This window comes from Brassica napus, chromosome A5 (genome assembly GCF_020379485.1).
Source record: "Brassica napus cultivar Da-Ae chromosome A5, Da-Ae, whole genome shotgun sequence".
Taxonomy (NCBI): domain Eukaryota; kingdom Viridiplantae; phylum Streptophyta; class Magnoliopsida; order Brassicales; family Brassicaceae; genus Brassica; species Brassica napus.
The window spans coordinates 3,646,220-3,715,065 of NC_063438.1; the positions used below are offsets into that span (position 1 = coordinate 3,646,220).

Consider the following 68,846-nt stretch of genomic DNA (forward strand, 5'->3'; position numbering starts at 1 on the left):
GAAATTATATGTAAATGATATTGCATACTGGTGATTAACTAAATAACATAGAAAATTATAACTAATCCAACTTATTACGACATTAATTTGTTGGATACAGAAATATTGTAGGAGTAATATTAGGAAAGATCATATTTTAATAATATTGATATATTTTGACTGATTAAGGTAAATACCAAATATTAAGTTTATAGTAAATATGTCCAACAACTTTTCATAGATAGATTTTTTAAAACTTCTTCTCTTTTAATAATATAGATAGATATAGAAAAAAAAATGCCCCAAACTATTATATTAATCATTTCATTGTAAAATAAAAATGAGTTTACTCCATAAATGAAATAGTCTATTTTTTGTTTGTTCATTACACTATTATGGAGTTGTAAATAGAATAATGTTATAGCATTTTTACTTCATATTATTTTTTACTTTATTTTGGAAAGAAAAAAAAAAGTCTTACATCGGAGATTACTCTAACTCTTTAGTTTTGTTGAAAATAAAACAGTAATGAAATAATCTTCACGTCCTTTGATCGTGCCGGCATGAATGGAAATACAGTTAGAAGTTAGTAATCAAAAGTCAACAAAAAGTTAATTAACAGATAATATGAGATTGGAAATGTAAAAAGCATTCCCTATCATAATTAATGCTTTCACATGTTATCTCACTAACACCGCCCACGGCTAAGAATTCTAGAAGGTGGGAATACTATAGTGAGGTGGAATCAAGATATGTGAATTGGTAACGTTTGATAGGAGAATTCATCAAGAAAAATTTATATTTCTTAGAGTAATCGCATTAACTTTGCAACTTGTATAACTTAGAAATTTAAGATATATATATATATATATTATATCAAACTAGAAATCAAATCTGTGGATTGTAGTGGTTAGTGAAAAGTGATCAATCGATTTTCTATAGTTTATTTGCATTATAATTGACCCACTGCGTAATTTATATGTATGATGTGGAGTTTGTGATTAGTATTTGTACTTTTGACCTATAGATCAATTGCCCAAAAGTATTAATATTGGTAGCAGGTTTTGAAAGCTTGTCTATTATTTCTAACAAACTTTGTTGTATGACTTTGATTTGACTTGAGAGTTTCCAATACAATTAAAAAAAAAGAATACTAAATATGCGCTTCAATTTTACTTTTGTCTTAAACATATATAGACCAGAGGCAAATGTACATAAAGTTTACACCATACCCATGACTTTGGATCTTTTCTTTTGGACAAAGTGTGAAATTATATTACCAAAAAAGGAACGTTTGTTTACAAGTGTAGGTAGGTTTAGCTAAAGAGTTTGTAGGCTAGGTTTCAACTTAAAATTACTGGATGGAAACCACGAAGACTTCAAACAAGAGATTACATTGGGGGAAGCAGTTTTAAGAGATTTTTGGTAACCTCTCCGCTTTCTCCTTGCAGGATGTGTCATATCACATGACTCATATGGTTCAGTCTATACGATGCAAGAGAGCTTGAAATGACGTTGACATGCTACTGTGAAGTCGGTTCTGTAAAAAGCTTTTCTATAAGTTGTTGCGCTCTATCCAAAAGAGAAAAACATGGGCTTCAACGGTCATACGTTTGTCAGAGTTTACATGAACCATGTTCCAAATCTGGCCGCTAGTTTCCCAGTGGCAGAGGAAGTGATCTTATGCTTTCAGAAGTAATACAGCATGCATTTAGAGGTGTTGATACCCCGTTTTGAACATTACGATTTGAAACTTCTTTTTAAAAATACAGTATAGAAATACTTTAAAATATTTATCAAATCGATACCACCAATCCCCATAGAATAAAGGACGATCGTATTGGTATGGGTGAAAAGACAAAGAGATGACACTGATGCCGAAAAGTCATGCTCACGCATTCAAATCCGAGTTCATAGGATATTCTCAGTATTGCGTCGTGCATGCATGAACATTTGAGCATTAACTTCATAAGACATTTCCTTGTAATATCTTTAACGTACATATATACATTACCTAACTGGTGACATGTTTGACTTTCATCACATGCATCACAATAAATATGAAGTCATCCGAACGAACCATTTCAATATACTTTATTATGCTACATGTTTTCTTCTTATAAATATAATCGAATAATTTTTTGGTTGAAAAAATTCGGAATAATCTAGGTATAAAAATGGATATTATGTCATTTAAGATGCATATATCTAATATAAAGCACATTCATAGGATCAATGAAGTTCGATTAGTGACTTCGACCTGCAATTATATATATATATATACATACCCTTTTTTTTTGACCTGCAATATTTTACATCATATCTAGCTGAGTTTAAACGATTTTACATTTAAAAATTCAACGTCTGGATGATTTTAGGGACTGCCGTATAGAAATTTCAGTGATGCATGGTAGTATGGTACGTATTATGGTACACATTTATACTAAAAATTTACAACCATGGTACAATTACTTATCATATACTAATCTATCCATTTTGCTTTCACAGATGTAGTTTTCTTACATTTGACATACATTTATTTATTTTTATAAAGTTCGAGTTCTCATATTATTATAATTTTCTATTGACTACGAAAATGAACCTCATATGTATATATCAAAATTACATACCAATAGAAAACTTCCTATGCTCTCTTAATTTGGTTACACGGTATAGTAAAATATCAGTAGAAAACACAGAAACATGGTCTTGAACATAACATTTGGTATTAACATTATATTAAGTGCCAAAAGATCCACCTATTAAACCGCTAGGTATAGTCGTATGCAGAAAACCAAAACTAGAACATGGCACACCACACACTATTTAAAGCTGAGATAGTTTTCCGTTCGATTAGGCCATATTCAACTACAACTAGTTCGCCAGGAGATTGCAATAAATGATTGGTACCTTAATTTTTATGCTTGCAATTGCCTATCACCTCATGTGTCCACCCACAAACGTTATGCTAACATGCGTGTCCACATTAGTATAAAATAATTATATGAAATACTATAAGTTTATGTATGCCTTATTAGGCTACGAACATAATTAACAACTATTTTTTTGAATTAAGCATTGTCTTTGTACTGTAACTACTGTTTTAGATGGCCTATCAAAATAACGAGCTTTTAAAGTCACGAGTACGAGTGCCGAACAGAAGACCACTTTAACATGCATGATAAGATATCTGATGTAAAGAAAAAAAAATTAGCGTTGAGGAGAGACATCTCTATTCTCTAACATCCATAAAAAGACTTGTCCCGAACCTTTTTATTTTACCCTGATCACTTGACTCGATCAAACTTTGCTGCATGTGCTGCTGAACATTTTTCCGGCATTTAGTTAGGCTTTTCATTAAGTTCGGCAAGTGAAGTAGCCTAGGTAGCTAGTCTTGTAGCCATTTTATTGTGTATTAAGTTTTTGATTTTGATTGGACCGACTTTTAGATAGACCAATATAAAACATCAGTCTACATGCCTAGATCCTCTTGTACATATACTAATACTATTTCATACACAATCCGTTCACAAGTGGGCATCAACTTTGCATGACTTGTTGTGTGGATAAGTTTTCGTTTTTTAACTACTTCATCAATCATCTATTTCAAGCTGTGACTAAGATAGTAGAAAGTTTGCAATTTTCAATTTTTTTAAAAATCGCTTTATTTACCTAATGCGATTTTCTTGTCACCTACCTAAAACGCAATTAATAAAACGGCATCCTTAAGATTCTTCTAATTAATTAGGTATGGACCATATATATGGTCTTTTTTTTTGAACATTGCATATATATACATATGGTCTTTATAACTTTACATCAACGATGTACTCCTTTTGCAAGGCCCTTTATAAGTTGCTTCCAATTTTTTATGGAAAACGGTTAATCCAGTCTTCCAATTTATTTTTATCAGAGTAGTAACTTGTACAGTATATACAGAAATTGAACATTGACCCAAAATATGAAAAATAAGTAGAATAATAAGAGCATTAACTGAGCTAAGTATGGGAAACACACACACGAAAGTCCTTGTCCCATGCCTATGTTAGATCAACAAACACCCTTTACCTAAACGGCTATAGTTCCCAAAGTCAATAAAATCGATTTTGTCACGTGGCATGTGCCCACCGTTCCATCTTTGTATTTGGTATTACCACTTTTGGGAACTTTAGATTTCATAGGTCGGCTCTTCACCTTCTTATAATTAAAAAACAATAAATCGAAAACGCATTTACGTCCGAACAGTCAAAATATAAACCTAACACACTTTTCCCATGCAAACTCACAGAGACTTCTTTAAAATTTTTCACACATGCCTTGGTGTCTTCACACATATATACACGTCTCTTCATGCATCTCTCGCTTCTATATAAGATACACAGATTGAGACATATACTACAGAACACCCAGTTTAACTAAAGAACAAACACTTGCGTACCACTTCTCTTCCTTTTTATACAATCCAAAGTTCTTCAAGCATTTCTTGCAGCTCAAGTAAAGATTCAATGGGTCTGTTTTAAAGTCGTTTAATCTGAATTAAGTTTTAATCATTTTAGCAAGTATGGCTCGTATCGTAGCAGCTGATGATGATGATGGTACGCCGCAGTTTTACTCCATGGAGCTCAACTCAATCTCCTCTGTTTCCGACTCCACATTAGGACAACTTCTGAAGAACGTCAGTGATGTCCGTAAACTAGCCATTGGAGACGAGACTCCAGTTCACGAATCTTTCAACCAAGACAACGACGATGATAATCTCATGCAAACTGTCCCCTTCGTACTCTCTTTCGACAACCTCACTTACAACGTCTCTATCCGTCAGAAACTCACCTTCCGCGACCTCATCCCGCGGCGTAAAACAGAGGACCCCGAGTTAGCTCAAACCGTAACTCCTCCCAACACCAAAACCCTCCTCAACAACATCTCCGGCGAGACACGAGACGGAGAGATCATGGCCGTGCTCGGAGCTAGCGGCTCGGGAAAATCAACGCTAATCGACGCTTTAGCGAACCGTATAGCTAAAGGAAGCTTAAAAGGAACGGTGAAGCTAAACGGAGAGACTCTCCAGTCACGCACCCTCAAAGTGATCTCAGCGTACGTGATGCAAGACGACCTCCTCTTCCCTATGCTCACCGTTGAAGAAACACTAATGTTCGCTGCTGAGTTTCGTCTCCCTAGAAGCTTACCTAAGTCTAAGAAAAAGCTACGTGTTCAAGCTTTGATCGAACAGTTAGGAATCAAGAACGCTGCTAAGACTATCATCGGAGACGAAGGCCACCGTGGAATCTCCGGTGGAGAAAGACGACGTGTCTCGATCGGGATCGATATAATCCACGACCCGATTCTTCTCTTCCTCGATGAGCCTACGTCAGGTTTGGACTCTACTAGTGCCTACATGGTGGTGAAAGTGTTGAAGAGGATTGCTCAGAGTGGCAGTATCGTAATTATGTCGATTCATCAACCGAGTCATCGAGTTCTCGGTTTGCTTAACCGGTTAATTTTTTTGTCACGTGGCAACACCGTGTTCAGCGGTTCTCCGGGGAGTCTCCCGCGCTTCTTCGCGGAGTTCGGGAGTCCGATACCTGAGAACGAGAATCGAACCGAGTTCGCGTTGGATCTCATCCGCGAGCTTGAAGGATCCGCCGGAGGAACGAGAGGATTAATCGAGTTTAATAAAAAATGGCAAGAGATGAAGAAAGAGAATAACCGTCAGCCGCCGCTGACTCCTCCGGCGTCGCCGTACCCGAATCTAACCTTAAAAGAAGCGATCGCCGCGAGTATCAGCAGAGGGAAGCTAGTCTCCGGCGGAGAATCCGCAACCGCCACCGCCGCAACTACCTTAACCGTACCTGCGTTCGCGAACTCGATCTGGATCGAGATCGTAACTCTATCGAAACGATCGATGCTAAACTCGCGCAGACAACCGGAGCTCTTCGGGATCAGACTCGCCTCCGTCGTTATCACCGGATTCATCCTCGCCACCGTGTTTTGGAGAATCGATAACTCTCCGAAAGGCGTTCAAGAGCGGCTTGGTTTCTTCGCATTCGCGATGTCGACGATGTTCTACACATGCGCCGAAGCTCTCCCCGTGTTCCTCCAGGAGCGTTACATCTTCATGAGAGAAACGGCTTACAACGCTTACCGGAGATCCTCCTACGTTCTCTCTCACGCCATCGTCGCATTCCCGTCGCTCATCTTCCTCTCAGTAGCTTTCGCCGCGACGACGTTTTGGGCCGTGGGGTTAGACGGAGGCCCAATGGGCTTTCTGTTTTATTGTTTGATCATTTTAGCTTCCTTTTGGTCAGGTAGCTCCTTCGTCACGTTTCTATCAGGGATCGTCCCACATGTGATGTTGGGTTACACAATCGTCGTGGCTATTTTAGCTTACTTCTTGCTCTTCAGTGGATTCTTCATCAACAGAAACCGTATACCAGATTACTGGATCTGGTTTCATTACATGTCTCTTGTGAAGTACCCGTACGAGGCGGTTTTGCAGAACGAGTTCTCTGATGCGACCAAGTGCTTTGTAAGAGGAGTTCAGATTTTCGACAACACTCCTTTAGGGGTGTTGCCGGAGGGGATGAAGCTGAGGCTGCTTGATTCGGTGAGCCGGTCGCTCGGGACGACGATATCTAGCTCGACGTGTTTGACTACCGGTGCGGATATTCTTACGCAGCAAGGTGTGACTCAGCTGAGTAAATGGAATTGCTTGCTTATCACGGTAGGTTTTGGGTTCTTCTTTAGGGCTTTGTTTTACTTCTGTTTGTTGCTTGGAAGCAAGAACAAGAGGAGGTGATGAAGAGTAAAGAAGAACGCTAAGAGACACGAATCAAAACATACTTGTATTTTCTATTTGTAATTCCTTGAATCGTTTAAATATATATAAAAGATTATGTTTCATTTATTTCTTTTCGAAGTCTTTATAAAGAATAAGGATTTTTTTACATTCACAAAAACGAATTACAAACACATTTGATTCTCTTCTTTCGAACGTTTACTACATCTATGAAGTATTATAAACCTAAACTGTCATACCTGAGAGTCTGAGACTATGTGTGGTATAAGCCGATGATGATGCGAGAGAGAGTCTTGATTATCTTCTTTGTCCTCCTTAAAGATCAAACATTGTGATGAACAAAACATTAATATTTTTCATGATGTGCGAGTAAAAAAATCATTGACGTCTAGATTTTTATCTCCATGAGCAACAGCATCTTCAGGTTCTGGCATGAAGAGGTTTGTTGTTGACACCTGCATGAAGCAAAACAAAAGTTCTGTCATCCATATCTTGAGAACTCAACATTTATATGGAGTGAAACCCATGTCTCAACCAAAAACGTTTTGGCAAATTCAAAAGAAGACTTACCTTGGTATCAAGAAGCATATCTCCGTTACTGTCGGCTATGAGGCTAGCACCATGGGCTTTTAGCCACTCAGAACACGCCTCCATACTGTCGGTCTCCTTTTCACCACTACCTTCGCTTGAAGTATTAGTAAACCCCAGCACTTGGGCTAAGTATGAAACCGGGATTGTAGGACGACAACTCCGAGACATGACAGTCACTGCCTTATAACGCATCTTCTCCACATAGAGATCTGCAGATCAAACATGAAAAACCTCATTCTATTTTTTTTATCATTTCTTTAAATATCTATTCAAAACTGTTCAAACATATCAAAAGAGTTATCACAGGTGATATGTCTCTCACCCATGAGGAAGCTGTTCATGTTTGGCGCAGTCTTGTAGAGCCTGAAGAACATAACATAATTTCCTGACGTAACAGCTGCACGAACTGAGAGAGCATGTCGAACTGCTTCATCCTTCTTAGCTTCTTTGGATAATCTATAAAACATATTAAGAGATCACAAATGTACTCAATCGCATGCATACAAACCCCAATTAAAAGGGGCAACCTCTTCACATTGGTCAAATTAGATGTAAAAGAAACTATCAGACAGGTGGCGTGAACATTCGTTGACTCCAATACTATTCTCTCAATTGGTTACTCGTATAATTTGTTAACAAACATTATTCTGAGCTTCCCACGGAACTTCGATTTATCAAAGTTTCTCGTGAAGTGTTATGCTGAAATATAGCACAGAAGGAAATTTAAAAATACTAACCTGGACATAGATGAAAGCAGTTCTCGGTTGTTGTTAGAGTGTAAGGTAATATAGAGCAGACTATACGCAGCAAATTCCAGAGAGCATCCTTCTATACCATCAGCATAAAGGATTTTCAACTGTGATAGGCACTGTAACAACAACAAAAACCAATTCAGCAAGCCTACAAATATTCTGAGATTCTCTCCTCAGAAAATTCAAAACTGTTTTCTACAAGACTTGATTCTAGCAGTGGTTAGTAGGAGAAAATTCAAAACTGTTTTCAATCCCGAATCAGATCTAGACAATCTGAATGATTACTAATCTGCAATATGGACAATTTGTGCAAGCGTACCAACCTGATTGTACTCAGGTAAATCCCCAGCTTCCAGAGCCAATCTAGCATGTGTTTCATAGACCTGAAATAGAAAATGAACATGAAACCATCACAAACATGCTCACTGGATCCTACGTGCAAGAACGCTCAAAATCAAATGGACCTCAGTACTATACCTTCACTGTTAAATGATTGTGTATCCGCTGTACTGTGAGGTCTTGGCGAATGGATTTTAGCTGATCACACTTATAAAGATAATTCTTTTGAGAATCCTGTACCATTAACAGAGCTTTTTCCAGCACATCCTCTGGTCTTACCTGTGGTTACCAATAAAGTCAGTCAAAAGCCATAAGTCAGGGCGTCAAAAAGATTACTAGGTACAAGACTATAGTGATACTTACGGCGGAAGGATCCGGTGCAGAAGTGAGGCGGAAATAACGTTTCTCAATTTCCTGGCAAGTTCCTTTAACAGTTAGTGCATTCCAATCAATGTCTTCCACAGATCTGCAGCCACTTTCATCAAAATCTTCCCCAAGTCTCAATGCAGTGCCTCTTCTAGAATGTAAAATTCCAACATTTGCAATATTAGGTCTAGGAATATCATTCCTTCGGCTGTGCCCTTGAACTTTTTCAAAACGCTTGGAACGACTATCACGCCGCTTCGTTTGCTCGGCAGAAGTAGCAAATGACATGGCGCTGGGTGTCGAATCCTTGTCACTATCACTAGATGCCTCATCATCAATGGCAGTAGCTGCACCACCAGAAAAACGCTGTCGCTTCACAGGCCGTTGGAAACTCTTTTTTGCAGAATTTTGCCAAGAGTAAGCGGGCTTGGAGTTTTGCCAAGAGTAAGTGGGCTTAGAGTCAGTGACAGCATCCGCCTTTTGAAAACTCTCAAAGCTCTGCAAAATGTTTAAATCAGAACCCATAAGAGAATTTCTAATAGCGAAATACACATTGACTAGAGACATAAATAAAAGTACAATCATCAGTGTGTCCAGCAGCAGCAGCCCTTCACAATTAACAAGGCAAGAATGTTAACCTTTTTGTTATTTTGGTTTTGCTGATTCCAACCTCCAAACTTAACACCACTGCTGAAAGTTGAAGCTGATTTGACAAATGGTTTTTCCACTAACGGCTCCCATCTACTTTTGGGTCGTTTTGTTGGGCTCTTATTTTGTAAGGAAGATATAAGAGTGGAGCTCGACCTGCAGCGCAGCGTAAAACTTAGAAGCAAATCATATGAAGTAAATGTTCCAAACATATAATAAAGAATAACAAATGTTACGGATCATGCATGCATGCTGGAGGTAAGGAAGGAAAACAGGGCCTTACTCAGTGTTAGTCACATCTGTGTTAAGGACAGTTGAGAGAGGCTCGGTATCCCAATCCCGAGTATGGAGAGTGCCATCATCGCTAGCTTCGGTGATGACCTAGAAATACAAATATAAGCATCAGCATGCTAAGTAACCCAAAATTACACAGTATCCTAGTAACCGCAAATTGATTTCTTCGTGTTTCCAGAAAAGGGATGAAAACATCATTCAAATATGGCATTAACATTAAGATGAGCACAATGAGTGACTCGAACCATGCTAAAATGGTGTTATATCCGTGCGTCCACAATTCCTACTAACGTTTACCTTCTTCAGGGCAGCCTGGCAAGATGCTTTTTCTTTGTCACCTTTGCAGCGTGCAAAAGCCCTCTCGACAAACCCACAAAGCGATTTCGGTAAGGTTCCAGGCTAACAGCAACAAGATTGCAATGACAATTAAAAACAGAACTCAGTACACCACTTACAGTAGTACTTATTTAATGTCTACTTCACTTGCTAGGTATCAAGAATTGAAAATAGGGCCTTACCTCAGGCACAGGAGTGGCATGGACTTTTGGCTTTGGCATTGAAACACTAACATATGCAGGTGTCTGGGTTGCACCGGCTGCTGAACTACCTTTATCCATTTTGGTATAACCTGATGGCAAGTTTGAAGCAATTCTAGGATTAGTTGGAATCTGTATTTTGCTTACCCTTTGAGTATCCACTGACGGTGTAGCCTGAGTAGGCTGGCGATAGCCTAACGGTGCCTGATGAACGGAAGACTGTGAGTTCATTCCTTGAGGATATGTAGCTCTCTGATGACCCTGAAAGGGGGTCTCATATAAGGGTTTCGTCTCCAGAGGACTCTGGTAATGATTTTGTGGAGGAACAGGATAATGAGCTTGCTGATTTTGTGTTTGATGCTTCCAGTAAGCATCATTAGAGGCACTCACCGCTGCAGCAGGCTGAAAGAATAAAAAAAACATGACTACTTAGTTTTCTGTTAAAAAAAAAAACGACTACCGTGAAAGAAAGCAATCACGCAAAGCATTAGACACTCAAATACGAATAAGAACAAAAATTTGCTATACTCTCTCATGAAGGTAAAATCTCAACCTGTTGAGAAGGTGGCTGGGATAAGTCGGTTTCCTGCCTCCAAGGTTGAGCATAAGACGGAGCAGGCTGGCCATTTGAAGCAGGCGTTTCATTAGTAACACCAGGAACTGGAAAGCTCTGACTAACTGCACTAGTGGCAGGCAACTTTTCGGTGCCCGGGGCACAAGGGACTTCTGTTTGGCCGTAATAAGCTGGCCACTGTTGGTAGCTCTGTTGATAATGGACAGGTGTAGTCGTCGTCGCAACAGTGGAGCTATGAGTGTTAGCAGCGTCATGAGTATAGTTCTGATAAGGGGTTGATGTATAGTTTCCCTGGTTTGGTGTATTAGTCTGATTGCTGTAGTTCGTACTTGGGTAACCTCCAGCAGATTGGTTGTTATAATTTGTAGTTTGGTAACCTCCATTAGTCTGATAATCAGCAGGATTGTAGTAAGTTCCAGAATAACTTGCAGTCGCAGCAGCATAAGATCCTGGATTCTGAAATGAGGAAATAGGCTGATAAGGAGCACCTGTGTTTTGATACGCCCCAACAGGCTGAGGATATGACTGGCTTGGTTGCTGCTGTTGTTGGTAGGCACTGTAGTAATTGGAATATCCCGTGTTTGAGTAGTTTTGTGGTGGGTCAGAAGAGGTCTGGTATGGCGTGTATCCACCACTATAGTCCTGAGCCACATTTACAGTTACAGACGGTGGGGCATTATTGGATGTTTCTTGCACATTCCCTGTGGGTGGCACTGTAGGCTGTGGTGGATGGTAATAGTTCCCATTCTGCACAGCCTGACTGTAGGGTGCTGTCCATGAGGTACCGTCAGAAACAGTTGAGTATTGGTATGGAGATATCTGCACTTGGCTTCCATCATCACCATATCGTTTCTATGAGAAATAAAGAAAGGAATTAGTAGTGGCTAAACTGAATAATTATCCACCACAAAAAGGGTCAAAGAATGAGAAGAATCATATAGACAAACAAAAAGTCAAGCTTAAATCAAGACTATATCTACAAATTGAGATGCTAAAAGAAGCCTCAAACATAAAAACAAAAAGTCAAGCTAAGTCAATGGTGAACCAAATCATCTGTAACTAAACAAAACCAATTCAATGCAACGCAATGAAGTATAACTTTTGTATGAATTGCACATAAAGGATTTGACTTTGTGAGTTGAAAAACGTTAGTTTACAAAATTACTGAGGACGTAAGAGATTATGATTAACCTCAATGGGGTTAGGGTCAAGTGGAGCCACGGTCTGAGTGTTTCCTCCTCCTTGATTCATTCTACCATACACACACCCACCCTCCTGCATCATATCCCCCCATTCAATCAAACTCATCACTTTCGATAATACAAGCAGAAGAGCCTTAAATAGCAAAAAATTTGTACCGGTGATGATTCTGTTCTTCGTTCCGGTGAAGAATCGAAGCGCAGAGCAGGATTTGAGATCAAACAGTGACAGAGAGAAACGAATTGAACCAAACAACAACAACAAAATTGAAGCAAGAAGGCAAAATAAAAAAAGATATATATAAACCAAGCAAAGGGCGCAACGAGGACGGCGATAATCGAGGAATCTGGCCCTAAAGAAACTATTATATGTCAATCAATTATGTTTCTGCCTGAGCCTTGAGACGACGATTATCAACTAATTACGATGTTTATTACTGCTCTTGGGTCGGGTCGGTTCGGGTTAAACTGATTCGGGTTTTCTTTTATCGTTTTTTTTTTTTTAATTTTAATCCCAGTTGCCTTTTTCTCCAAATATTTCTCGGTGAAAGATCTGCAATGCAAATAAGGAAATATCACTGATGAAGTTGTTTATTTTAGTTAAATCAGCTAATGTCGATTTTATCAGCTAAAATAATTACGATGTTAAATCAGCTAATGTCATCACATATATATTAGAGAAAAAGACTAAAATATCACCAAACCAAGTTTTTGTTCCTAAAGTAGTACTTAAGATTCAAAGTCACAAAAATAAGTTTTATTAAATAGGTAAATATATACTTACTAGGTGTATTGCCCGCGATGCGGGCTTAAACATTTTCATAAATTTTCGAAAAGTTCTTTGTATACTATGCTAGTTATATTGTGTTTTCCAAAAAGAATTCTTGCGATCAATTTAGTATCATCTATGCATTGTCTACTCTTGAATATATAAATATATATATTTCTGAACAATTAAATATTAAAATATTTTAGTGGTATAATTTAAACTTGGGTCTCTAGTCAAAAAACAAAACTTGTTTCCAATTTATGTAAAGAATATTATTTTTTTTGAATGAGCAAAGATTTAAGGATGGTTATTGTTTTAAGAACATACTAGATAGTAACCCGCCCTTTTCAAGGGCGGAAATTATTTAAACAAATCTTTCTAATTGTTACTGAGATTAGAATATATAAATTATTTATAAAAAATCCATAGTTTTTTATATATATAGTTTTGTTTATAATATTGTTTGTGGATAACTGGATATAATATATACTGCTTTTTTTTTAAATTCCAACATCCCATATAAATAAATGTTAATATGTTTGAGATCCATAATTTATAAGCAAATTATTTAAACAAAACTTTTTAACTCTTACTGAGATTACAATATTACATTTTAAAAAAAAAAACAAATTATTTCCACAATAGAGTTCTTATATTTTTTTTAATTATAATATTGTTTGTGGATATATTATATACTATTTTTTATTATTTAAATTTCAACTTCCATAATATTAGTTTTAGTTGGTAAAGACCCATAATCGTATTGCCCATTTATTTGCAAAGCAACACAATGACGTGTCCTGCAAAAATATTTTCTATTTTCAAAAATAAATGAATAAGGAAAATATGTTCTCAACATAATTAAGTTGTAAGATCTTTTTTACTTGGACGAAAAGCTAGTTTAGATTTGATCAAATCTATTATGATGTGGTGGCAAGATATTATAACTGATGGTTCGAAAATAAGAATATTTAGTTTGCAGAACACGTTATTGTATACTTGATCAGAAAGTTGAGAACATAAATCTATTGTAACAAATTAGATATACTTTGAGGATAAGTTATATTTTCAAAACAATTTAAAAATATATATAAATATATGAATAGAGTAATCTACTATATGTTGTACGTTAGTTCTTCTATGGTAAGTGTAGATTAACATAAGAAAAATTAAATAAATATAATGGAAAAACAGATATAATCTATATATAAGATTAAAGTTTATATGGTTGACAATATTATGTCATAATGCGAATGAAAATAAATGTTAAAAACTTGCAGGTGTAATGTATGTTTAGATTTCGTGATTCAAGTTATGAAATGAAGCGAAGTAAAGTGTGTCCAAGTAGACTAAGTTTGTCTAAGCAGAGTATGTACGTACGATGTATGAGTTGTGTACTGTACTATTCTTATATCGAATTTGAATTTGATCTTATGCAGTTATTGATATGAACTAAAGCAAAGACTGAAGAAATTGTGGTGCTTCGAGTAATGAAACGAAGTGCAGTAAGCATGTTTCTCTAAGAAAAGTATGTATGTAAGATGTAATTGATATATAAGAGTTGTGTATTGCATCTACGTTTATAATAATAGATAACCGGTTTATTGTTAATGAAATCGATAGTAAGAATAATGGTTTGGTTAAATTACTCGATGTGGTGGTACGATTTAAATATGTCATCGGTTTATTTATTAATCAGCATATAACTAATGTCACATGTAACTCTCTAGTAATGGGTCTGAAAATTAAAAACGACTTGAAAACGGTAGATATATTTTAGGACTCTATTTTAATAGAGTAGATATACTATTAAAGCAGGATTCTATTGTCCTTTTTACCTTAGCATGCCCTTTTCTTTAATAACATTGCATGTTTCATTAAAAACAATCAAGTAATATTAATAACAAATTTATATTGGGTCATTTTTTTCGGATCCAACCCACATCAGATCTCTCTTGGGCCATTAGGGCTAATTAAGAAATCAGATCCAATTCTCACATTTTTTTTATTTTGGGCCATTGAGTCCAAGTTCAAATAATTTTTTTTCAACTATTCTTAATAATTATTATTTTCTTTTCTTAATATAATTTAAGAATTCATAAAAATTGATTTTTTCATTAAAAAGTATAAATCTTTATTAAAAGTATATAATTTTTTTATTAAAATATTAACCATATAATAAAATTAATTTATCAGAGTTATACCAACTTAATTCATTAAAAAAATAAAGTTTAATTTTTAAACATAAATAGTCATTTAAAATGAAATACGATAAATAAAGATAAAAAGTTTAAGTCTTTTATAAAATAAAACACAAATATATAAAAATATGACATTTACTAAATATTTTTCAATCGAAAAAAATAAATAAATAAACCCGCGGCGCGGATCAAAATCTAGTTAACTTGTTATTTCTGAACAATTAAATATTAAAATATTTTAGTGGTATAATTTAAACTTTAGTCTCTAGTCAAAAAACAAAACTTGTTTCCAATTTATGTAAAGAATATTATTTTTTGTGAATGAGCAAAGATTTAAGGATGGTTATTGGCAAATAAATGTTTGAGAACTTTAATTTTTTTTTTTAGATTCTACTGCTATGATAGTTTAAGGGTTTTTGAAATATTACTAATTAATTGTTATTGATTCGAAGATTTTCAAATTTCATCAAAATTCTTTATTTATTTATGATAATAGTTATTCATTCTATTTTAATAAAATTTAACGATATTAAAATATAATTTACCTTTTTTATTCAAAAGATACAACTTTCAAAATATTTTAGCAATTAAAATAATGGATGTAAGATTTAAATTCCGCTATGTAATTTGTTATTTGAATATCACAACAACAAATTACATAGCGGTAGTGTTTAGGTTTTTTTAGCTTTAAGTTTTGAGATTATTTTTAGTGTTTTAGGGTTGGTAGAGTTTTAGCGTTAGATAGGATTTATGGTTAGGTTTAGGTAGGGTTTTAGGGTTAGGTTTAGGCAGGGTTTAGGGTTAGCAGGGTTTAGGGTTAGGTAGGGTTTAGGGTTAGGTAGGGTATTTAGGGTTAGGCAGGGTAGGGTTAGGAAGGGTTTAGGGTTAGAAAGAGTTTAGGGTTAGGAAGGGTTTAGGGTAGTTAGGGTTTAGGGTTAGGTAGGTTTTAGGGTTAGTAGAGTTTAGGGCTAGGTAGGGTTTAGGGCTAGGTAGGGTTTAGGGTTAGGTAGGGTTTAGGGTAGGGTTTAGGGTTAGGTAGGGTTTAGGGCTAGAAAGGGTTTAGGGTTAGAAAGGTTTTAGGGTTAGGTAGGGTTTAGGTTAGGTAGGTTTTAGGTTAGGTAGGGTTTAGGTTAGGTAGGTTTTAGGTTAGGTAGGGTTTAGGGTTAGTAGGGTTTAAAGTTATGTAGGGTTAGTGTTAGGTTGGGTTTAGAATTAGGTAGGGTTTAGGATTAGCATGGTTTTGGGTTAGAAAGGTTAGTAGGATTTAGGGCTAGAAAAGGTTTAGGGTTAGGTAGGGTTTAGGGTTAGGCAGAGTTTAGGGTTAGGTCAGGTTTAGGGTTAGAAGGGGTTTAGGGTTAGGTAGGGTTTAGGGTTAGAAAGGGTTTAGGGTAGGTAGGATTTAGGGTTAGGTAGGGTTTAGGGTTAGTAGGGTTTTGGGTTAGGTAGGGTTTAGAGCTAGAAAGAGTTTAGGGTTAGAAAGGTTTTAGGGTTAGGTAGGGTTTAGGTTAGGTAGGGTTTAGGGTTAGAAAGGGATTAGGGTAGGTAGGGTTTAGGGTTAGGTAGGGTTTAGAATTAGGTAGGGTTTAGGGTTAGAAAGGGTTTAGGGTTAGAAAGGGTTTAGGGTTAGTAGGGTTTAGGGTTAGTAGGGTTTAGGGTTAGGTAGGGTTTAGGGTTAGGAAGGTTTTAGGTTAGGTAGGGTTTAGGTTAGGTAGGATTAGTAGGGTTAGGGTTAGGTAGTGTTTAGGGTTAGTAGGGTTTAGGGTTAGGTAGGGTTTAGGGCTAGGTAGGGTTTTAGGGTTAGGTAGGGTTTTAGGGTTAGGTAGGGTTTAAGGTTAGGTAGGGTTTATGTTTAGGGTTAAGTAGGTTTACAGTTAGATAGGTTTAGGGTTTAGGTAGTATGAAGGGTTTATGGATGAGGGTTAGGTTTATGTAGGGTTTAGGGTTAGATAAGGTTAAGGTCTAGGTTTAGGTAGGGTTTAGGGTTACGTAGGATTTAGGGTTTAGGTAGTAGGAAAGGTTTAGCGTTTGGTTTAGGTTGGGTTTAATGTTTGGTTTAGAATGATGTTTAGGATTATAGGGTTTAGGGTTTGTTTGTTTTTTTGTTTATGCATTTAGTGCGGAGTTTTTCGGATAAATTTTTATATTAATATTATTGATTCATAATTTTTCTTAAAATGTTAAGAATTTTAACGTGATTTTTAATGTTCTTAAAACAAAGTATGTATTTTTTATTAAGTTTTTTGTGACAATAAGTTGAATATATCTTAGACCACAAATCATAAATATTCTCAGTCTTATATATTTTGTTTTTCAAGTTATTGTTACTTTTATTTCCTTTTATATATTTCTTTTAATATTTATGTATGCATCTATAATATTTTTTAAAAAGGTTTTTTCATTAACTAATGTATTTATTGTAGTTTTAAATATATTATAGTTTTCGTGCACTTGATTAAATTTTTTTGCGTTGGTGGTATTTGAAGTGGTTGAGAACCTGAATGGATATTTACTTTCATAAAAATTTTGGTGTATGTTTAAAAATAAAAATTTGTAAAGGCTTTTAAATCATATAAATATAATATTCAACACACTACTGTTGAATGTTTATATACTTAAAATTCTGAAGTAGGTAATTGCAAATTTGCTGAACTCATAGATTCATTGCTACTTTATAAATTATGAGAGGATAAGGTACATATGATAAAGATTGTTTTGATGATAATATAACGTCCATATCATAATGTGTGTTTTTTTAATTTTATCTACTACGTATTAAAAATAATTAACACATTAAATAATATTAAAGAGTAAAAAGTATTATTTACTTTGCAAATAATAGTTTTAAATTATATAATTAAAAAAAATGTTTGATTGATATTTAATTACATAATTTATGTTTTTAACGTTTGCTAAAATACTTTTTTAGATAACAATACAATATATATATAGAAATTATCTTTTTAAATTATATTTTTAGATTTTGGATAATTCAATATTCTATTTTTAATTATATAATTAATAATTTTATTTAATTAATATTTAGTCATAGAATTTATATTTTTAACTATTTACTTAAAGACTTTTTCAGATAACAATACAATATATACAGAAGTTATCTCTTTTTCAAATTATATTTTCAGATTTTGGATAATTCTTATTATTCTTAATAATAATCAATTATCTAATCAAAATCAATTAAAATTTCGTTTTTATTTTTTAATTTATTTATACATTTTATTCATTAAGGGTATAAATGATATTAACCACTCTAACTTTCAACGTGAGAGCTTCATTGCAAAAATTTACTTCGCAAATAATAGTATAGATACCCCTTAGGTTAATTAATCCAAACCTTAGGGTTTAGAGTTAAGGGGTGGGGGTTTTGAAATTAGAGTTTAAAATTTTATAAAAAATAAATACTACAATAAAAAATAAAAATTTTAAAAACAGTTTCAAAAAGTATTTTTAAATTATAAAAAATAATTTTAAAAAAAAAACGAAAAAAAAATTTCAAAAAGAAAATTATAAAAATTTTGAATCTGAAAACATATAATCTGAAACTATCAAAAAATTTTATTTTTTTCATTTTATTTATTTTTTCATTTTATTTATTTTTGTTTGTTTATTTAATTTTAAACCAAAGGTATTAGAGATGTTTTACCCTTTAATGAATGTCATTTTTGTGACTTTCTCCTTCTAGTGCCATTTTTGAGACATAAACTTCAAAAGGTGCTATTATTGACAATTGCCATATATATTATTATTTATTTTAGTTAAATCAGCTAATGTTTTTTTTCAGCTAAAATTTTGGCTTGTTCAACTAATAGTACAAACTTTTTTAGTTAATGTCAATATATTTGTTTTTGATAATCTGGGTATTGGGTGGTCGGAACCCAACCGGTTTAGGTCTGTTTACCGGTGCTAAAGAGACTCAATAGTTCATAATGGGAATTGGATATTTATGTCACCTAGCCATACTTTTCATTTTATTTATAGTAATAGACTAATAGTACAAACTTTTTTCATTTTATTTATTTTTGTTTGTTTATTTAATTTTAAACCAAATGTATTAGAGATGTTTTACCCTTTAATGAATGTCATTTTTGTGACTTTCTCCTTTTAGTGCCATTTTTGAGACATAAACTTCAAAAGGTGCTATTATTGACAATTGCCCTATATATTATTATTTATTTTAGTTAAATCAGCTAATGTTTTTTTTCAGCTAAAATTTTGGCTTGTTCAACTAATAGTACAAACTTTTTTAGTTAATGTCAATATACTTGTTTTTGATAATCTGGGTATTGGGTGGTCGGAACCCAACCGGTTTAGGTCTGTTTACCGGTGCTAAAGAGACTCAATAGTTCATAATGGGAATTGGATATTTATGTCACCTAGCCATACAAACGGATAAATCTGAATTTGGTAAATTTTGTGTGTTAACACTTTTCCAAACCCACCTTATCACTCGACCAAGTTTGTGTGGTTATGTCAATATTTTCTTTAGCCCAGTTCATATGTTTTGTCCACAGAGTTAGTAACAAGGTTGGGTCAAAGTGATTGGACTCGTTATGGACTCTCATAAAAAAACTTTATGATCTCCTTCACTGGGCTTTTTCTTCGCGTTCGACTTATAACCCTAGTAGGCTCATCATCTTAGTAGTCGAACTATCGAAGAATGTAACTGAATCACGATTCTCTTCTCCTGGATCCACACATATCTTGTCCTTATCGCACGTATAAGTCAAGAACACGTGTTTGAGGTGTTGCAAGTTCAACTTCACAGCCCCTCTGTCTATCTTATCATTAAGTAGTAGATATGGGGTTCGGTAAGTCGGTGTGGACTATTATCAAAAGCAATTATTGTCACCGTGAAGCATGTGTTGATTGCAACTCATGAGAAGAGAATAAATACACACGTTTCAATATCCATAAGGTTCATCACCTTCATTCTCAATCAGATCCCTCAATGATTTACTGGTTATCTCTCTCCCTCTTTCATTTTTTTGTTCTTAAAGTAGCTATTACGTTATCTTCCTTGTTTTCATTTTAGTAGCCCACACTTGATTACCATTTATATTTTTTTTTATTTTGTCAAGCCAACCGATTTACTTACGAGTCATATTCCGTACGGAACTGTAAGAAGTTTTGTTTTGTTTCTTCTAATGATTTATGTACATATATATTTTTTTTTGTAACATTCACAAGACATGAGCGTCATCTAATCTATTAATTTAGGGATTGGTTTTTTATCTACTACTTAAAGTTGTTATTTAGATTTTGGGCTTTTTCATAGTTGTTACTAGAATATATCACACCTCCTATAAAATGCAACCTACCAACTTAAATTAAACCAAATCTTAACCAACGTAGAAAGATTGAACTTAACCAATAACATAATTAAAATATTTCTGGTTATCTCTTAATATAATTAGATCATAAAAAACTGAACCATTCTTAAATCAATGAGTTCCAAATCATTCCAAACATAAGAGAAAAAATGCCCGACTCATTTATAATGTATCTTTAATACAAAAACTGTGTATGCTTATGTTCATATAACTTTACCTTCATATATTTACTCTTCACATGCATCATATCACAACATGTAAAAGTGATATATAAACGTGGGTTCTCATCTAGATACGAAAATATATTTGATTTGATCAAATCATAATTTATATAAACCTATATTTATATTTTTAAATTAACTTTGATCAAATCTACTATAAGTACGTGGGTCATCATATTATTATTCAATTCATATAATATTAGATTTGATTAATTCTACTATAACTATCTTGAATAAAAAATTTATCAAAAAACTCAAACAAATATATATATATTACACAAAAATATATATAATATTATATGCACATATTATATATAACATATATTAAAATTAAAATTTGACAAATCAATCTCCGCCCTTTAGGGCGGGTCAGAATCTAGTTTAATATTATAAGAAGCGGAGAGTACTGTTTGGGAGAGTCTTGAGACTAATTAGTGCATGATACGATTTCTCTTTAACTTTTTTTTTTGAACAAACAAGCATTTCATTTTTCATTGGAATCTAAGCTCCAACAGAGGAGTTCGTTACAGACCCAGCAAAAGCTGATTTTGCCACCAAATCGGCTTCCATATTGAAGTTTCGAGAGATAAAATGAAAAGAAATTACACATCAAACAGAAGGATAAAGTGATAGATGTCAAACATGATACCGAACAGTTCAGGTTGAGTCTCGCCCTTGTTCAATAAATTGACCAGGGACAAAGAGTCGGATAGAACTGCCAAAGATCGGACGTTTGAGAACACGGCAAAAGATACCGCCTGATGTACAGCAATGGCTTCTGCCATTAGACGATTTCTCTTTAACTGTTAATACGTTACTAGACCTATAAAAGCACACTATATATATATATATATATATATATATATATATATATATATAATTAGAATAGGCTACAATGCTTTCATGATATCAGACTATTAGTATATTTTTTTTTGGCACAATGACTATTAGGATATTATACCCACAAAAATTGACATACTTGTTGTATTTGGGTAAGTATTTTGATTTTTTTTTAAATCATATTTAGTATTTTCACATTAAACAACTATATGTAATATGATTTTAATAATTTATTTTCCGCATTTTATTACAGGATTTAAAGATTTAAAATGGCAAAGATGTACCAGAAGCTGGCACTTCGCGGTGGTGAAGGGGGCAGTGAATGGGATGACGATGTATACAAGGGTGTAAGAAAAGTGTATGTTGGGCAAGATCTCTCGCGTATCACTTACGTCAAATTCGAGTACGTGAAGGAAGATGGCGAAGAGGTAACACGTGAATATGGGACAATAAGTCAACACCCAAATGAGGTAACCATTACACTACACTACAAAAACTCCAGTCGTTTAGCTTTTTCTATTTCGTGTATTTTAATTTATGGATTGAATAAATGACATTTCTCACACACAGTTTGTAGTTCAATATCCGGATGAACACATCACATCGGTGGAGGGAAGCTACAACAAAGTGGGTCTATATGCCACGGAGGTGATCACCTCCCTTGTCTTCAAGACCTCAAAGGATAGAACGTCTCCGACGTTTGGTCCAAATTTGTTCGGAGTTGTGAACGGTACAAAGTTTGTTTTTGAGGACGATGGAAAAAAGATCGTTGGTTTTCATGGACGTTCGGGTGATGCTCTCGACGCTCTTGGAGTATACTTTGAAGTGGACTCTCTGACCACGTCGAACCCTCTTTACAAGCTGGAAGCCCAAGGTGGTGCGGAGGGGCAAGTTTGGGACGATGGTTCTTACGACGGCGTTAGGACGCTGCGTATTTGTCAAGATGATTGTCGTATCACTTATTTAGAGTTCGAGTACGTGAAAGGTGGGGGGTCAGAGACACGTCACCATGGGGTGAAAGGAGAAACACCATCTGAGGTCTTATATATACACTACTGGCTCAAAAGTTCTCAAAATTATTGGTCATGTTAGATATAAACTCGATTTATAAGTGAACTAGTATAGCAACAAAAACTTAGGTATACCAATCGTTGGTGATTTTTTTCTTTCTGAAAAGCCATATGGTTGTTAGTTTTAGAAAGGATGATTGTTAGGCCATTTTATTCTTATACCAACAAAAAAAGTTAGGCCATTTTTCATATTTTTCAATTGAGGATTATTTGTAGTAGCATGTATTATGTGATTACAACTTTCAAATATATTATTTAAGATCGGGTTGGATAACATAGATAGGGTTTTGATACCATACTGAATTAGATAGAATTCAATCTAAAATCATTTGGTTATAAGCTTATTAGCGTTTCTTTTTTTATATATTACTTAAGCCCTTTCCAATTTCATTATGAAGTATATCCTGCAAACTTTCCAAGCCGGTTCTCTATTCTCTATTCTTGAAGCTAGATCCATGTATTTGGATTTTTTTGCAACACAATCTTCTTGCTTGTTGCAGTTTGTGATTGATTTCCCGAATGAATACATCCAATCAGTGGAAGCAACCTATGATAAACCGAAGCTATTTCGTAATACCGTCATTACCTCGATTAGGTTGGAAACATCAAAGGGTAGAACATCAATCTTTGGCTATGGGGTGGGCAAGAAGTTTATGCTAGTGAAAAATGGCTATAGTCTTGTCGGATTCCATGGAAAGGAAGGTGAAGCTATTGATGCTCTTGGAGCTTATTTTGAAAATGTTCCTACTCCTACTGCATCGACTCCGGGGGTAGTAGATACATGGGATGATGGTGACTACGACGGTGTAAAGAAGATACAAATAGGATTATATGACGAAGGTGTATCGTTTCTCAAGTTCGAATACATTAAAGGCAATGAACTGGTATCTGGTGATGGCCATGGGAAGATGACATGACTCGGAGCTGAAGAGGTCAATTTTATAAAACAATAACAAGAGTTTTTGTTTCAGCTACTTCCCTATATTATTCACACTTACTATATCTTTGTTTATTTTTGAGCCTTTGCAGTTTGTGCTTGAGGATGGTGAATACCTCACGGCCGTGGAAGCCTCCTACGTAGCTATGGCGGGCACACCATATCCAAAGGTGGGTTCTCTTCGGTTCAAGACGAACAAACGAGAGTCAGCTCTGTTTGGAATGGATGCCGGTGAGAAGGTCTTGCTAGGGGCGAAAGAGGGTTCAAGGGACGATCTGCCGATTTTATTTACTTTCTTAAAACCTCTTCCATGCGTATCAGCATCGGCGGCTAGTAAAACCAGCCAGTCGTGTCGACTAAATTATCAAAAGTTTCATTTAAGAGATTGGTGTGTGTTCTTTTATGAATAAAAAAAACTTTCATTAAGAGATTGGTGTGTGTTCTTTTATGTATTAAAAACTTTATATAAGAGATTGGTGTGTGTTTGTCCAAAAAAAAAAAAAAAAAGAGATTGGTGTGTGTAATATCTTTATTTTCTGATATTATTGTTCCTTTGCGACCTTTAAAATGTAATTTGTCTTTCCAACTAATTCCTTTAATTTGAGTATGTTCTTCTATTCATGAAAAGTTTATTATGGATGTTCATAATTTGAAGTATGTTCTTCCTTTGCGACTTTTGCTTTCATGCAGCTTGTGCTTGTTTTCCCCGATCGGCGGAAGAAACCTATCATAAGCCAAAGCTTTTCTCAATGTCGTCATTAAGTCATTCGAAACATAAAATGGAAGAATATCATTCTTTGGTTGTAAAGTTGGTAAGTTTTCTTTTGGAGTAAAATCTCATTTTTGGCATACTAAAATGCATTTGGAGAATATTAAGAGAATTGATTTAGTTATCTATATAACTAATTTTAAAATTTTAGTTGTTCAGAAAGAAATATAAAATATAATAATCTGTTTTCATAACGACACAAGCAAAATAAATATTACGTTTTTCTGTTTTTTTCTTTTGAATAACAAAAGAAATATTATCTTTCTAAATTTGAACAGTAAATCGAAGATTGTAGTGGGAGTTGCATTATTGTTGTTGTTGTTACTATTTTGATGATTTTTTTAGCGTTTTTATTGTGCTAAAAGTCTAAGACCATTTATATCTGCATTTGAGAAGAAGCGATATGCTATTATATTTGGCTCGTTATGGACTTATCTAAATCAATTATTGAATTTTGTGGTAGACGTCTCTCGTGTTTCACGAGTTTAACAAATTATACTAATTAGAGATGATTGATGGAAACAAGACGACAAAATACAAAATAAATAAAATGGAACAATACTTGTCTGCCAATGTCAATAAATACACAAATTTTCATCACCTTCACTCAGATTCATCACTTTCATTCGCAATCAGAGCTCAAGAATTTACTGGTTATTATCTCTCTTCCCCTCTTTGGTTTTGAAGTAGATTATATAATATGTTTAACATTCTTTTGTAACTCAGACATATTTGATTATCCCTTTTACATTTTTTGTGAAGCCGGCAATTTTTTAGAAGTCATTCCAAAACAATTGTGAGAAGCTTTGTTTTGTTTCTGCAAATTAGAACTATACATACAATATTTTAGTTTTGTAAACTTATGATTTTAATCTCATTAGTTTTTGTATATAATAGTACTTTGTATTCATTTGCAAACATGAAACAAAGCCTCTCATTTTTATATGAAAGCTCTATTTCTGTTCTTGCTTGAGAGAGTGGGTATTTTAGTGTACGTGATGGGATATCCGATCCAAACAGTAAGAAAGTAATATGTTTTCAGGTCGCTGCGTGGAGCTCTTGTGTTTGCATGATATTATAAAATATACATATATCGCCACTGATTTTAATAAACCGATAATATATATATCAAAAAGCATTTGATGAGTACCAATATATAGTGACATACATACTATTTTAATATCATTAAGTGTAAATTAATATGATGGATACGTAAAAGGAAAAAAAAGTATTTTGTAATTTTATAGGATCTATGGCGTGGATGTACCGGAAGTTAGCAACATGCGGTGGTGAAGGAGGAAGTGAATGGGACGATGATGTATACGAAGGTGTACGAAAAGTATATGTTGGGCAAGATCTCTCACGTATTACTTACATCAAATTCGACTACGTGAAGGTCGACGGTGAAGTAGTAACACGTGAATATGGGACAGAAAGTCAACACCCTAAAGAGGTTCTCCATTGCCATTTAAAAAAAAAAGAATCACATTCTTAATTTTATGTCAATAGTTTCATTTAGAGGTCAACTATACATTTTATTTCGTGTCTTTTTATATGTTGATCATCGAATAATTAAGTGATATTGTTTTCACACATATAGTTTGAAGTTCAATATCCGGACGAACACATCATATCGGTGGAGGGAAGCTACAAGAAAGTGGGTCTATATGCCACGGACGTGATCACGTCTCTCGTCTTCAAGACCTCAAAGGGTAGAAAGTCTCCAATGTTTGGTCCAAACTTGCTCGAACTTGTGACCGGTACAAAGTTTGGTTTTGAGGATCAAGGAAAGAAGATCGTCGGGTTTCATGGACGGTCGGGTGATGCTCTCGACGCTCTTGGAGTTTACTTTGTGCATGACTCTCTCAGCACGTCGTTGTCTCCTCTTTATAAGCTGGATGCTCAAGGTGGTACAGAGGGACTTGTTTGGGATGATGGCTCTTATGATGCCGTTAAAACGCTGCGAATATGTCAAGATGATTGTCGTATTACTTATTTAGAGTTCGAGTACGAGAAAGCTGGGAAGTCGGAGATATTTCAACATGGGGTGAAAGGAGGAACACCATCCGAGGTAATCTATCTTATTAAAACTCAAGTACAAAATTGGAGTGTTTGGAGACTTGAATAGAATTATTAAAAAATTTAGACTGTTTGGAAATATGGATTGTAGTCTTTTAAAAAAAAAATATTTTTGTTTGAAAACAAGGATAGATTAAGAAAAAAAATAATGGGCTTATGTTTTTTTTTTAAAATTGAAAGTTATCTAGACCAGTATTAAAATATACCAAAATAGGTCAATCTAATTGCCTACATTTTTTTTTCTAAACTAACCATAAAACAAAATTTAAACTTTATATACATATTTCAAATCAAAATAATAATTCAAAGTTGATTTATATTAAAAATTGATTCAAAAATATACATATATTCAAAACTGGATTTTTACTAAACTATTTTTCAATAACCATTATAAAACAATATTATCAATATATATAAGAAAAATATAATACAAAGCCCAATTTGAAATATCAACTTAAATTATGGTTTTTATATTTCATATTAAGTTTTAAAAATATAATATATGTAATTATTTATATGATGGTATGTATAAAATACTATTAATTATATTATTACTTATATGATGGTACATATAAAATACGATTAATTATATGATGACAAAATACAATATATAATAATGACTAGAGATGGGCTTTTGGGTACCCATACGGGTTTAGTTCTGATCGGTTTGCATTTCGGGTTTTCGAGGTCAAAGATTTCAGCCTTATTAGAATGTTTCTAAATTTTGGTTTGAGTTCGATTCGGATCTTTGCGGGTTTGGTTCGGGTTTGGATAACTAATTTAAATTATTTTTAAATTCTTAAATCATTATATATTTTAAATTTCTCAAAATGTATAAATAAAATAAAATATTATGTATAAATTTGAATAACATATATCATAATACTTAAGCTTAACATATCAATTGACGTGATTTAAAATTTTGGATACGAAATCAATAATTATTTTAAGTATTTTTGGTGATTTGAGTATACTTTAACTATTTCAGATATTTACTTTAGACTATATATATATATATATATTTTCAAGTATTTAAACTAATTTAAAAGTATCATTCTTGATATTTTATATACGTTAAATCTAAAAATAACTAATATATATATAAGTATATAAATCTATTTTTAGATAAATTCGGATACCCAAATACTTCGGTTCGGATCAGATTCGGTTATCTAAATAACAAAATTTTGAATAATTAGAATATTTAATTAATTTATGTTCGGGATTGGTACTATATTTTTGGATCGATATTGGTTATGTTCCTCGGATTCATTTTTCATAATACTAATAATTACATGAAAAACAAATATCAACATATTTTTCAAAATATACACCCGCGCAGGCGCGCGGGTCAAAATCTAGTTTCTATTAGTTCTTATACACGATTGGTTTCATTTAAAACCAGAAAAATTTAAGTGACAAGCACTTGGTGATTTAGTGATTCTGAGAGATTCATAGTCGCTAGTTCAAACTTATGGGAGATAAAATGTATACATTTGATAAGTTTGAAGTAAACTTTATATTATAATAGTTTTTCTCAATTTTATTCATTACCCGTAAAATTTATTTATAAAAGAATAATTTGTCTAACAAAATACTTATATTTATAGAATAGTAAAAAATTATACATAAATACTAAAATAATAACTGCATGGAAATATATTCAAGACAATTTCATAATCTTAGAGATCTCCTAACATCCTTAAACATTTACTTTATTGAATTTTGATTCTAATTGCAGTTTATGCTTTGAATTTTTATTCTCCCAAACCCTTCTTGTTTGCAGTTTGTGCTTGATTACCCGGATGAATACATCAAAACGGTGGAAGCAACCTATGATAAGCCAAAACTTTTTCAAAATACCGTCATCACGTCACTTACCTTCCAAACATCAAAGGGTATAACATCATTCTTTGGGTATAAAGTAGGTAAGAAGTTTGTCCTTGAGCAAAAGGATCGTCGACTTGTTGGATTCCATGGGAAAGAAGGTGACGCTATTGATGCTCTAGGAGCATATTTTGCACCTATTCCTGCTCCAACACCTTTGATTCCAGCCAAGAAACTACCATCCGTAGGCGGCAACGGAGGAGTTACATGGGATGATGGTGTTTACGACGATGTAAAGAAAATATACGTAGGACAAGGTAACGATGGTGTATCCTTTGTCAAGTTTGAGTACATTAAAGGCACAAGCTTGGTTACTGGAGATGATCATGGGAAGATGACATTACTAGGAGCTGAAGAGGTCATTTTCATAGCCAAGCAAGATTTTTTTGTTTGGTTTCAGCTACTTCACTAGATTATTACACTTAAGTTTGTTGTTTTTGAGGATTTTCAGTTTGTTCTTGAGGATGGTGAATATCTCACGGCCTTGGTAGGCTACTACGATAAGATATTCGGAGTGGAGGAGCCAGTAATTATCTCACTTCAGTTCAAGACGAACAAAAGGGAGTCAAGTCAGTTTGGAATGGATTCCGGTGAGAAGTTCACTTTTGGGGAGAATGGCCACAAGATCGTCGGGTTCCATGGACAAGCTAGTGATGTTATCCACAGTGTTGGAGTCACTGTTGTACCCATCACTACCGAATGAAAAAAAAGCTGGATATTATTAATAATAAAACCAGCCAGTCATGTGGGTTGAATAAAACTTTTAATAAGCTACTGTGTGTTTTCTTTATTTTGCCACGGTCGAAGTTATGTATTATATTCAGAAAAAATTACAAGACGTTTTGTTTTGTTTCTTGAAACTAAATATATATATATAATTTTACTTTCTAACCAGTTACATCAAGTTTTTTTTAAAATTTAATCTTCTAGTAATTAATTACAAATCATCTTACTTATGTAAACATTTACAAGGCCTGAACATGAACATCACTGAATATGTCAAGAAGAGAAGAGAATAATGTTTTGGAGAGACTGAAACTCTGAGCAGTTAGTGCATGAAATCTATGTGACAAGTTTGTTAATGCATTTTTAGTTCGCTATTAAACTTTAGTTAGTTTCATCGTTACTAGACCTATAAAACACTATATAAATACTAACCATCAGTTGATTACTCAATCAATATATGATTCTTGGACCATGTTGATGTTCTTAATCAAGTATCTCCCGCAAACTCCAAAACTGGTTCTATTATTGTATATCTATGTATTTAGAGTTCCTGCGACATAATATTTTTTTGTTTATTGTTGCCGTTTTTGCTTGATTTCTCAGACGAATACAATCGGTGGACACAACCTATGATAAGTAAAGTTAAGTTTTTTCATAATAATGTCATTACCTCGCATAAGTTGGAAACATATAAAACATCAATATTTGGTTACGACGTGAGTAAAAAGTATATGTTAGATAAAATGGTTCTAAGCTTGTCATTTGTCTAAAGTACATTAAAGACATAAACTTGATATTTTGGACCATGGGAATATGATATTACTCGAGTTTGATGGACAAGCGAGTGATGTTGTTCATGTATGGAGATTTGGTGTCAATGTCGTGTGCATGATCACACCACAACCACTGAGTAAAAGACTTGTATCACATTAATAAAATCAATCAATCATGTGGACAAAATGAATCTTGGCCTTAATAATCTTGTTTACGGAGAAACTTTGAGCAACTAAGTTTTAGTGCTCAATTTACAGTTTGAAAAATGTATTCATAACTAATGATAAACTCATTAGTAATATCATATTTTACACTAGAATGAAGTGTAAAATAGAGTAGAGTTTGACCCTTTTTTAATTTCAAATTGCATTTTGAAAAAATAAAATAGAAATGGAAATGCTCTAATAGCGAACAATAAATGTTCAAATTCCCCAAAACGTTATTCTCTTCTTTAAATATTGCATGATGTTCATGTCTTGTAAATGTTTAGACAAGTAAGGTTATATATAATTAATTATTAGATGATAAGATTAATGGAACTTGATGTAATAGTTTGAAAAGTAAAATTATATATATATATATATAGATATAGTTTCAAGAAACACAACAAGACATCTTATAATTCTGTTCGGAATATAATAAATTACAACCGGTTTACAGAAGGAAATAACAAAGCTAATAAAACTGATCTTTATTAGGTGCACCTCATAAATAATCTACGAGTCTACCATTGAAATAATTGAAGAGATAATCCAGCTTATTTCCAATAATAGTTTGACATATCAAAATCTAACAATTGAAAAAGTGTTAGTGCTCAAATTTTTTTACATGACATATCATGTAATACATCACTTTTATATGTTATTCAAAATAAAAAAGTAGAGATGAGATTCAGTTTGAAGAAAAATAAACAACAAATTTTTTTGTGTATGCTTATAAGAACTTATATATAGTAATTGTTAATTTATAATTTTAGTGGGATCATATATTTACCTAAATTTTAAAAATATTATTACCTTAGCAAATTCAGTCATATTTTATATCAGCTCATCTTGGAACATGAAAAATTTATTAATTTATCGTATTTATTCGTGCATCGAATATTAATTTATAGAGTCTTTATTTATCTTCCGCAAACCTCCACAACCGGTTCTATTCTTGTATCTAGATCCATGTATTTAGATTTCTTGCATCATAATATTCTTGCTTCTTATTACCGTTTGTGCTTGATTTCTCGGATGCATACACATCCACTAGTGGACAAAACCTATGATAATCGAAACTTTTTCATAGTATGTCATTACCTCGCATAACTTGGAAACATCTAGAATATCAATCTTTGGTTATGACGTGGATAAGATGTTTGTGCTAGAGTAAAATGGTTGTGGGCTTGTCGTTTGTCAAGTTTAAGTACATTAAAGACACAAAGTTGATATCATGGACCATGGGAAGAAGACATTACTCGAGTTCCATGGACAAGCTAGTGATGTTGTTCACATATGGAGATTTGGGGTCAATGTCGTGTGCATGATTATCACCACAATCATCGAATGAAAGCATTCTATCACATTAATAAAACCAACCAATCATGTGGACAGAATGAAACTTTCATTAAGATTGGTGTACTCTTCTATTTTCAACGAGTTTCTTTGGAATAGTTAATGCTTTGGTGGTCCATTTATTCTACACTAATTATTCCCTCTTATTTTGCAGCCATACATTTCTTATTTCTCCTATCAATTTTAAATTAATATGATTCTATGAAAAGTAAAATCCACGTGCCTATTAATTTCATTTAATTCTATGATCAGTTTTAGTTGTTTGGTTAGTTGAATAAGAAAGAAATACTACCATTTATCAACAAAATCCACCAAGGTTTATTACCACTTTTGCTACATTTTTACTATAGCATTTTTCATTATATTTTATTCGTTATCTTTAGAAAAACATTGTACTATTGAAAAACTAAAAGACCAAAACAGCTGTGTAAGCCCACAGAATAATTTTATATATTTTCATGTTATAATTTCACTTTTTCTCTATTTAATTATCAATTTTAATCTAGAGAAAAGGCAGAAACCCAAAATAATATTGAGTGCTTGATAACCAAACAACTAACACCATTGGGCCCACGATGAGAAAAGCTAAGCGGGCCGCTCCTCTGGAAAGGCTTTATCACTAGAAATTCCACAAGTACCCTTTAAGGATAACCCTAACTCCGGAGAAAACCATTTGTTTTGTCGTCACCCTGTCTTAATCGAATCTCTGTTACAAGAGTGTGTTAGAGCAAGTCCATTGAAGGTTCAAAGGGGGGTCATGGGCTGAGTTTCATAGCATTTTTAATCCAAAAGAAAATGAAAAATGGGTCTTTATCTCTGAACCGGGCCGTTGGAGAGAGCCCGCATGAAACGAGTTCAAGCCACGTGGAGAAGAGTTATTGGCTGTTGAGACGCGCGTTGTCGACGGGGAAAGGAGAAGAAACGCGTGAATCTCCTCATTTCCTCCTCTCTCCAAAAAAGCTAGGGTTTGCGACTCGAGAGGCGATTGTTGTAGCGACGCCGACGATTCTTGTAGCGACGCCGATCCAGAGCAAAATTGTCCATCAAATCGACGCGTAGTGAGATCTCATCGACCTGAGGTAGGTTTTCGAGTTTGTGGCTTCGTCTGATTGTATCGATTTAGGGTTTTCTTTGTTAGGGTTGAATAGAGTCTGCGATCTTAAATCGATTAGGGGTTTTTTTTGTTAGGGTTTTCTTTCATAGGGTTCGATCCAATGTGCGATCTTAAATCGATTTGGGGGTTTCTTTGTTAGGGTTTTCTTTCTTACGGTTCAATAGAGTGCGATATGAAATCGTTTTGGGGGTTTCTTTGATAGGGTAGTAAAGCGTGTTTCTGGTGTGATATAGGGGTCGTTTGTATCATTCTGGTTTGATATAGGGGTCGTCTTACTTAATTGTTTTATCTTCCTCTTGCAGATGGATCCCGCAGAAGAAAGACGAAATTCAAAGAAGCAAAAGGATCACTGCGACATGTTAGGGTTTGTCGCGGATTCACAGTACGGGGTTCCAAGAAAGTGTGCTTGCGGCGGGAGAATCATTGACGAGGTTCGGGGGAAGGAAGACTACGACAGTCTTCCTGGAAAGCGTTTCTTCACATGCGTAAACTATGAGGTTAGTGTCTCTGCAATCATGTTCTTATAATATATGTAACTTGAAGTCTGTCTAATATTTCTTTTCTGTTGTGAACAAGGATGATGGGTTGCATTACCGTCATCCTTGGGTGGTTGCTGTCCAGGAAGAGATCAAAACGCTGAGCACGCGTCTGGATGAGGCAGAGGAGGTTGTGAAGGGGGTGTGGAAACTCAATAAACGGATTAAGGACCTAGAGGTAAGTGTACTTGTTACATTGTTTGTATCTCCTTGCTGTAGTTATCAACCTGCTCAAATATCTCCTTGCTGTAGTTATTTGTTACATTGTACTTGATGAGTCAGTAAGTTAAAACAAATCATCATTGTTGTTTCCATGTCCAGGAACAGGTTTCAACCCTCTCCGAGCAGGTTGATGATCTCACTGTCGAGGTGGGTACCCTTGAGAAGGTGTGTTTCGACTGATAATCAGAGGTACATATAAATATTTGCGTGAATTAATAAGTATAAGTAGTTAAAAGTTTGCGTGAATTAATATGTAGAACTTGCTAAATGTTTGCGTGAATTACTAAGTATAACTAGTTAGATGTTTGCGTGAAATATATAGTAGAACTACCTAGATGTTTGCCTGAAATATAAAGTAGAACTAGGTAAATGTTTGCGTGAATTAACTAGTAGTCTGGGTTGGTTGGTTCATCTGAATGTATGAATTTATTGTTCAACTAAACTGAACTGAACTAGTAGTCTGAGTTGGTTGGTTACTGTGATTGTATTAATAAGTTAGAACGAAAAGTACAGCGTAATTTACTCTGTGTTGGTTGGTTGGTTGCTCTAATTGTGATGAGTAGTTGATTGTATTAAGTGGTTGATTTGATGTGTAATGACTGCTCTCTGTGAAGTAGTTGTTCTATACTCGCTTTTATATTGAATGTTTTGCAGTTAGAGTTTAAATTTTCTCTCTTGTGGTAGCTTAAACTAGTTTAAATAGAGTACCCAAACCCCATTAACCTAAACCATCAACCTAAACCATAAGAAAAATGGATCCCTTTACCATAAACTCTCCCGGGTTTACTTCGCTCCTAGCTTCGCAGAGCAGTCCAGCAATGGACTGCGAGTTTGCTGAGGCAGTAGCCAACTCTCCCGGGATAGTGAAACCGGTCCTAAAGAGAAAGTGGACAACAAAAGAAGACCTAGTGCTCATCAGTGGGTGGCTGAACACGAGCAAGGATGCTATTGTCGGTAACGAGCAGAAGGGAGGATCCTTTTGGAAGAGAATTGAGCTCTACTTCAATTCAAGCCCTCAGCTCACTGGCTCAGTTCCTAGAGAGTGGAGTCAGTGTAAGCAGAGGTGGGGAAGGGTGAACGAGCAGGTGTGCAAGTTTGTGGGGAGTTATGAGGCGGCTTTGAAGGAGCAATCTAGTGGTCAAAATGAGAATGATGTCATGAAGGCTGCCCATGACATCTTCTTTAATGATTACCATGCGAAGTTCGCCATGGAACACTGTTGGAGGGAACTGAGATATGATCAGAAATGGAAGTCATACTCCAAGTCCAGAGATGCCGGGAAGGAGAAAAGGAAGGAGAACGAAGAGGTGATGCCTGAGGAGGAGGTTAGACCGGCGGGTGTAAAGGCTGCGAAAGCAAGCAAGCGCAAGCGGCACGGGAATGAGGCTGCTTTCGATCAAATAGAGAGCATCCTGGCTGCGAGAAAGAAAATATCCCAGCAGAAACTCCTAGATCGTCTCCTAGCCAAAAATGAGACTGATCTATCTCCAAATGAAATCAGTCTCAAAAACAAACTCGTTTCTGAACTGCTAGATTGAATTGGTTAACTACTTTTTTTTTTAAACTTTGTTGGTTAGTAGATTCTCTGTTTTACATTATTTAGTTGCATCAATATGATTGAATTGGTTAACTTTGTTGCTTAGTAGAATCTCTGTTTTACATTATTTACTTGGTAGAATCTCCAAGAGTTTTAAACTTTGTAGTTTGTTTTTTTTTTTTGCAGGTCACGGGATCATCATGTCTGGATCACGGGTTGCTTTGTCTGATGTTGCTTGGCTGTTGTTTCTTTTTCTCTACGGATGCAGTGTACTATTTTGTTAGTTTGTACACTGCTACTATGTTATGAATTCACGGGTTGTACTTTGTTTCTACACTACTCTCATGTCACGGGTTTTATGTAACAAACAAGCATATATTAATATGCTCTCTTCACGTATGTTTCTATATGAGAACTCAACTTCTTCTCATTGTTTCTCTGTCTGAAAAGAAAAATTTCATTGCTAAACTTAAACAGTTCCTATAGTATTTGAATCGCACTTGATCTACTACCAACGAAGAACACAAGAGCACTTGAACATTTCCTCTTCTATCTCATTTCGAAAGAGTAATCGGGTATATTTCACTACTTGTACATTACTTATTCACTAGAGTAATCGGGTATATTTATCTTTTTGTAGTTAAACATTGGCAATAAGTTACTAAAAACTGACATTTTAAAAATTGTAAAAATTTCATGAGTTTAAAATTTCACTAATCTATAGTTTAAAAATTAAAATTTCTTGAGTTTAAAACTGATATGAATTTAAAATTGTAAAAGTTTCATGAATTTAAAATTGTAAAAGTTTCATGAGTTTAAAATTGAAAAAATTTCATGAGTTTAAAATTGTAAAAAATTCATGAGTTTAAAATTGTAAAAATTTAACCCATAGTTTACTTTAAAAATTGTCAAATTTAACCTATAGTTTATTTTAAAAATCCATAAGTTTTTGGATTTTGTAAGTAGAGTATGGTATTGTTTAAAACTCTATATAGTTTTTCGATTTTGTAAGTAGAGTATGGTATTGTTTAAAACTCTTAACATTTTAAAAATTAGGGAAAAATGTCAAGCTCCTCAAATGATGAAGTATATGAGGTATTTGAAGAAATGGTCGACGAACAAATTGATGATTTCATGGACTCCGTTATTGCCAACAACCCGAAGAGACGAGGGTATATCGAAAGAGATCGGGAACAAGGACACAATCAACTATGGCACGACTATTTTAGCGAAAATCCAACATACCCACCGGAAATGTTTAGGCGGCGTTTTCGAATGAACAAACCTTTGTTCCTTCGCATTGTCGAACGCCTAAATAATGAAGTTCCATACTTTCAGCAACGAAGAAATGGTCACGGAAGGTGCGGCCTATCTGCACTTCAAAAATGCACTTCAGCGATACGAATGTTGGCATATGGTAAAGCCGGAGATGCGAATGACGAATATCTCCGACTTGCGGCAAGTACTGCACTTTTATGTTTGGAAAATTTCACGGATGCGATAATACTATTGTTTGGAGGTGAGTATCTAAGAAGCCCTACACCAGTTTTTGATGACATTTTACAAGGTCGAGCCCCTAAAGTTAAGTTCAAGGTCAACAACCACACTTATCGTATGGCCTACTATCTTACCGACGGAATTTATCCTAATTGGGCAACATTTATCCAATCCATCAAACTCCCTCAAGGTCCAAAAGCAGAGTTATTTGCTGAACGTCAAGAATCCACCAGAAAAGATGTCGAACGGGCTTTTGGAGTATTGCAATCGAGGTTTGCAATTGTTAAGAACCCAGCTCTACTATGGGACAAGGAGAAGATAGGAAAGATAATGAGAACTTGTGTCATATTGCACAATATGATAGTGGAGGACGAGCGACACGGATACATTCAAATTGATACATCTGAGTTCGAGTCTGGAGAGTCTAGTCGAAGTTCGAAGGTGAAAAGTAGAGAAAGTGTCAATGTCCCTATGCTTACCATTCGCAATCAAATTCGAGATCCACATTTACATGAGCGTTTGAAAGCTGATTTAGTTGAAAATGTTTGGGAAAAATTTGGTAATCATGATGAATAATCTTTGTATGTTCATGAATTCTCAATGTATTGAATAAAAACTTTTAAGAAATATTATAAAAAATTTATGAATTGAATAAAACCAAACTTTATTCCATTATATTGAATATTCACTTTTCAAAATTTAAAAACCAAATTTATTTCCATTTGATTGAATACAATTCTCATTATATTAAATATTCACTTTTCAAACAACAAAAAAATTAACGTTTTTCTCAAATAAATAATATTATTTTATTCTTATAAACTCACTTTCAGGTTCATTGATGGAGAAGCAGTATTGATCCGGGTTCATCACTATTCAGACCCCACCATTAAATTAATAAACAATACTTATGAACCCCAAGAGGGGGTTCATTGATGGACTTGCTCTTATACGTACTAGTTAACGATACGTAAACTAACGCCGTCAGGAAAAAACCTCGATTACCCTTTCGGAATTTTCATCGTTTCTTTTATTCAGTTTCCCTCCATCTTCTGAGAAGATTCTTCTCGATACTCGTTCCGGAAGGATAACTCTGCTTATGGTATAACTTCATAATTTCATGGATTGTCTCCTTTCGATAGTTTTTTGTTTATTTTTCTTTTCAATCTTCTTCAGTTTCTCCGCCGTTTGGTCTCTCAAGTTCGATATATTCTTGAAAAGATGTTCGGTTTTGGTACGTCTCTCTAGGGTTTTATTTTAGTAGGTGAATTGTTGTAAGGGCGTTTTGGTCTTTTTAGCTTTGAGTTGTAACAGCAACTCGATGTTTACGGATCTGTCAGAAACTCTCTGACAATTTCGTTATTTAAAAAAGTCTGTGTTCGATCTTGATCTTGATCCTGGTTCTATTTTTAACCTATTATCTCATCAGTCAAAAGCTAAAAATGATGGTTGAATCATTCTCATCGAGAAGCAAGCAAAGCAAGCAAGTAGTTTAAGTAGGTTTCACTTTGCAACACTCTTCTCTGCTCTGTTCTGTTTCATGATTACTATCTCTTTACTCCTTTCCATGTAGCAATCAAATCAGTATCACTTTCAATGACCTGTTTGTGCCATTTGCCTTTTAATTTTTTTTCTTACTCTTTTGTTAGTGATCAATCCTCTTCTTTTTTATTAACATATAGTTTTTGATTCCAGCTTGCCTTGTTTAATACTGGGAGATGAAGAAGCTTTTCTTTTTCAAATCGTCATCAGGTAATGGCAATGATAAACAAACCCGCCGGGGAAAAGAATCAGACCCTACTCCAAAGGGTGGTGCCTTGAAGTCTCAGAGTGGTCAGCCTCTTAGAAGAAGTCATTCTTTCTCTTCCGCAGCTTTTCTCCTTGATGGAACTTCCTCAAATGATCCAACCGCTACAAGACAAAGAAACCACCAATCATCTCGGTATGTTTTGTTTTTTTTTGCTTCTTGTCTTACTCTTCTTTTGTGAAATTATTTGTCAAGTCCGATATTCAAGAAATCGATAGGCGGTAATTAGGCCCTTTATATGAGATTATTGATTAGGCAGGAGTCTAGACCGATTTTTTTTCAGTACCTAATCTGATTAGGCGCACCTAAACTGATTTTTAGAACACTAATTAAATGTATTGGTGACTTTTTTATTTATTAACTTGATTCTAGTTTCAGATGTTTTACACCAGAGAGCCAATGCAAAAAACCAGACCAAACTCACAAGTACAAAGTACATGACTCATCTGGAACTTTATCAACATGTTCTAGTAACGTCTCAAGCCAAGTCTTGGACCGTTTCATAGATGGAGAAGAGCATCATCACATTAAGCAAAAGAGCGGTTCTTCACTAAGCAACCACTCATGTAGCACCATCAGAGCAAAGAAGCATCCTCCTCGAGCTCAAATCCATTCACCAACAATATCAGACATTGTCAAAGAGAGACGACACTCTGATAACAACCGTATAAACGACGCGTCAGCACGGTCCCTTGCAAGAAGCGTCATGGAAAGACTCTCCCACACTCACGGCAAGTCAAAGGCCCTGAGCTACGGGTCACAAGACTTGGACGTTTTCGCCAATCTCCTCCCACTTGCTGAACACATAAAGAACGGTTATTACAAGGATGACCACGTGGAGGAGGAGGAGGTGTTCTCGCACGGTAAGAACTCCGAGCTAGAGAAGAAGTACAAAGAAGCTGAGAAGAGAGTGAAGATGCTTTCTCAAGAACTAAACGAGGAGAAGTGTGACTTTGAGGAGAGAGTAGGCTTAGCGTTCGAAGTCTTGAGTCTCTTGAGATCACAGATAGATGAGAGAGCTTTAGCTAAAGAAGAGATCAAACGAGTAAAGACTGATGCAGAGTTGCATATAAAGAGACTAGAGAAGGAGAAGAGCGAGTTAGAGTTCGGACTAGAGAAAGAGATTGATAGAAGATCAATAGAGTGGAGTTCAAAGCTAGAGAGCTTTCAGATAGAGGAGAAGAGGCTGAGAGAGCGCGTGAGAGAGCTCGCCGAGCATAACGTCTCCCTCCAGAGAGAAGTATCGACGTTTCACGAGAAGGAAACCGAGCGGATGGATATGATTAGAGAGATGGACGAGAAGGTTAACGAGCTGAGTGAAAGAGAAGAGGAGACGAGACAAGAGAATGTGTTTCTTGTCCAAAACCTCTCCAAGTTGCAAGAGAGTTACGGTGAAGCGAGAGAGGATCTTGATTGTGTGAGAAGATTGTTTGAAGAGAAAGACAAGGAGTGCAAAGAGTTGAACAAGTCTATAACGAGGCTTGTGAGAACGTGCAGAGAACAGGAGAAGACTATTCAAGGACTTAGAGATGGTTTCTCCGAGAAGCAACCGTTGGAGAAGTTTCAGACAGAACAGATAAGATTGTCAGGGGTTGAGTTCTCGCTTAGAAAGGAGTTGGAGTCGATGAAGCTTGAAGCTGAGACTCTTCGTATAGAGAATACTTGTTTGCGGAGTCGAGTAAAAGGCCAAGAAGGTGACGCTATGGCGACCTTGAAGCTGGATAACGAGATGAAGATGCGTGTGTGTCTCTTGCAAGACCAAGGAGTCTCGATGTTGAGTGAGAGCATGCAGGTGTGTTACAAGCTATTGAAGTTCATCAAAGAGAAGGTATCTCAGGATATGCGTGATGGAATGAGTGAGCAGTTTTTGATTGAATCTGAGATGAATGTTCATGGAATAAGGCGTGGGACTGAAGATTTGAAGAGAAGTTTGCAGACAGTCACCAGCTTACTGCTTGAGAAAGGCAATGAGAATGCATCAAACTCAGAATCACCTGATAGGCCTAGTGAGCCAAACAACCAATCTGTGGAGGTGAGTTTGTCCAAAATCTCTTTTTAATATTCATTTTAATTAAAAAAAAAAAAGGGTCTGGCCCCGAAACAATTTTCTTAAAATCATATTTATACGATTCAAATCGGTTTAAATTATTCTAAATCGGTTTAAATATATTAAATTTAGTAATAATTTTAGTATAAATCCACAAATTTGTCTAATTTTTTTTTGTTTTGTATATCTAATATAACTAAATCCAAAACTAAAATATCTTATACAAATGTAAAATATATATAATATAAATTAATATTTCGTTACAGATAATCCGCCTACTCGTTAGTGTTCTACAAATTGCTTAGTTACCGCTTACTTGAACATTGATTTTAACACAAGTTTATTACATGTTTTATATGTGCTAAGTGTTTCACCTTTGTCTGGTTGTAGAAACTCCTGAGAGCTGAACTCAAAGCAGAGAGTTTAATCACGTGTTTGTTAAGAGAGAAACTGTACTCCAAGGAACAAGAGATCGAGCAGCTTCATGCAGAAGTCGCCGTAGGAGTAAGGGGTAACGAAATTCTAAGAGGTGAAATCCAAAAAGTCTTAGATAACCTTTCAGTAAACACCCACCAACTAAAAGACCTCAAGCTTCAGGTATGTCAGATTTTTACTTTATTTTGTTGCTCATGAGGGATCACATGACTCATGTATGATGATTTTGACATTAGATTGTGAAGAAGGATGAGACCGTGAACCGGCTTGAAACCAATCTACAAGAAGCTGCAAAACAGTTTGCTAGTATGAAAGTTAACTTACCGAGAGTGATGGAGGAAAGAGAGCAGATGTGTAAGGAAGTGAACGAGTGCAGAAAGAGAAACATGGAGTTGGAGTCAGAGAAGGATGTGTTGAAAAAGGAGGTGGAGAGATTGGAAGAGGAGACACTTTACAAGGAAGGTCAGATCACAATACTAAAAGACACTCTTGGAAGCAAGCATTTTGATCTTCTGTCTGGTACTGACTTCTCATATAACGATTTCTTAGTCCAATAAGACTATAATAAATGTACAGGCGTATGCTTTTCATGCTCTTGTTTCTGTCTTTAGTGGTTGTAGGTTTGATAGATGTTGTTCTGTCTTTTAGTCTCTTTTAGATTTGTTTTTTTTCACAAAGTTTATGGTTTGTACTTGGATGGATTAATAAAATTCACCATTCGTGAACTAACAACATAAGGGGTTTACTAAGGTTTTTAAAGAAAGACTATTGCACCATGACTAAGTTTTTGAACTGTACTTGGATGGTAAGATTCACCAAAAAGCCATCTACATATTCTGAAAAAAACAGCACTTCTTTCTACCTGCTGATCAAGCATTCCCTCTAGACTTCCATATCTTCCTTATATAAACGATTAGAGACCAAATCGATAGTCATCCTACTGATACATAAACGAATCCAACACTGGAAGCTACGAGCCATCCAGCATTGCTTTGCTTACGTCAACAGAGCTTATCCATCAAAAGAAGAACAGCGTTTTTTTTTTAAAAAAGTACATGGCCGAATAACCGAGATATGAAAAGTGCATAAGTGGGCTGCCCACTATAGCAAGGGTGCTCGGATCACCAACCTAGAGAACAAAACGGAACTCTGAAAACATCCGACTGAAAACTAAGTTTGCTGAGAATAAAACAAATAACTGAAACAACATAGAACTTAAGGAAAAGAGAGGCTGGTTGTTCAGTCTTCATCAGCTCGGCTGAACTGAGTCAAGTAATCCATTGTCTGGAAGAAAGCTCGCTGTCCTACCTGACCATTATGAATATTGACCCATTCCTCCAGCTTTCCTGAATAATCCACATGCCTAGCATTAGTCTCAGCATAGCCTTTGAGCTTGGTAGCAATGGCAGCCAACTTTGGAAAATTTGCTCTCATCACCACCTGGGTCTCATGAGGTGGGTGCAGAATCGTGAAAAACTGTGGCATATTGCTATTCAGGACTGCTCTCACAGCTTTCTCAACGTTGAGAATCTCCGCTCCCAGTTCTGGTACAATAAGAAGAGGTGACCTTGTGACCAGCAGTGTTTCGATGACGATGTAGAGAGTGGTCATCTCATGCCAGCTTAGGATGCCGCACACATGTGAGCAAACACCACCCAAAGTTGAGGTCAGGAACCTCTTCTCCTCGATGACGCATTCGGTTATGCGCTTCCTCAGCCCAAAATCCTTACGTATAGTCGAAGCCCATTAAAAGTCGGCCCATTTAGAAGTCGGCCCATTTGTTCATTACTATTGAATTAGTTAATAGTAAAGTGAAATACAACTGAGCAACAAAAGACAGATCCACTCACCTCTCTGAGTTTACCGGTGGTGATCGGATCTAGCGATGGATGGTGGCGACGACATGGATTCCCTTTTCGAGGGGATGGAGCTATTCACGCCCTCTTCGTCTCTTCTCAGCGACAGCTCACCCGCAATTTTGCCGCCTTCGAAGGAGGCGGAGACGACAGTGATCACGGCTCCGGCGGCAGAGTCGACGGAGACGATGTCTGAGCCTCTGGACGAAGATATGTTCTCCGACTTAACGATAGTGACTCCGGTCCAACACGTACCTGAGGCAGTTACTCATCAATCTCCCTTACCGTCTTCTTCTTCCTCCTCCTCCTCCATGAGGCGGCAGGTGTCGCGGAGGAAGAAGAGATCCGGCGGGTTAAGAATCGGATACGGTAGGCACGAAACTAACGACGACGAAGACGACGATTCCGTCAGCCAGTTATCAGATTCCGTCAATCAAGTAACGGATTCCGTCAGTCAGTTATCAGATTCCGTTAATCAAGTAACGGATTCCGTTAATCAAGAACCGGCTGATTCCGTGGTTGATCAGCCTTTGGACTCAGTCAAGGCTCAGATCGAAGGGAAGCTAAAACTTGCACGTGCCTTAGCAGCTTCTGTTACTTCTTCTCGCAAGAATGCTATCAGGAAGAGAAGGCAAGCATCTGAGAATCTCAGATTAGCTTCCAAAGCCCACGACGAGCTCGAGAAGCAGCTTGAGGAAGCTATCGAGGCTGAGGATTTCGATGCGGCTGAAAAGATCAGCGAAAGCCTAGCTGATGCTGAAAGAGATAAGCTTTCTCTCATGGCATTGCACCGTCAAGCCGAGTCTGATTGTGACGCTATTGAGTCCAAGATGGAGGAAGTCCTCCTCTCTCAGATTGCAGCTGAAGAAGAATCTGCCTCTCTGCTTCGTGGATTTTGCACGGTATGTTCATTGTCATTGTTGTTGCATCTGCTTCTTCGGTTCTAGAGGTTTAGTATAGGTTTGGATATTTAGAAAATTCGAATTGGCTATTTTGGTTTTCGGTTCGGTTTGGTTAACAAAGTTGGAAACTGCTAATATCCGAAGTAATTTCCGATCCCATTTGGTTCGGTTCTGATTCGGGTAAAAAGTCCAAAAATTCAGGTTTTTCGGATTAAATATCAGATTTTTAAGGTTTTCAGATAAAAATTTGGATAATTTTAAATATTTCGGATAAAAAAAGAATTCTGGTAATTCAGTTTTTTTAGGTATTTTGATCCAAACCGGAACCTTCGGTTCTTTGGTTCCGGATAAATGTGTACATGTCTAGTTGCATCTATGTACTTCTGCTAGTAGTAGAGATTCATAAGGTTTTTACTGTGACTGTTATCTCTATAGGATGCAGAGAATGAAGCTGAGTCGATTCTGGAAAAGGCAGATGCTTTTTGTGTAGAGGAAACGGGGAAATGGAATTCATGTTGTGAAGATGTAGAGTTCAGAAAAGTCGAACTGGATATAGAGTTTGTCATAGTTGATAACGTTCGATTGTCATTAAATGATACTCTTGAGGGGTCTGTTGAGCAAGAGATGAAAGAAAAGGAGATGCTGCGTAAGAAGAAAGAACATTTGTCTGAAGAACTTGAGGAGCTACTTGCTCTGGTGAAGGCAAAGGAGAAGGAGATTGACGAGAACGATTCCCAGATAAAGGCAGTTGAGGAGAGAATTAATAGTGTGGTCTCTGGCTACAAGGAGTTGCAAGCAAGCATGGATAAAATGTTCAGCGACTTGCAAGCGGGTCTCTCCCAGGTTGATACGGAGACTGAAGCTTTGTCAAGGAAAAAGAAAGACGTGGACGAGTTCGTGGCATCTGAGAAGGAGAGAGGGGCTAAACTCCGTGAACTTGTCAGTGTTTCGGCAGATGAAGCAAATGAATATGAGGAAGTTATTAAACTGAGAAAAACTCTGATGTCATATGTGTCAAAGACTAGAGAAGAGAGAGCCAAGCTTGTTAGTATCGAAGAGAAGCTCTCTGAGGAAGTCCAGAGGCTACAGGAGGAAGTTTCCAGTACCCGAGAGTCCCTAAAGGTACTTATCTACTTTCTATTCTTCGTCCTCCTTTTCTGCAACATGATATATTATGAATCTTGTTCCACCTCTGTTCATGTTTGAAACAAGACTGTGCACAAGGTTATAGATCTATAGTTACTTATCCAGAAAGTGCATATTATTGAAAAGAGTCTCTCTTTAGTCTGGTGGTACATGCCATTTCCTCACATATGATCTGAGAAGAAGTTTTAATGACTGTAAGACAAATATGGTATTGATTCATGTAAATGTCATCTTGTAATTTCAGTGTCCAGTTTTAATATTAAGTACATGCAGCCAGTAGTTTGTATAAGTCTTTATCGATCTTGCCTCTTTGTTTACAGGAGCAATCTTCTAGAAAGTCGATCATCCAACAGAACATTACATCATTCATGGATAAAATTATGTTCATAGAGAAAAGGATGCCGGAGCTTGAAGCAGAGAAGAAAGTGGCTGCGTCAACGAGAAACTTCAAAGAAGCGGGAAGAATAGCAGCAGAATTAAAGTCTTTAAATCTGGAGAAGGATAAAATACAGACCGAAACAGGACAAGCCAACGCTGAGCTCGAGAGAGCAGAGCAGGAGATTGAAGAAACAATCAAGAGGTTACAAGAGTTAGAGAGGTTGATTTTGTCGAAAGAAAAGGAATTGTCTGTGAGTAGATTCCAGAGGTTGCGGATTGACAGTGGCACTGCGAAAGCTGAGAGATCAGCTGCTCTAGAGCTTAGTGATCTCGAGGAAGCTAATCTTCTACTTGAGGAAGCACAGGAAGCTGAGTCTGAAGCAGAAAAGCTTAAACTCACATGCGGTATCAAAGAAGAAGAAGAAGAGGCTAAACCTTGTGAATGTTTTGTCTCGATGGAACTTATAGCCACCTTCGGTCTGAAGAAATTACAAGAACTGGCAGAATCTGTTCCGTCGTAACTCCCAAGCTGCTTCAGGTTCAACCCTTGGGACTAAAGGCGCTCAGAGATGATCAAGCAAAATATTTAAAAGGCGTTGTTGATGAATCCACAACGTTTGATCTCATGTACGTTAGTCCACATCAACATGTATGGTTTTGTTTTTCGGATCCGTGTTTGATTGATTTCTTGATGAAAGAAGAGAGTGCAAGCTTGTTCAAGCAAAATACACTTGTAAGTTTCATCCAAACACTTTTGAATACCTTTTTTGTACAAGAACCGAACTCATGCTTCTCAATGAACATTGTAAACGATAAGCATTGATTCAGACTAAACGAAAATCATTGTCAACAATCTATGGTGGACTAGAATCCACACAAAGAAAACTTCGCTATATAATGTATGCATTAGTTTGTGATGTCACAATAATAGGGACATGTATCTCTTTTATTCACTATCTTAAGCATATGCACGAGGAGGATTTCTCGAGCAAAGAATGTAGGAACAGAGAGACTAGGCTATTGCAGACTGTTTATCATCCTCAAGGTGTAACGCTCTAAGAAGTTTCGGCCATGACTGTGGGATTCCACCTGGTAATTCAAACTCCAACAGCTTCCCACGCTTCCTGTAGAACTCCTCCACTGGTTGAGTCTGTGTGACAAGAAGCACAAACATGTAACAAAAACTGCTAAATTCTATACGAAAGTTTGAAAGAAGAACATATACCATTTTGTTGTAAACCCGGAGTCTTTCCTTGACAACTTCTTCAGTGTCATCAGCTCGGGTGATAAGCTTAGATTCACACTTAGGTGGAGGAAGAAGCGGAGGCATATACATTCTATCATCACCATCACCACCTTTGATATCAATGCATGCAACGTTATAGTTTGCACCACACTCACTGCATATCCTCCTCCCTAGACATTTAGCTAGCAACGCCTCTTCCTTCAGCTTCAGGTTGATCACTAGATCAACATTAATTACTCCCTCCAGTATTTCCTACAAGACACACAGAGAGGATGTCATGTCAAAAGGCTTCTCTGCAAGATAGTCTAAATTGAACTGCTCACCGCTTGTGTCACGGTTCTTGGAAACCCATCAAGAATGTAACCAGATTCGCCCTTCTCCTTGCCAGCTTCGAGACGCTTTGATAACAAGCTTATAATGAATTCATCAGGAACCAATTTGCCATGGTTAACAAGCTCCTTTAGCTAACACCAATTCAGACACAACACAAGATTATGTTTCTCAGACACATCATAGAATCTATTGACAACATAACAAAAAGATCCTAAATTTGAAATTATTGGCTGACCTGAGAGGAGAGGAGACCAGAGGAGGAAAGCTCTTCGCGTACGAGATCACCGGTGGCGATATGAGGAACGCCGAGGAGGGTGGAGAGACGAGAGGCGTAGGTGCCTTTACCAACACCGGGACATCCAAGAAACACCCAGTGAAAGTTTCTTCCTTTGGTCCAAGAAGGAGAAGAAGAAGGAGAGGAGGACTTTTCCAGCTCCGCCGCAGCTTCTTTGAGATCGATCTCAGGGTCCAGCGATGGCCCATGGGGAGAAGAAGAAGACAGAGACCTGATCAAGAAAGAAGAAAGATTATTCTTTGCCGGCGTAAACGGCGAGAACAGCCTGAAGAGACGGTGAGAAACCGCCATGAGGAAGAGAATAAGAAGAAGAATGAATTGATTGTTTGTGTGTGTGGGTGCATCGTCCAAGGTCAAGAAGGGAAGAGAGAGGCTTTGATGATCAGAGGAAAAAAATGTAAAGTTTTCATTTTTATTTAATTTATTATTGGCTCGTTAGTAATAAAGTTTTCGTTTTTATTTAATTTATTATTGACTCGTGACTTACAAACATGTCATGTCTTTACGTCACTGTCTTTCTTGATCATCTAAAAGACGAGTTCTTCTACGACCATCTAATAAAACGTGTTATGTCTTTATGTCGGTAGTCTTGGCAGCTAACGGTTTTGGATGAATCTAGTTTGGAACTTGTAGTTTGAGAGAGAGAGCCTCCATGTTGCATTGCAATGTATCTTAGGACTCTGGATTCTAGTATCAAGCGCAATACAACAGTTGTCAAGAAATTAAACTGATCAATGAGGAGAAGTGTGAAGGGCTCATGGATGATCTGGGAGGTGTTAACCTTAGCAAATTTGTTAGTTAAGCAGTTGCCAAGCTCAAAAGCTCAGATATACAAGCAGCTGTTCAGGTTTGCCCTCTCTGTTTGTTTCCTGTCTTGCTCTTTTGTATATGTTTTTTCCTATTCAGTATTTGACACCTTTTCTTTTTACCTTATGCTCTCTGTTTTTCAAGGCCTTCTACTTTAGCTGATATCAATGATTTTTGACAAACATACTTCACTACTTCATCAGATGTATAAAGAGTTCTCTTAGTCTAAGTTAGACTGTCTAACATAAGGGCTCTTGAAAGTTTTCATTCCTGAAAAATCCGTGGACGAATTAAATGCAGACAGAAACTTAAAGGCATGAAACACATTACCATAACACTTCTTCTGGAGCTCTACTATGTTGGAGTAATAGAAGATAGTAACATCCTCATCAATATTGTTATAGATGCCAGAAGACAGAGAGAAGATGCCACCCAAACAAATTTGACACTTCTTGCTGGTTTTGCTAGGCAAGGAAGATTTTTTCTTGGTCTTTCCTATTTATGGAGAAAAAATAGTGTAAAATTGGTGAATGTGTTGGAAGCCCAAAAAATTGACAATAAGTGGATTGACCCAAGTGTTTTATATATTAATTAAGTCTATATAACCATTAATCTTATAAAATCCATCATAGTTTCTCTGAAAAATGCTTTATTTTCTAGCAATTTCGGTGGAACTGAACCTTCTATGGACCATCAGCTAATGGGATGATTGAACCACTTTCCGGACCAGATTAATAGGTAGCCCGCTCTGATATCATGTCAAGTTTCTTAAGTTTCCAACTTAAAACCAATTGACATAAGTGAAATTGACCCAAATCCCTTATACATTACTTAAATTCCTTTCATATTTTCGATGTGAGGTTTTCTCACCAACCGAATGCTAAAGGGGAAGTTAGCAAAGACAGTGCATCTTCGTATGAAAAGCTGAGGAAACCATATGACTATCTCTATCTAAATATCTCAATAGTACATTTTGTATAACTCAATTGGGTTTCCCTGTTCTCCTTGGGTCTATATTTAGTGCCTGGGTTGATTGCAGAAAAGCTTAGAACATGTAACGTAACTGCAATCACACAATTGATGAGTGTATGGGTAGATTCGTAGCTTTCTTCTCACACACTGACTCACTGGAGCCCTATAACATGGAAGCCCAAAAAGAAAGTTAAAAGGTTTCTATCAAGAGAATGAAAACATCTATTCTATTAAAACAGCAGTGTGACCCATTGATGAAAGTTAGATCCAACAATTAATGGCAACAATACATGCATCCATCATTTTCGAACATAACCACCCCTTTATGTAATTTTTCAACCTAACCACTATTCCTTATTAGCTTTAGTTTTTATCCTTCACACGCCTATCAAACTTAAGTAACCCCCACGTCATAATCACAGCGACAATATAGGGAACCTTTATTTATATCTAATTTCTTTTCTTTTAACAATTTTTTTCCTACTAATCGGGACCATTATCTACTATCAGTTAAATGAGCAACTAATATATTTTCTGGACTTACCACCATATTATCAATAGCTAATAATATGTACGTAACCTTAATACCATATAGTTAATAATCGATTGTATCTTAATAATATGGAGCATATCTATTTTTTTAATTATTTATCCAATAAAACAAGAACATTCCAGGAATCAAATCAATTATTCTAAAATTAATTTCGAAATTTGGTCATCTAACTCCTTAATCCCGTAAAATATGCCCTCATATTTTTAACAATTTTTTAAACTAAAAGTTTTTCCTTCCCCACAATCGTTTCTATCGCCGTCCTCTTATTTATTTTAATTATAAATAATTAAAATTGTGAATTAAAATTACTAAGAATATGAAATATATAATATATATTATATATATATATAATTTAAAATGTGGAGACAAATAAGAAAAAAAAATAAAATTATTAAAACATAAAGAATAAGTAAATTTCCTAAAATTATGAAAAATAAGACAAATAAACAATAAACAATGACAAATAATCAAAATTACCTAAAATTATAGAGAAGATGATAACTAAGCAAAATCACTTCTCAGATAATAGTATAGATTACTAAACAAAACTATATAAAGGGTTTGTTATGTTTAAAAAAAATACTGTTTGAAAATTAAGTATCATATTGATGTGTAAAAAGGCTATGGTGTATAGTTTAACAATATAATAAATTTAATACAACTCTTTTTTTGTTGTCAGCGAATTTAATACAATTATCAAAATACTTTACTAATCATTTAAAAAAAACGCAAATATGATCACAGATAAAAACATAAATATGATTACAAAAAATATATATATTTGGTACAAAAAAATGCACAATTGTATACTTATGAAACTTGATTTATCTAATATATTTACAAAAATTATATGTTCTATTAAATTTATATCATACAAAAAATATAATTATACAAACACACAAACATATAAATTATATTAGGTAAAAAGTTTTAAAACAAAAAAAATTACCCGCCCTCTCGAGGGCGGGTCAATATCTAGTAGTTGTATTACTTTTATGGATAAAACAAGGTTTACTAGTACTATACCTTTTGGTCCTTTTATGTTCGTCAGATTAATTTTATCACTCCAGTGTCCATTATGTTACTTCTTCGTCCTTTTGGTTTCAAACCTGTCGATTCTTGTCGGAATCATAGTACCCCAACTTGACTCTTTGAGTCTTGTTAGAAGAAGTCAAGAAGGACAATAAGATGAAGTAAGAGATGGCATTCTCAGTCTTTAGTATTTGTCATGTAATTGCTACGTATCAAACATGAAACGGATCAAGTATCACGGGATAGCTAAGTACACACTTCTTAAATTATGGTAAAAAGGACAAAAAGAAGAGAGTAAAATTTGTTGCAAAGAAGTCAAAAGTGTAGTCACGAGAGCAGCGACAAATGCGGAACAAACAATCAAAAGACTCAAAAAGCTTTCTTAACATCAACAGTTCGGATTTGTGTAAGAACAAAAGAAAGAGCGGAGATTACGGGGACCAACAGTGACGTCGACCTCTACCCCCGTCGGTGCCCAACCTCACCAACTTTGTTTCAATGCTCACTTTTTCTAACCCTATTTACAATTATTCGTAAATAAAAATTTGGGTTTATAAGAGAATGTCACATGTCTCTACCATATAACTAGCTATAGGGATACACTACCATTGCTGTTTAGTTTCTCTATAATACTATCCACTTGATTATGAATTGTTTATATAGTTCACTAACGTAAGAACATACATTGGTAGATAACTGATAATGAAATGTACATTAATTATTATAGAATATATATTATTCTTACGTTAGTGAACATTGATCAATTCATGTGAATGAATTCTTCACTAGATTCTTGTTGCGACAAGAGTCCTATTACACCACTAAACATATTTTTAATCATTTTGCTTCATATTCTTTTCGCGTGATCGATGGCAGAAAATTGTGTTTTTTTTTTCCTTTCTTTTGGGCTAGATATGGAACAAAGTTCTGGATATTAATTAAGTTATTTATATGTGTTATAACATTGGATCAAATTTTAGAGAAAGAAGACCATTTTATTTCTCTTTTGGCATTCTTAAATGTTAGTTAATTAGGACCATTGACGTTGGCAAGGACTTTGTTGATATCTTGAAGCTTATTCATGTAATCATGTTATTGGGAGTCAGAACATAAGTTGATTCCCTTTGAGTAGGTTTGAATATTAAGATCATATCTATGTACTGAAAATTGAAATAATATGGACAAGAAGTAGTAGAATTCTAAGAGTCAAAGAAATCAAGCCAAATGTTATCATGGTATCAGATTCCTATGGATTAAGCTTTTGTTGTTTTTAGACTGCCAATAAAAAACAAAAAAATGAAGGTTTGTGTTCATCTAGCCAAAAAAATGCATGCCTGGATGCACAAGCCTGCTTACCTAAAAACTATGAGATTACAGTTAGATACTAAAAGAAATATAGAGTAAATACAATTACAAAATTAAAAGGATTGATATCCATAATGTACATGGTTTTCCTTGATTGTCAAGTGACTGAGATCACAGTTACTAGAGCTCGTGATTGACCTTAATTTATTGTCACTGTCAAGATAGCTTAAAAACAGAGTGGCCAATTTAATTTGAGATATGACCAAATCATACCACATGATCCACTAATAAGAAGAATTCTAGGCAACTTATCAAGTACTATACATTGGCATTTACTCTTTGGCTATTATTGTCTTTAGCTTTGGAAACTTTGTTGTTGTCTGTATCTTTGGTATACCCTACCTAGTACGTACTGCACATTTAATGAATGTTTTACGCATTTGAAGGTAAAATCCATACTATTTAATGTTTTTTTTGGATTTTATAGTTTTTACATTAGTTATTTTGAGTCTCCTCCATCCATTTGAGTTGCTACTGATTCGGACTGTGAGCACATATGTAACCTTTGACATCATTGGCTGTGATCAGTGTAGCAATCATATTAGTCAGACGCATATAACGTTTACCGTACATTATTGGTCAAGTCTTACTGAAATTTTTCCTCTGCTGTTCGTGTAAGTATGAGAGAGTTGATTACATGCACATTATTGGTCTTTTAATTATATTTAAGTACATAAATATAGAAATACATCGTCTTCATCAATCATATAGATGATAATATGATATACATGGTATGAAGAAAATATTTGTATTATCGGTCGTTGTATTCATATGTAACAACCACCGCCACCTTATCGTCCTTATCCCCACCATATTACATGATTATAGAATGACTTTTCAGCAAAAATACACACATCAAATTCTCAATTCTTTGGAATATTTGGCAGGTACATAAAACATAAAAATACATTTAAATAATTGTCACAGAAACTTAAAAAACATTATACGTACGTACGTATGCAACTGCAGCTCTCGTTCTTTATTATTTATGGCCATTCCTTTGTTAAATTCTTTGTAATAAAAAGTCACGCGTAGTGAGAGATACTTTAAAAATAGATCCTTTGCAGGTTCTGTGTTCTTGCTAGCTTCTTCCTCCGTGATTTATTGACTCTTTTTGTCTTCTCAAGGCGTATGTAGATAGAGTCATTCTCCCATAAAGAGAGAGAGAGAGACAGAGACAAGAAGAAAAACAAAAGCATTGCTCTTTTACTTTACTTTGTCATCTCCCTTCTGTAAGAACTGTTACGACGGAGACTGTCCATACTCTCTGTTTCTCGTGTTCTTATGACAGATTAGATTTGTCTTTACGGTTCTGTCTTATCGATAATGCCTAGAGAAAGTGTGTAGTAGATTATTATTAAATATACTCTGTTTTGATCACGATGCAAAGAGTACACAACAAACCAGTTGACTCCATCGGAAAATCACCGTCGGGCACCGTCAAGCATCATTTAATAAAACAGAGCAGCGGCGGAGTCACGACGGCGGCGGCGGCGGATATGCAGGAGCCGAGCATTGACACGGATAAGCTCAGCTACGAGATTTTCTCCATTCTCGAAAGCAAGTTTCTTTTCGGGTACGATGACACGAGCCCCGAGCAAGAAACGTCACCAACGGTTGCTGAAAACGGCGTCGTTCAGGGGTCAGTCAAGAACCAGAGAGGTAAAGTCTGTGTTCTGAGCATCGACGGCGGCGGGATGAGAGGGATCATACCAGGGAAGGCTTTGGCTTATCTGGAGCAAGCGTTGAAATCGAAGTCGGGCGACCCGAACGCCCGAATCGCCGACTACTTCGACGTCGCTTCCGGTTCAGGCATCGGTGGAGTTTTCACGGCGATGCTTTTCGCTTCGAGCGACGGTGACCGTCCGATCTTTAACGCGGATGACACGTGGAGGTTTTTAGCGAAGAACGGTAAAAGATTTTATAAACCAGCGTCCGGGACCGGGAGGATACTAAACCGGGTTATGAAAACCGGTTCGGGTTCGAAGAAGCTGGAGAAGTCGATGAAGGAGTCATTCGCTGAGATGACGCTCAAGGACACGCTTAAACCGGTTCTGATTCCTTGTTACGACCTCACGAGCTCCGCGCCGTTCCTTTTCTCGCGCGCCGACGCGTTGGAAACGGACGGCTACGATTTCAAGCTGTGGGAGGTTTGTAGAGCCACGTGGGCCGAGCCGGGTGTGTTTGAGCCTGTGGAGATGAGATCGGTGGATGGTAAAACGCGTTGCGTTGCGGTTGATGGTGGGTTAGCGATGAGTAATCCGACTGCTGCTGCGATCACTCATGTGTTGCATAACAAGGAGGAGTTTCCGTTCGTTAGAGGCGTTGAGGATTTGCTTGTGCTGTCTCTTGGTACGGGACAGTTGGTGGATGTTAAGTATGAATGTGATCAGGTTATGAAGTGGAAGGCTAAGCAATGGGCTCGACCCGCGGTTCGGATATCTGCTGATGGTGCGGCCGATACTGTGGACCAGGCTGTTTCCATGGCGTTTGGTCAGTGTAGGAGGAGTAACTACGTTCGTATTCAGGTAAAAGCTTATGTGGTAATTGTAATTCATGTCATTGAAAAGTGGTTATTGTAACCAGAGCCGTTCATGAGTATAGTCAAGTTAAACATTAGTTTATAGTCCATAAATTTAAAAAGATAATTTACATAAATATAAGCATTCAAGTTTGTTTAAAAATTAACTAAAATCCTTAGTAAATTAATACTAGATTCATTATTCGTGTGATTTTTAATAGGCGGATGGGTCAAGCTTTGGTCCGTGCAGACCAAACATAGACACGGACGCTAGTGCAAGCAATGTGAATATGCTTGTGGGAGTAGCGGAAGAGATGTTGAAGCAGAAGAATGTGGAATCGGTTATGTTTGGTGGTAAAAAAATCAGTGAAGAAAGCAATTTCGAGAAGCTGGATTGGTTAGCTGGTGAGCTCGTGCTTGAACACCAGAGGAGGAGTTGCAGAATTGCTCCCACTGTAGCGTTCAAGCAATCAAGCGACAGAAGAACTATTCAGAAGACAATCTTCAAGGATATTGATTGTATGTTTTGAAGATATTGTTCATCTTCTTTTCTTTTTTTTTTTTTTTTTTTTTTGAATTGAATATTAAATTGAATTCAAAAGAAAAAGACCTTTTTACATCATGTGTCCTTTCCTAAACTTTTGTGTTAACTTCTATCCCTTTCCTATATCAACTTCACAAATTTTTCAAAAATTATAAAACTTCTATCTTGTAGCAAACCAATACTGCATCCCTTCTCCCATCTTGATATCACCTCTTCTTTGTATAATGGTAAGCTTGTTCCTCATGTTTTTATCCAGCAACTTTGCTAAGAGTATCGATGGAGTTGCAGCCTCTCCATGACGTCTCCTATTCCTCTCTCTCCATATCATATACACTGCTGCTTGAAACATATATTTTATAAGGAACAACTGCATCTTCCCCCTTGTCAAATCTCTCATTATCCTCAATAAGCCTTCCCATCTCACTGTGTATGCACCTCGCAAAATACCTTTCAGCAACATTCCCCAAACCTGAGCAGAGTAAGCACACTCAAAAAATAGATGCTCCAAGGTTTCCAGAGGCTCATTACACAGCACACATGATATATTGACGTTTCCACCCCACTGCCTCATTCTGTCTCCAGTTGGGAGTCGTCCTTTTAATGCAGTCCACAAAATAAAGGAGTATTTTGGAGTCGCATATTTAAACCAAACTGCTTCATGCCAGTGACACAGTTGGTGTTTTTCCCTGATAACCTCCCATGTTTCCCTCGATGAAAAGGATCTCTTATAGCTCCCCTTTCCATTTACCCACAACGAGACGTCTTCCTCATGTACTCTGCCAGCTCTGCTCACTTCAATCTCCAACTCAACCTTATTAAGAATCACCACTCTATGCTCTCTTCGGCGATGCGTCCAACTTTCTTCTACTGTTGCGTTTATTGAGATACCCATATCAATGTTACTTCCTTCTCCTAGTACATCCTTCAGACAACCCAAAGATGACCAGCTCTCAAACCAGAAAGATGTCCTCTTCCCATTCTTCACATCCACTTTATACATCCTTTTTGCCACATCTCTATACTTCAATAATTTTTTCCACATCCATGAACCAGCTTGAGTGTTCTCTTTAACCGTCCACAACGAGCCTTTACGGATGAGATATATTTTCACCCAATTTACCCACAGCGACTCTGCAGACAGAATCCTCCAAAGTAACTTCAAACAACTTACCAAGTTGACATCCTTCAGCTTCCTTAACCCCAATCCTCCTTCTTGTTTCGTTCTACTGACCTCAGACCAAGAGACCTTCGCCTTTTTATTGTTCAAGCCTGGACCGGACCAAAGAAAAGCAGAGCATAGTCTTTCTATTTCCTTCAAACAACTGCTAGGAAGCTTGAACGCAGCCATCCAGAAATTTGCCAAGCTTGTGATGACTGACTGTATCAGTTGCAGGCGTCCAGCATAAGACAAGAACCTCCCTGTCCAGGAGCCAATTCTTTTCCTTATCTTCTCTATCAGTGGCAAATAATCCAGCACTGTCATATTTTTTGTCAGCAGGGGAAGGCCGAGGTAACGAACCGGGAGCTTTCCTGTTGCAAACGGGAAGTGACTGCGAATTTCCTCCTGTTTCTGAGCTGACACTCCTGCTAGGAACAGAGTAGATTTCTCCAAGCTAATTTTCAATCCAGTCATCCTGTCGAATGTATCAAAGACTTTTAAAATCTCTTCCACTGACCTTTTGCTTCCATCCGTAAATACCATCAAATCATCTGCAAAACATAGATGTGTTAAGTCTATGTTTTTGCATTTTGGATGGTATCCTATCCTCCCTTTCTTCACTGCTTCATCCAACATTTTAGACAGAACATTCATACAGACCACAAACAAATATGGCGATAGCGAACAACCCTGTCTTAATCCCCTTTTGCTTTGGAAATATCCAGCCAGTTCCCCGTTAATCTGAACTGAAAATGAGGCCGTAGTTATGCATAGAGATATCCAGTGAATAAACCTTTCAGGAAGACCAAGAGCTCTCAGAGTAGTAAGGAGAAAGGGCCACTGCACCGAGTCGAAAGCTTTGGAGATGTCTATCATCATCGCGCATCTTGGTGATATCTCTTCTTTGTGATAATCCTTCACTATTTCTGTTGCAAGAAGCACATTTTCCATTAACAACCTCTCCTTTATAAAAGCTGATTGGTTCCAAGAGATACACTTGGGTAGTATACTCTTTAACCTATTTGCCAAAATCTTCGAAATCAGCTTGTATAAGACGTTGCAACAGGATATAGGCCTGTAATCCTTCATCTTCTTTTCTTAATTTGTATAGATTAATGTTTTGACTTTTGAGTTCCGAGCAGAAAGCGAAACATCTTCTTCGAAAAGGTTTCATTCTCGTCCATTCCAGTAGTATTATCCTAAGAGGTGTGTGATTTTTGCTTAATTTGATTGGAGACGAGATATCTTTTTGTAATGATTTGATGTAACGTAAGCTCAGAGATGTGAACTTGGGGGCGTGGTGAATATAACGTTTCAAGAAGCTGTTATGAAATCATACTCATTGGGGGCTCACTAAAGAAGTCATTTTCTTGGTTTTTTTATAATTACTTTGTTGGTCCAAATTGGAACGGTTCCAAGGGCAATAAGAAAACAAGTGCTGTCATTCTTGTGCGTGTGCATAGACCGAAGTCATGGTGCTGGGAACGATATAGATTTATAAAGCAGCACGTCTTCTTGTCGGTCTTAGGACTCAAGTGACCGACACAATATTACTCAATTCAGTTTACTATGTTTACTGGAAAAATACTCTAGTTTGCAATATGAACGTTTCTCAAATATATGGAGTTCAAATAGTTATACTGCACACATACCAGGGATCCCTTCCAATGTAGTCCACGGTCCACCCACCTAATATGGATAAATCTTTATGAATATATTATGTTTATGACACCACAAATTTAATTCTTATCCCTCTTTTCTTCTCCATGCTACCATAGTCAAAATCTTTTCAAATTTGTCTACGTCCTGTTTTCAAAAACATCTTTAGTGAAAATTTTCAACCTTAAAACAACTTCATTGAAAGAATCTCAAGTATGGATGTCTCATAAAAATATAAAAAGTAGTTATATGGTATCTCAAATGTTGAAAATTAATTTATTATATTTGAGATATTTTCGGTGAAGTTTTGAACATTTGAGATAGTTAGTTACTTTTATATAGACTAGGTCCTTGTCCGCGCTACGCGCGGATAGTATTTTGAATTTTTTTCATATTTTTGTACTATTATGTCAATTTTGTTTAGTTTCATAAAATGTTATATTTTTACTGTAAATTTGGAATTAAAAATCTATTTTTCCTTACTGTAAAGTAAGTTAATTTTTTTGAATCTTACTACAACACATTATACATGAAGAGAATATAGTTGGTCTTTATATTCTTATTTGGTGTAATATTGAAAATTTTGATGGTTAGTTTAAATAGTTTTTTTTAAATTATATATTTTAGGATTGATTTTCGTGACTATATTCTATAATTGTCTTAAAAAATTGTTTGTCCCATATAGACATCCACATAAATATGGACTTCTGATAAATTTGTTCATTGGGATATTTAGTTTCACTTTCAATTTTATTCTCTTTTTTGGCACCCTCATGCTAGCTTGTGGGGCTAGCCAACTTGGTGCAAAAGGGTTTACAAAAGCTGATCGAGATGCGCGTGATCGGATACCTTTTGCTAGGCTATTCGTATGGAATTTTAAAGATCTAGGAATATAAGCAATAGAAAGTTTAAAAAATTCTTTGGATACAGCCTGTATTTCGTCGAGCTCTGAGTCCAATGCAGGCTAATCTTCCTCCTTTTGAATGAGTATAACCAGTTGTTCACAGTTGATTGAAAGACCATCTCTCTGTGTCCAAACTTCAGTATCACTTGCATTGCCCATAGTAAACCTTCAGCTTCCGCTTGCAGTGGTGATTTGGTGCGTGTATATCGGTCCTTGCTCCAAACAGCATTGAAAAATCACCATCCATTAACACAAAGCCAAGTCCAAATATGTCTCTTTCATTTATCCAGGATGTCTAGCAGGAGCGTTTCTTTACGGAGGAACAGTTGTGTCCGTTACCTCAACTCCCATATCAATCTCCATAATCTCGTCTATACGTTGATCTATCCTCCAACACTCTGCTTCAATTTTATTCGATAATGAGAAAGACATAATTCCTACGACACTATTAATGATTTTTTTTTTGTAACACCGATACGGCAAATTTATGTTTTATTTAACAAAACTCTTATTTTAATTTTGTATTAAAGAATCAATCATATTTTATATTATCCATAATTTTAGTAAATTTGCTTATTTGTCATGTTTTTATTAGGTTTTAGCTAAATTATTGATTTATTATTTATTTTTAGCTAAGTCACTAATTTATTAATTTAAAAAATACCCTTATTTAATATTATATATATATTAAAAATGAATTTTATTTTAATAATATTAAATTTCTATTTTATATTAAAATTTAGTTGTTTTTCTTATTTGTCATATTTTATTAGGTTTTAGACTTTTAGATAAGTTATTAATTTATTATTAATTTCTAACTGATTCGCTAATGTGTTAATTAAAACAATACCCTTAATGAATTTTATATATAATTAAAAAAATTTTATTTTAATCATATAAAATTTATATGTTATATTAATATTAAATATTTGATTCTAAAATAATATAAAAATTATAAAAAATTTAAAAATAAGATAATTCTTATATATATTTTGTTGTTATCTGAAAACAATATTTTTATTATAAAAGTTAAAAAGATACAAAAAAATTAATTAAATATTATTCAAGAAAAAAACATTTATATAAACATATTTTCTAAACTATTTCTAAGATATGAGTGTTTTAAAAAATTTAACACGGGATCTTTAGAACACGGGATTATACTTATGAGAGAGTGGCTTGGGAGTGGGCTAGGAGATGGGTCTAATGGGCTGCGAATTGTTGAATTTTTTTTTTTAATTGCAAGCCTATTTCGTGATGACCTGGCATATTGGTTGGTGATGAATATTTGTGCACATGTGGATAGGCTTAGGAAGTAATGATTTAGCTCCTTTTATATAGTAGGATTTTCTGTACCTTTTATGAGATTTTTATATGTCAAGAACCTTTAAATAGAGTTTTTAAGAAAACCTTTTTCATGTAAGTATGCATAAATATTTATATTTGTCTGAGGATATCTCAAAATTACTAGAAAGTTATTTTAGATATTTTGAAATAATTGTAGCAATTTAAAATACCCACACTAATATTTTATTAATATATAGTTTATTTTATTCATCTTTTGTAACGGTCCTCATTAATGGTATTCATTACCAGGAAAATCATCCACTCAATGCATTGGATTTATTACCATTTTCTGTAATATAAAATCTACATATTTGTAAAAGGATAAAGCATATATAGCTTCTAACTCCAACCTTCCCTTCGCTTACTCTAAATCACTATCCAAGCCAAAGTCAACAACAAAGGTCTTCGATCTCTCTCTCTATCTCTTCTCTCTCACTAGCTCCTTTTCACACACACTTCGTGGCCAATATATTCCAACCAGAACACCACCTTAAAAACATCCCTCTCTCACACATACCTCTCTCTTAGTACCAAATCAACATAAAATGAAGAGCTTAGCCATCCAAATCCTAACAGGAAGATGGTTTATGTTCTTCGCGAGTCTCTTAATCATGTCGGCGGCTGGAGCCACTTATATGTTCGGTCTCTACTCAGGTGATATCAAGACAGCCTTAGGCTACGACCAAACCACTCTTAACCTCCTCAGTTTCTTCAAAGATCTTGGAGCCAACGTTGGTATCATCGCGGGTCTACTCAACGAGGTGTCTCCTCCTTGGTTCACTCTCATAATCGGAGCTATACTTAACTTCTTCGGCTATTTCATGATCTGGCTTGCCGTTACAAAACGGATCTCGAAGCCTAAAGTTTGGCACATGTGTCTCTATATATGCGTTGGAGCTAACTCTCAGTCTTTCGCTAATACCGGATCCATCGTCACATGTGTCAAGAACTTCCCAGAGTCACGTGGTTTTGTCTTGGGGATTCTCAAGGGATATGTTGGTCTTAGTGGTGCTATTTTTACACAGCTCTACCATGCCTTTTATGGCGACGACACCAAATCTCTAATACTGATGATTGGTAAGTATAAAAATTAAATAAAAAACTATATGGTTAATGACAAGAAACAGAGAAAAACAGAGGTCAATGCTATTATTATATGAATCTTGATTATTCCATTTGATATAGTATGATCTCGATTTAAAAAAAAAAAACAAATCTTTTAGAAAAATCTTTTTGTAACTGAATTGCCTAAGTGGGTTGTTAGGACTAAACCGATTTTTAGAACAGTGATAAAAACATTATTATTGACTCCTTTCTTACTAGTGAATGAAATCTTGGATGGAAAACATTATTATTGACTTACAAAAATTGTTTTTGAAAAATCTTTTTGTAACTAATTGTGTATAATTGTGTATGAAGGTTGGTTACCTGCAGCAATCTCGTTTGCTTTCTTGTGGACGGTAAGGAACATGAAAGTGGTGAGACAGACGAATGAGCTAAAGGTGTTTTATAACTTCCTCTACATATCGTTCGGGCTAGCGACGTTTCTCATGGTGGTCATCATCACTGACAAACTCTCCGGCTTTACAAGAAGTGAGTTTGGAGGCAGCGCCGCCGTGGTGATCGTCTTGCTTCTTCTGCCGATCATAGTAGTCGTCTTGGAAGAAAGGAAGCTCTGGAAAGATAAACAAGTCGCCTTAAATGATCCAGCACCAATCAATATGGTCACGGAGAAAGCAAGTTTAGTTTCATTAGAGGTCAAAGATGATAACGAAAGGTCAACGAAAGTGGAGCGTGTTAAAACGGCGTCGTGTTGGACGACTATATTTAGTCCACCGGAGAGAGGAGATGACTATACGATCTTGCAAGCGTTGTTTAGCTTCGACATGTTGATATTATTCTTAGCGACCATATGTGGTGCGGGAGGGACGCTGACGGCTATAGACAACTTGGGTCAAATAGGTGGTTCATTGGGTTATCCAAAGAGAAGCGTGAGCACGTTTGTGTCACTAGTAAGCATATGGAACTACTTCGGTCGTGTGACTTCAGGTGTACTCTCAGAGATTTTCTTGATCAAATACAAGTTCCCTAGGCCTATAATGCTCACAATGATCCTCCTCTTCTCATGCACCGGTCACCTCCTAATCGCTTTTAACGTCCCTGGCGGACTCTACGTGGCATCGGTCATCATAGGGTTTTGTTTTGGTGCGCAATGGCCGCTTCTATTTGCTATAATCTCCGAGGTGTTTGGGCTTAAATACTACTCTACGTTGATTAACTTTGGGTCGGTCGCAAGCCCGATCGGGGCTTATTTGCTAAACGTTCGGGTCGCGGGGTATTTATACGACAAGGAGGCGGAGAAGCAACATAAAGCATTAGGGATAGTGAGAAAGGAGGGGCAAGATCTTAGCTGCATGGGCACGGCGTGTTTTAAGTTGTCACTAGATGATAACCCGCGCTCTGCGCGGAATGATTTTTTTAAAATATATTGTATTTAAATATTATAAATAGTATACTTTGCTATGAATAACTTTTTTGTACAATTGAATCTTAGGAGTGGACATTCGTGTACAATTTGGTTTGGTTCGATTTGGCTCGGTTCGGTTTGTTTTGATCTTTGCAAGTTTGATTTAATTCGAATCTTTGCGGGTTTGGTTTGAGTTTGGATTCGGATAACTACTTTAACTTTAAAAACAAAATAAAATTCATATTTACTTTAAATATCTCAAAATCTAAAAATAAAAATAATATATAACATATAAATTAGAATAATGTATGCCAAAATACTTAAACTTAAAATAAAATTTGGTTTATCTTAAATATTTGGATATGAAATAAATAGATATTTTAAGTAATTTTGGTATTTTGAGTATCCTTTAACTATTTTAAACATGTACTTTTAACTATTTATATATATTTTTAAGTACTTTGGACAACTTAAAAACATCTTATATATTTTGTATATTTTTTAAATATTAAATTTTAAAATAATTAATATATTTAAGTATATATATATATGGTTCGAATATATTCGGACACCCGAAATATTTTGTTTCGGATCCGGTTCCATTTTGGTTCTCTAGATACCAAAATTTTGAACCCGTTCGGATATCTAACCAATTTTTATTAAAGTTCATTACTACCATTGGTACGATTTTTTGGATTCAGATTTTTTGCCCAAACCTATATTTTTTATTGTAACAAAATTTTAAACAAAATTGATGATGATTCGTATTGATTTTGGGTATGCAATCATTTTTAGGCCAAAATACATTCTTCTATGTACGTGGCACATCTAGTTAAGGAAAACAATGGACTGAACTAAAGAAAACATTACCATTTCAGATTTTTAATCGACACTTTCAAATTATTCATTTTCGGTATTGTGACGAAGAGAAAGGGGGTAAAGGTTACGAAAGCAAATTTGTTGTGCAATCCATATTCTTGCTAGATGATTTCAATAGCTTCTAAATAAATCTTTGGTGTATCGACCGAGATTTAGTAATTTATAGACGTTTAAAAAAAATTAAAATATAACATATAAGAAAAAAATCTAATTTTTTTATTATATGGTTAATGTGATTGTTTAGTTTATTTTAAAAAATATAAACTTTCAAATATGAGAAAATCTCGTGATAAATAAATTGTATTATGTTGTTATCGATTATTTGGTGTGCAAGTCAAGTTAGTATGAATAATATCTTGTTAAGAATCTTGTAGATAAGGATTATATTTTTGAAATATTTGCTGAATAATATCTTTGTAATTTTCTTGTAGATAAGGATTATATTTTCGAAATTAGTAGTTACAAATATTTTTTAAATAAATAATACATGTAATTCCTAACTTATACTCTATTTTTTAAAAAATAGATTTTTATAAATAGATATCATATTTTGGCACTTTTGAAATTATATTATATAATGACATGTATCTCTAAGTCATGTGTTCATAATGGCATGTAAGTTAAAGAGGAACCAAACATATACATGTTCGGTATAGAGAAAATTATATGATGTTGATAAGAGAAAATTATAAATCAACTTAGAGCAAAGTTTAATCTATAGGAGAGTTATTGAATTGCTAATATAATTGTAAATATACAATCGGTATAGTTTAATAGAGTAGATAGAACATAATTCAATAGAACATAATTCGTTTGGTTGTTATAATATAATAGATTGTTGGTTTAATTTAAGTTATCTAGTTTTAATTTTATTGTATAATTAATTGTAACTAATAGGATATGGTCCATAAATTATGTAACACACTAACAAACTTGAAACAGTCCAAAAATTAAGTGACAACTTCAATAGTAGATAAATTTAGGACTCTATTTTAATAGAGTAGATTTATTATAATTACCTTGGTAACTTTGTTTGGTGTGTTTGTCTCGATGATTTTGGTGGTCCGGACCAAGAAGTTTTACAAGAGCGATATCTACAAAAGGTTTAGAGAAAAAGCGTTGGCGACTGAGATGGAGATGGCCCCGCCTGTTCCGGAAAGATCGACGGCGGTAGAGAATGGTAATGATAGTGGCAAAGTTGTTGGCAAAGGGGGGTAGAGTTGCTTAGTAGATGGTGCGAAATATACTAAACAAGAATATAGCGTGAAGTATTTTGTAAACAAATTATATGTTCCGTGTCCTTGGTCCATCACACGTTCACACCCTTCTTTTAGAGCTACTATACTTTATTTGATGTTTTAATCGTTGTGTTTTTGGAGTCTTGGAAAGTAGTGAAAGGTTAAAGTTTGGAGATAGGTAAGGGTCATCATGAGTCAACTAATGAGTTGGACTTGTGATTTTATGAGGCCACAAGGGAGTGCTTTGAATAAATCATTAAAAGATAAAGAACTAAACTATTGCAAGTGAGAAAAGTTGGCTCACATGTGTTGGTGACTTGGACTTTCATGTCGGTCTACATCTTCCGTAATGTGAATATAGAATGAGTGCGTCACAATGATACGTGGAAAGTTGAAATGTTAAACGCGTTTAAGAACAAGCAAATTGTTTTGAAAACGTGCAACATTTAGGAATACATATACAGTATTAGAAAATTAAAGTCTCAAACTTGAAGTTAGTGGGTAGTACTAGATTTAAAAAGATACACTCGTCAATTGTTTCACGCTCCTGTAGTGGATATGCAATTATGTAGTGGATGAAGAATCAAAAAAAGACAAAGCAACAAACTGTTAAAAAGTCGTCTCGAAATATTACTTTAGGATGACCAAAACTATTTATAGGGAAATAAAACATCAAAAGTACAAAGAATTAACCGAGTGGATGAAACTCTTAGATTATCTAGTAAATGTTTATCGAGTCATAGTTCAACTCTCGTTCGAAGATATTCTATCTAAAAGAAAATAACTGAGCTTACAAACCTATGTCTTAAAAGAGTGTAAACATATATCAAAGAACTTTTCATTATAAACAGTATAAATTATGAACTTCCACATAATATCTCTCGATGGGTTAGTTTATAAAAATAGCATGTTTGAGGTGTAAACATCACCTGTTTCTTCCATAGATTATTTCAAGTTCAGATAATTTATGTTTTTTCCTTTCTAGTCTCCGGGAGGTAATGTAAACCTCGCCGGCTTATGGTTCTTGACGGAGTATATTCATTGCCGACTTACATGTGTAAACTTTGCATCCAATCCGTTTAATATAATTTTCAGATGACAAAAAACCATCATATCACCACCCACTTAATCAAAGTACCATATTTTATACGTTGTTTTCCTAAATTACCACCCAACATTAGTTGAAGGTGGAAGGAAGAAAGACATGATATCAGAGATAAAGTCTTGGTGTCTTTATTAGTGAAAGATTGTGCGATTCTGTAGAATTTGTTTTGCCTTTCTCCTATATAGTGGAGAGATAGTAGTAAAAAATCTCCTATTAAAAATATGGTGACTTGTTGCAGAGCGGGTCCTAAGTTATAGTATTATATAAGGCTGCAAGCTAAAAAGAGTATTATTTCAAAATTAAAACTTCTTTTGGTCGGCTCCAAAATTGGAACTTGACATCTCTTAGATTCAAAAATATTTAAATTACCTCTAAGCTAACAAAATATTTTAGAAATTCGGAGCTGAAATTCATCTTACAAAATAAAAGGCCGTAAGCATGGGTGTTTCACCCGTTTGTACTCAAGGCCCAGTCAGCTGGTTGTTAGTGTGGTTGGCTATAGGATTTGTTATAAATCATAGAGTGACAAGCTACCGATTACAATGTGTTTTCCTGGCGGTAGCTGCTGGTTGATCTACAAAGCTTTGTCCGATTGGATACAAGTCGCGGTCAAAAGAGTCAATTCTGCAACCATATATCATATATTGTTTTGTTTCCTACGTCAAAATAATTGGTTAATCAAAATAATAAAACGACAGATCTGTCAATTGTATCATAAAGTATCCTTTAGTAGTATACTCAGTTTCATGCTATGTTCAAAGTCTCCTTCTTCATTATAATCAACAAGTAAACATAGTCGAGCTGTGGATCGGTTTGGATCTTGTGTGGATATTTAGAGGATGTCCGTTAACCAAACAAAAACTAATTACGTTACTCCCAAGGATGAATGGTTACCAATCGAAGTTCAACGAACGAACCACATTATAGTTGTTAGTTCATCTAATCGCAGTTTCGTATGGTCTCTATTACGAAATGACAAATCTGTTGCATTATATAAGTAATGCAGTATGTAGTTTAGACATCCTTAATTAGCTTTCTACCTACATTCACAATGAAAACTCAATCTGGTCGAACCAAATTTGTCTTTAACCATAGAATATATAACTCAACATTAACCGGTTGAAAACCAAGAGAATATAACTCTCATTTTGTTTTTGAAATTTGGATCGTTTGATTGAACTCTCTGAAAGAATCAATCGCATCTCGCAATGCACATGATTGCAGTTTCACTGTGAAATCAAAGTGCCATAAAATGCATCACATCAACATTTATTTTTGGAAAGTAAAGTAAAATTCTAGAATTATTTATAATATCCTTTGAAAACCCTAGCAAACGTCCATTGGACTGATTGCTAACTCAGCATGAATCGAACACAAGTATCTCTAGAGGTGAGCTGGCATAACTACAACTGCGACTAAGTGGAATAACATAAATGTTCTAAAAGCTTAAAAAGTGATAATATATATGTTGAATTTTAAGTAATGTCATTAGATAATGAGCTTAAAAATCCTTTATGTATAACTATTATAATAACAACCAAAGAAAAATTCTCTAACTTTTAAACGGATTACATACAAAGTTTTCTAATTTTTCTTTAAATATGGACTGAAAATTTATCGGACCGAACCACACACTAGACCCCTTTTCGGAAACTCGCTAGGTGCTGTGCGTATGTTCGGGTTGGGCCTAGCGAGTTGTAGAAAAATCGGAGATTAATCGGGGATTAATCGGGGATTAGTTTTGTGTGTTATTGTTATATATATAGTTATATGTATACATTTACCAATTATTTAGCGCGGTCTAGCGGTATGGGTGCCTATATATTAGTGTCATAACCCCGGGTTCGAGTGAGGATGAGAACTTTTTTGCTGTTTTTGTTTACCTTTTTCTTTAGTGAACACAAATTACTAAAACGTCCTTGTCTTCTTCCTTTCGCCTGTCGAACCAGAAACCCTAAGTGCCCCGTTCTACCCTTGTTATTCATTTATTTTCAACCGTTTTCAATGATTTTTGACCCGATTATGCCAGATTTTTACCGAATCACAAGATTATGAGCATAAAATTTCTAAAAAAGATTTTTTTTTGCTAAGGAACCGAGTTTTTAAGCGAATCGGACCAAATCGCCATGGCTCCTTACCGAATAGCGTTTAAACGGTGATTAAACAGGCAAGTCGGCCGCGTTTTAGAACAAGGTACTAGACCAATTGACATCACTTTATAGTACATACTAATATGATTTAAATATACGGTAGAAAAATGGACACATGATCAAGAGGTAACATCAGTCTTGTTTGTAAAATACAACATATAGCTCAACAACTATCTAATTATATAATTATTAGTATTCGAATTATTGAAAAGTGGAAATGTGATTAACTTTTGTTAGAAAAGCTGAGGCGTGGCTCTCGGTTGTTGAAACTCTTTGTTGACCTACTTTGACTGATATAGTATTTGAAAATACATTCATCATTCCCTAATGTCCAATCACAAGACGTATAGGGACTAGCGTGGTCCAACCCTTATCATATTATTATAAACACATTTTCTTTAGTGATTACTAGAAATATTGTTGATTATAGAAAAAAAAAAAAGAAGAAAAAGCTGATTCCCAAAGCAAAAACACAAAAAAGAATTATTCTTTCTATTTTTCTCTCATCATTACCTTGTCACCCATGATTTGTAGTCCCAATATCAGACTCCCTACGTGTAAAATTTTGTAAAATGAAATAGATGTTTTTTTTTGAGGAAGGGCATTCAAATGTTTTTTTCTTTTGAGGAAGGCATTAAAACGAATGAATAAATACTCAGTGAAGCGAGAGAAGAGAGAGAAGAGAGAGAAAGTAGATCTGGTTCCGGTGTACGGCCGGCGCGTCCGCGCGCGTGCCGTCGCCGGAACCTCTCGGGTTTTCTTCCGTTTAAAGCAGTCCGTTCCCTTGTCGTTCTATCGTCTCCCTTCCCCTGATTTGCTTTGTCCGAGCTCTGGTTAACGTTCATCCGGAGACGCTAGCTCGAGGAGCGAACCGTCATCATCGGTGGTTCTGTTTACTGGAGTGAAGGCGCGGTCGGGTGGAGGGGAAAGCTTTGTGAAGTTCTTCTCCGGGAGGTGGGGGTTACTAAAACTCCTTCGTCGCCGGCTCAAGTCTCTGGGTGGTGGATGGCTTCTTCAGCATCGCCTCGTCGGTTCTGTCTCCGGGGGGTGAAGGCTTACACAGCCTTGCGTCGCCGGCTCAAGTGGTTAGAAGTGGTGGTTCGTTGTTTGGATCGGGTAGAGAGGTTTGATTGTCAGTTCTGTGGTTCGCGGCTCTTGTAAGACGGATGAGATCTCGAAGAGATCGAGGAGACTCTCCGCAGAGAGTTTGGAAAGCTGAAGGAAGGTGGTTTCGGTGGAGGCTCTCCGGTTCCGAGCTCCGCCGTTACGAGGGTTCCGGTGGTGGTGTTCTGGCGGCTTCTCGCTTGGGTCACGGTCGGGTTGAGGCGATGGTTGACGCGTGGCGTGCTGATGATGTGATTTCAACACGCGTCCCGCTTCCTCGATGCGTGGCTCATAAGGAGAAGTCTGGGCCGTATAGTTCGAGTAGAATGTTGTGGGCTGCAGGCCCGTTTAGTTTTTAATCCATGCCCGTCGGCTTTGTGGGCTTTTGTTTTTGTGAAATGTTTCTGGGCTTTGGACTAGTCTGTTGGGCTCGGG

At 35.6% G+C, this 68,846-nt stretch overlaps 11 protein-coding genes and 1 pseudogene across 15 annotated transcripts; 10 read left to right on the forward strand and 2 right to left on the reverse strand.

The window, feature by feature from the left end:
* The first annotated feature begins 4,124 nt into the window (after positions 1-4,124).
* On the forward strand, positions 4,125-6,883 carry LOC125609264 (ABC transporter G family member 1-like). The gene has a single exon (XM_048780496.1). It carries the CDS (start codon positions 4,541-4,543, stop codon positions 6,773-6,775), a length of 2,235 nt encoding a protein of 744 aa, XP_048636453.1. The 5' UTR covers positions 4,125-4,540; the 3' UTR covers positions 6,776-6,883.
* LOC106450996 (SAC3 family protein A) lies at positions 6,859-12,457 on the reverse strand. Of its 2 annotated transcripts, none has more exons than XM_013892840.3 (14): positions 12,234-12,457; positions 12,067-12,150; positions 10,855-11,727; positions 10,284-10,703; positions 10,063-10,164; positions 9,755-9,852; positions 9,462-9,627; positions 8,821-9,321; positions 8,596-8,736; positions 8,442-8,501; positions 8,104-8,234; positions 7,689-7,822; positions 7,346-7,575; positions 6,859-7,230 (listed from the first exon to the last, which is right to left on the reverse strand). In XM_013892840.3, exons 2-14 carry the CDS (start codon positions 12,124-12,126, stop codon positions 7,132-7,134), a joined length of 3,015 nt encoding a protein of 1,004 aa, XP_013748294.2. In that variant the 5' UTR covers positions 12,127-12,150; positions 12,234-12,457; the 3' UTR covers positions 6,859-7,131. The 2 variants fall into 2 exon arrangements, with proteins under 2 accessions (XP_013748294.2, XP_048636452.1); XM_048780495.1 differs by lacking the exon at positions 12,234-12,457 and having other exon boundaries at positions 10,855-11,262; positions 11,364-11,727.
* Positions 12,458-18,144: 5,687 nt separating this feature from the next.
* LOC106453420 lies at positions 18,145-24,222 on the forward strand (annotated as a pseudogene).
* A 529-nt stretch (positions 24,223-24,751) lies between these two features.
* Positions 24,752-29,038, forward strand: LOC106454652 (jacalin-related lectin 22). The gene is made up of 5 exons (XM_013896761.3): positions 24,752-24,882; positions 25,477-25,682; positions 25,830-26,300; positions 28,095-28,553; positions 28,647-29,038. The coding sequence occupies exons 1-5, from the start codon at positions 24,780-24,782 to the stop codon at positions 28,896-28,898; spliced, it is 1,491 nt and encodes a 496-aa protein (XP_013752215.3). The 5' UTR covers positions 24,752-24,779; the 3' UTR covers positions 28,899-29,038.
* Positions 29,039-31,977: 2,939 nt separating this feature from the next.
* Positions 31,978-35,151, forward strand: LOC106351559. Of its 2 annotated transcripts, none has more exons than XM_048780497.1 (5): positions 31,978-32,333; positions 32,671-32,865; positions 32,945-33,082; positions 33,226-33,315; positions 34,850-35,151. In XM_048780497.1, exons 2-4 carry the CDS (start codon positions 32,671-32,673, stop codon positions 33,304-33,306), a joined length of 414 nt encoding a protein of 137 aa, XP_048636454.1. In that variant the 5' UTR covers positions 31,978-32,333; the 3' UTR covers positions 33,307-33,315; positions 34,850-35,151. The 2 variants fall into 2 exon arrangements, with proteins under 2 accessions (XP_048636454.1, XP_048636455.1); XM_048780498.1 differs by having other exon boundaries at positions 33,232-33,315.
* Positions 33,879-34,664, forward strand: LOC125609589 (glutathione S-transferase T3-like). The gene has a single exon (XM_048781109.1). It carries the CDS (start codon positions 33,879-33,881, stop codon positions 34,662-34,664), a length of 786 nt encoding a protein of 261 aa, XP_048637066.1.
* A 1,126-nt stretch (positions 35,152-36,277) lies between the features above and the next one.
* On the forward strand, positions 36,278-36,736 carry LOC125609590. The gene has a single exon (XM_048781110.1). It carries the CDS (start codon positions 36,278-36,280, stop codon positions 36,734-36,736), a length of 459 nt encoding a protein of 152 aa, XP_048637067.1.
* Positions 36,737-37,302: 566 nt separating this feature from the next.
* Positions 37,303-41,225, forward strand: LOC125575012 (interaptin-like). Of its 3 annotated transcripts, none has more exons than XM_048780501.1 (5): positions 37,303-37,656; positions 37,856-38,102; positions 38,346-39,999; positions 40,405-40,611; positions 40,686-41,225. In XM_048780501.1, the coding sequence occupies exons 2-5, from the start codon at positions 37,879-37,881 to the stop codon at positions 41,004-41,006; spliced, it is 2,406 nt and encodes an 801-aa protein (XP_048636458.1). In that variant the 5' UTR covers positions 37,303-37,656; positions 37,856-37,878; the 3' UTR covers positions 41,007-41,225. The 3 variants fall into 3 exon arrangements, with proteins under 3 accessions (XP_048636458.1, XP_048636456.1, XP_048636457.1); XM_048780499.1 differs by having other exon boundaries at positions 37,449-37,656; positions 38,340-39,999; XM_048780500.1 differs by lacking the exon at positions 37,303-37,656 and having other exon boundaries at positions 37,752-38,102; positions 38,340-39,999.
* A 1,034-nt stretch (positions 41,226-42,259) lies between these two features.
* On the forward strand, positions 42,260-45,509 carry LOC111215550 (myosin-13). The gene is made up of 3 exons (XM_022719167.2): positions 42,260-43,207; positions 43,643-44,329; positions 44,674-45,509. Exons 1-3 carry the CDS (start codon positions 42,335-42,337, stop codon positions 45,250-45,252), a joined length of 2,139 nt encoding a protein of 712 aa, XP_022574888.2. The 5' UTR covers positions 42,260-42,334; the 3' UTR covers positions 45,253-45,509.
* Positions 45,510-45,528: 19 nt separating this feature from the next.
* LOC106450993 (probable adenylate kinase 6, chloroplastic) lies at positions 45,529-47,003 on the reverse strand. The gene is made up of 4 exons (XM_013892835.3): positions 46,546-47,003; positions 46,301-46,441; positions 45,957-46,229; positions 45,529-45,881 (listed from the first exon to the last, which is right to left on the reverse strand). The coding sequence occupies exons 1-4, from the start codon at positions 46,894-46,896 to the stop codon at positions 45,744-45,746; spliced, it is 903 nt and encodes a 300-aa protein (XP_013748289.2). The 5' UTR covers positions 46,897-47,003; the 3' UTR covers positions 45,529-45,743.
* A 5,268-nt stretch (positions 47,004-52,271) lies between these two features.
* Positions 52,272-54,403, forward strand: LOC106450991 (patatin-like protein 6). Its single transcript, XM_013892833.3, has 2 exons — positions 52,272-53,862; positions 54,077-54,403. The coding sequence occupies exons 1-2, from the start codon at positions 52,717-52,719 to the stop codon at positions 54,383-54,385; spliced, it is 1,455 nt and encodes a 484-aa protein (XP_013748287.2). The 5' UTR covers positions 52,272-52,716; the 3' UTR covers positions 54,386-54,403.
* Positions 54,404-59,804: 5,401 nt separating this feature from the next.
* LOC106450990 (protein NUCLEAR FUSION DEFECTIVE 4) lies at positions 59,805-64,176 on the forward strand. The gene is made up of 3 exons (XM_048780502.1): positions 59,805-60,545; positions 60,888-61,909; positions 63,820-64,176. The coding sequence occupies exons 1-3, from the start codon at positions 60,014-60,016 to the stop codon at positions 64,030-64,032; spliced, it is 1,767 nt and encodes a 588-aa protein (XP_048636459.1). The 5' UTR covers positions 59,805-60,013; the 3' UTR covers positions 64,033-64,176.
* Positions 64,177-68,846: the final 4,670 nt, after the last annotated feature.

Coding starts and splice junctions, on each gene's coding strand:
- LOC125609264 (XM_048780496.1), top strand. CDS start 4,541: ATGGCTCGTATCGTAGCAGCTGATGATGATGATGGTACGCCGCAGTTT.
- LOC106450996 (XM_013892840.3), bottom strand. CDS start 12,126: ATGAATCAAGGAGGAGGAAACACTCAGACCGTGGCTCCACTTGACCCT. Junction 8,737..8,820: donor CTGCACCGGATCCTTCCGCC/GTAAGTATCACT, acceptor TGGTAACCACAG/GTAAGACCAGAGGATGTGCT. Junction 8,502..8,595: donor ACAATCATTTAACAGTGAAG/GTATAGTACTGA, acceptor TTTCTATTTCAG/GTCTATGAAACACATGCTAG.
- LOC106454652 (XM_013896761.3), top strand. CDS start 24,780: ATGGAACAATACTTGTCTGCCAATGTCAATAAATACACAAATTTTCAT. Junction 26,301..28,094: donor AAGGAGGAACACCATCCGAG/GTAATCTATCTT, acceptor TCTTGTTTGCAG/TTTGTGCTTGATTACCCGGA. Junction 28,554..28,646: donor CATTACTAGGAGCTGAAGAG/GTCATTTTCATA, acceptor GAGGATTTTCAG/TTTGTTCTTGAGGATGGTGA.
- LOC106351559 (XM_048780497.1), top strand. CDS start 32,671: ATGGATCCCGCAGAAGAAAGACGAAATTCAAAGAAGCAAAAGGATCAC. Junction 32,866..32,944: donor TCACATGCGTAAACTATGAG/GTTAGTGTCTCT, acceptor GTTGTGAACAAG/GATGATGGGTTGCATTACCG. Junction 33,083..33,225: donor AACGGATTAAGGACCTAGAG/GTAAGTGTACTT, acceptor TTCCATGTCCAG/GAACAGGTTTCAACCCTCTC.
- LOC125609589 (XM_048781109.1), top strand. CDS start 33,879: ATGGATCCCTTTACCATAAACTCTCCCGGGTTTACTTCGCTCCTAGCT.
- LOC125609590 (XM_048781110.1), top strand. CDS start 36,278: ATGGCCTACTATCTTACCGACGGAATTTATCCTAATTGGGCAACATTT.
- LOC125575012 (XM_048780499.1), top strand. CDS start 37,879: ATGAAGAAGCTTTTCTTTTTCAAATCGTCATCAGGTAATGGCAATGAT. Junction 38,103..38,339: donor AGAAACCACCAATCATCTCG/GTATGTTTTGTT, acceptor ACTTGATTCTAG/TTTCAGATGTTTTACACCAG. Junction 40,000..40,404: donor CAAACAACCAATCTGTGGAG/GTGAGTTTGTCC, acceptor GTCTGGTTGTAG/AAACTCCTGAGAGCTGAACT.
- LOC111215550 (XM_022719167.2), top strand. CDS start 42,335: ATGGATGGTGGCGACGACATGGATTCCCTTTTCGAGGGGATGGAGCTA. Junction 43,208..43,642: donor TGCTTCGTGGATTTTGCACG/GTATGTTCATTG, acceptor TTATCTCTATAG/GATGCAGAGAATGAAGCTGA. Junction 44,330..44,673: donor GTACCCGAGAGTCCCTAAAG/GTACTTATCTAC, acceptor CTTTGTTTACAG/GAGCAATCTTCTAGAAAGTC.
- LOC106450993 (XM_013892835.3), bottom strand. CDS start 46,896: ATGGCGGTTTCTCACCGTCTCTTCAGGCTGTTCTCGCCGTTTACGCCG. Junction 46,230..46,300: donor CAAGAACCGTGACACAAGCG/GTGAGCAGTTCA, acceptor TGTGTCTTGTAG/GAAATACTGGAGGGAGTAAT. Junction 45,882..45,956: donor TCCGGGTTTACAACAAAATG/GTATATGTTCTT, acceptor CTTGTCACACAG/ACTCAACCAGTGGAGGAGTT.
- LOC106450991 (XM_013892833.3), top strand. CDS start 52,717: ATGCAAAGAGTACACAACAAACCAGTTGACTCCATCGGAAAATCACCG. Junction 53,863..54,076: donor GTAACTACGTTCGTATTCAG/GTAAAAGCTTAT, acceptor GATTTTTAATAG/GCGGATGGGTCAAGCTTTGG.
- LOC106450990 (XM_048780502.1), top strand. CDS start 60,014: ATGAAGAGCTTAGCCATCCAAATCCTAACAGGAAGATGGTTTATGTTC. Junction 60,546..60,887: donor ATCTCTAATACTGATGATTG/GTAAGTATAAAA, acceptor TTGTGTATGAAG/GTTGGTTACCTGCAGCAATC. Junction 61,910..63,819: donor CGGCGTGTTTTAAGTTGTCA/CTAGATGATAAC, acceptor TAATAGAGTAGA/TTTATTATAATTACCTTGGT.